This window comes from Tupaia chinensis, unplaced genomic scaffold, assembly GCF_000334495.1.
Source record: "Tupaia chinensis unplaced genomic scaffold, TupChi_1.0 Scaffold146604_1, whole genome shotgun sequence".
In the NCBI taxonomy this organism is placed as follows: Eukaryota; Metazoa; Chordata; class Mammalia; order Scandentia; family Tupaiidae; genus Tupaia; species Tupaia belangeri.
In genome coordinates, this window is record NW_006206460.1 from 1,603,615 (window position 1) to 1,673,208 (window position 69,594).

At 38.5% G+C, this 69,594-nt stretch overlaps 2 protein-coding genes and 1 pseudogene across 4 annotated transcripts; 2 read left to right on the forward strand and 1 right to left on the reverse strand.

Moving 5' to 3' along the window:
• Positions 1-8,637: 8,637 nt before the first annotated feature.
• On the reverse strand, positions 8,638-59,964 carry LOC102481573 (zinc finger protein 717). 3 transcript variants are annotated; one of them, XM_027768483.1, is made up of 5 exons: positions 59,657-59,737; positions 35,652-35,709; positions 12,920-13,046; positions 12,585-12,677; positions 8,638-10,238 (listed from the first exon to the last, which is right to left on the reverse strand). In XM_027768483.1, the coding sequence occupies exons 2-5, from the start codon at positions 35,664-35,666 to the stop codon at positions 8,716-8,718; spliced, it is 1,758 nt and encodes a 585-aa protein (XP_027624284.1). In that variant the 5' UTR covers positions 35,667-35,709; positions 59,657-59,737; the 3' UTR covers positions 8,638-8,715. The 3 variants fall into 3 exon arrangements, with proteins under 3 accessions (XP_027624284.1, XP_027624282.1, XP_027624283.1); XM_027768481.1 differs by lacking the exon at positions 35,652-35,709 and having other exon boundaries at positions 59,657-59,860; XM_027768482.1 differs by lacking the exons at positions 12,585-12,677; positions 35,652-35,709 and having other exon boundaries at positions 59,657-59,964.
• Positions 27,936-29,467, forward strand: LOC106733956 (spermatogenesis-associated protein 1-like; annotated as a pseudogene).
• A 2,041-nt stretch (positions 59,965-62,005) lies between the features above and the next one.
• LOC114006254 (zinc finger protein 75D-like) lies at positions 62,006-64,431 on the forward strand. The gene is made up of 2 exons (XM_027768478.1): positions 62,006-62,531; positions 63,878-64,431. Exons 1-2 carry the CDS (start codon positions 62,124-62,126, stop codon positions 64,217-64,219), a joined length of 750 nt encoding a protein of 249 aa, XP_027624279.1. The 5' UTR covers positions 62,006-62,123; the 3' UTR covers positions 64,220-64,431.
• Positions 64,432-69,594: the final 5,163 nt, after the last annotated feature.

Below are 69,594 nucleotides of genomic sequence, written 5' to 3' on the forward strand. Positions count from 1 at the left end.
TGATCGTTATTCCTTCCTTCCTTCCTTCCTTCCTTCCTTCCTTCCCTCCTCATCTCCTTTTCCTTCCTTCCTTCCTTCCTTTTTTTTTTTTTTTTGAGAGGTTTTCATGATAGGGCACGTGCGCTTGCCAGAGAGAGAGAGACAGAGAGACAGAAAGCGAGAAATCACCCGGCAGGGGGGATGGCCACGCTGCAATCCCTTCTCCTCCATTCTCCTCTCGGGATCTTGGGCATGCACGCACACGCGCCCGGCATGAGCTTTAAGCCACCAGGTCTGGGCCGCGAACTGCGGTTGACTATGTGGGAGTCCAGCGACATAGCCATTACACTAACTGCTGGTTCCCTATGATCATCATTTCTTGATCTGTGAAGAATGTCTCTGGAATTTTGATTGGAATTGCACGAAATATGTAGATTACTTTGGGTAGAATTGCCATTTTTGATTATATTAATTCTTCCAATCCAGGAACGTGGGATGTCCTTCCACTTTTTTATGTCTTTAAAAAGAATTTCATGGTTTTCCTGGTAAAAGTCTTTAACTTCCCTGGTTAGGCTTATCCATAGCTTTCTTATACATTTTGTGGTGATGGTAAAAGGGATTCCTTTCTTCAGTTCTACCTCTGTCAGCTTGTTGTTTGTATATAGAAATGCTATTGATTTTTGGATGTTGCTTTTGTATTCTGTCACATTAATGTATTCATTTATTACTTTGAGAAGTTTTTTATGGTTACCTTTGGGTCTTCTATATATAGCATCATGTCATCTGCAAATACAGATATTTTCATATTTGAATGCCTTTTATTTGACTCTCTTGTCTGATAGCAGTGGCTAGTACATCCAGTACTTTTTTTTTTTTCCCCTCCAAGATCAATGAAAATGAAACCTTCTTTATTAGGTATATAAAGCTGTCATTTGGGTCACATGGTGAATGTGTCTTCAGATTTAGCTTTCCCCCATTCAATATTATGTCAGGTATAGGTTTTTCATATATGGCTTTTATTGTGTTGAGAAATGACCCTTCAATGCCAATTTTGCTAAGTCTTCACCATGAAAGGATGTTGTATTTTGTCAAATGCTTTTTTTTTTTTTTGCATCAATTAAAGTGATCGTATGTTTTTTATCTTTTTACTAGTATGGTGTATTATGTTTATGTTTTTCCATATGCTGAAACACCCTTGTATTCCTGGAATAAAGCCTATCTGGTCATGAAGACTCATATTTTATATGTTGTTGAATACTATCTGCTAGTATCTTTTCAAGAAATTTTGTATCTATATTCATCAGAGATATTGGTCTGTAGTTTTCCTTCTTTGTCCCATCTTTACCTATTTTGGGAATGAAGATGATGGAGGCCTCATAAAATGAATTTGAGAGGTTTCCTTCCTTTTGGATCTTTAGAAATAATTTTAGTAGAATGCGGTTTAACTCTTCTTTAAAAGCTTTATAGAATTCAGAAGTGAAGTCATCAGGACCTGAGCTTTTCTTTGTTGGGGTTTATTATTTACTGATTCAATTTCATTGCTTCTTATAGGTCTCTTCAGGCTATGTTCTCCTGATTCAATCTTGGTAGATATATGCATCCAGAAATTTGTCCATCTCATCCAAGTACTCTTGTTTGATGGCATATAGTCGCTCAGAGTATCCTCTAATGATGTTTTGTATTTCTATTGTGTTTGTTGTAATACTGCCTGATTCATCATGTGTTTGACTTATCTGGTTTCTTTCTCTCGTCTTCTTAATCAGTTTAGCTAATGGTATATGGATCTTACTAATCTTTTCAAAGAGCCAGCTTTTACTTTCATTTATATTCTGCATAGTTTATTTTCTATTTCATTTGTTTCTGCTCAAGTCTTTATTATTTTTCTCTTATCATTTCCCTCCCCCCCCCAGCTCCCTGAAGCATGATGTTAGGTGTCTATTCGTCATATTTCCATCTTTTTATTATGTGCACTAATTGCTATTAATTTCTTTCTTATGACCACTCTTGCAGTGTCCCATCGATTATGGAAACTCATGTACTTTTTATCATTTGTTTCTATAAATCTTTTGATTCAGACATAATTTCTTTGGCAGTTGAGAAGTCATTTAGGAACAGGTTGTTAAATTTCCATGTTTTTGTGTATTCTGTTTCTATAAACCTTTTGATTCAGACTTAGTTTCTTTGGCAGTTGAGAAGTCATTTAGGAGCAGGTTGTTAAATTTCCATGTTTTTGTGTATTTTTAAATATTTTTTTCCTGAAATTGATGTCAAATTTATTCCATGATGGTCAGAGAAGATTCTGGATACAGTTTCTATGCTATTGAATCTAGAAAGGCTTGATTTGTGCCCTATCATATGGTCAATCTTTGAAAAACTTCCCTGCATAGTGAGAAAAGAATGTATATTTTGTGGTCTTAAGAGTGGACAGTTCTATATATGTCTGCCAAGTCTATTTGACTTGCAGTAGCATTTAGGTCCTATATCTCTCTGCTTTTTTGTCTAAAAGATCTAAAGAAGTTAATGAGGGTACTGAGGTCCCCAACAATTATAGTATTGCAACCTGAGAGGAAAATGCAGAAGGAATTGTAGCATGACCATCCCTGCTGGGGGATGATTTCTCACCTTGTCTGTCTCTCATTCTGTATCTCTCTCTGGCAAGCACAGGCATTCTATAGCAAAAATCCTCTGAAAAAATGAGGCATATTTAATGACTACAAAAATTGTACATAGGCAGCACAAAAATATTCTTATTATGTCCATCATTGATGTCACTTCTTTAGGATTTTGAAAATTAATCAATTTAAAGTGTCTTTTGCTGAAGCTACAAAAAGTGTTCAGTCATTACTGTGTCTGCTCAGAGGCAGCATAGGAAAGTGGAACTTTAAATGTGCACCAAATTGCTGAAGAATGATCAAGATCACATATTCTCTCAAAACTTATTCTGAAAGCAAAAATTAAAAAATGAAAAATGAGATTCAATTATAATCTCTATCAAACTTCTTTAACTTATAGATAACCAACTCTAAAATTTTTTTAGACAAATATTTTCAATATCTTGCAGTTCATGACTCAGTAAACTAAATTGGTCAGTAATACTAAAGACTTTTAAGTATTTCAGTGTGTAAGTTATTTTAAAACAGGAAAATGAAGTGTCTCAAAGCAAAGGGAAAACAAGCGGGGAAAAAATACAACCTAGAATTGGACAGAATGTGCCAAAAATGTGGCATGATAAACCATACAAAGATATTCAAAAACATACAGCAAAAGCAGAATATCAAATCCTTCTTATAGAATGGTAGATGTCCTAGATTCAGGAGGTGAAAACCAGACTAACTGAGATTATCAGCTCTTTTAATACTATGATAGAAATAAATACGCAGCTAGCTAAATTGGAACTATATCGATGGTTTTGGTTTATTTAAACTAACAGGTATGAATAAATATTTTTCTCCTTTCACAAACTTCTAATTAACCTAATTAGTTATCCAGATATCACAGAATGTCCACAACATAAATTACAAGATTATAAGAGGACCTGTGTGTGGATTTTTTAAGTATGATTTTTAGTTGAAATAACCACATAGGATTCAAAACTAGAACAGTAACAAACACAAAGTGAACATATCAAAAAAAATGAATGTTGTTCATTTCCAGTTAAATTTCAAACAGAGCTATCTAAATAGAAAAATATTGTATTACAATTTAAGGAATGCTTCAGAAATGGTAGAAATCATGTCAAAAATCCATTTTCTCTCCTTAATAAGTATAATAAAAGACAAAAGGAAAAAATACAAAAAAGATAAAGGAGGTATAGCAATAAGAAAAATATTTTCTGTTCATAAAAGATATGGTCTGTCAGAAGTATATATAGTTGCCAGAAATTTTGTGTACCTAATAATATAGATTAAACATACATAAGGCAAGGGGGTCAGCATGTAGTCTTGATTAAGGTGCTGAATTCTCACATGGCTGGACCTGAAGGCTTGAAAATCATGCCAGACGCATGTGCATGTGTGTGCAAAATCCAAGTGGAGAATAGCAGAGAAGGGATTACAGCATGGCCATACCCCAGGGGAGTAATTTTTGACTTTCTCTCTCTCTTTCTCTGTCTCTCTTTGGTGAGTACATTTGCCCTATGGTAAAAACCTAAAAACAGTAATAAAGCAAAACTTGGTAAGTTGAAGAGCTACTGACAAATTCACAATATAGGGAGAGATATTAACCCATCACTCAAAAATAAATATATCAAGTATATACAAAAATGTAGATGATGAGTTCAATAACACAATAAAATTAACAGGCTTGAATTAAATTATATATGAAACATTTTTTTACAGTTATTTTATTTAACTTTATTCATTCATTTATTTTGATTTGACCAAAGGGGGAGGAGGGAGGGAGAAAGAGAGCGCACAAGCCCCCAGGTCCAGGACTCAATCCATGGTTGGTCATGTGGGAATCCAGTGCCCTTAATCACCATGCCACATGCCGGCCCTATATATAAAACTTTTTATCAAGTCAAAAATACACATTGAAACACTCATGAAATATCTGCAAATATGAGTCATATATCAGGCCAGGACAGTTTCATACGTCTCCCAAATTACAAACTACAAAGGCTACATTCATATATACACATTAACTTTATATATGGATATATTTTAAAATCAACTTGTCAATTTCTATAAATAAACTTGGTAGGTAATCATTACAGATACTGAGACTCGGGAGAATTACTAATGAAAGCATCTTGGGTAAAATTATCATGGGGATGAGACTTGTGAAAATGCCCTTAGAAATGCCTCTTTTCATAGGCCTTTCCATGGTAACTCTGGACTAAGAGATCAGGGGTACAACAGTAAACTGATCAGTTGCCACTTCCTGGGACTATCTAGGCACACAATCCCTCCCCTCAGAAAACTCAGTTCACTCTAGACATGTTACTATCAAGGCACCACTATCTTTCCTTTAAGTGTATTATAGCTTATTCAGTCACTATTGAACCTGCTGCTTGGTATTTTTTGATTATTGGTATTTTGTCACTATATACCTCCACCTACCTACCTACCTATATTTATCTATATAAACAGTTTGTGGTAGGTGGTGTTTTTGTTGTTGCTGTTGCAGTTGTTTCTTAATTGTAGTAAAGTACACCTAACAAAATTTATACTTTTCCCTCATAATGCTGGGCAACCATCACTGTCATCCATTTCCATTAGGCTTTTCATCTTGTAAAATTGAAAAATTGGAACCAGCAGAGGGTGAAATGTTTGTCGCTGGACTCCCACAGTCGACAGCAGATTGAGTCCTGGACCCCGTTATTTAAACTCATGATGGGCACATGTGCATGCATGCTCAAGATTCCAAGAGGAGAATGGAGAAGTGACTGCAGCCTGGCCATCCTCCCTGGGGGGGAGGGGTGATTTCTCGCTTTTTGTTTCTCTCTGGTGAGCACATGCACCCTTTAGCGACAATATTTCTCTCAAAAAAAAAAAAAACCTGGAAAATAATGTCCATTTTAAAAAATAACAGAAAACACTAACCATTTCCCCAACCCTGCCCTGCCCCTAGCAATCACCACTCCTATATTTTTAATTTCAACTGCGTAAGTATCTCATAAAAATATTTACAGTGGTTAAGGAAAAACAAAAACCATACACTATAGGGCCAGCCTACACTCATTATAATATACGTGTTATACGTGTGTAGTGTGTGTGCATGTGCATGCATTCTCTATCATGAAAATAAACTCAGAAAACCTACTCTCCCTCCCCAAAGGGGGGGGGGAAGAGTAGAAAAGGGTAGAGAAATGATGGTGTAATATTCTTTGCCCACTGGTACCTGAGATGCAGGAGTCAGGACAGCAAGTGGGAACTGACCTCTGTGCCAAGATCCCCCCACCTTTGTGCATACACTATTCACCCTCTCCTTTACGCCATCCTGTCTCTGATCCTCCTTGGGGCCCAAGTCTCCTCCGACCCATAGTAGTGGGAAGGCATGTCTGGAGACAGTGAGTGGATAACAGGATAACTGTAGACACCAGGAGCAGCCTCTCGTGTACAGAGGCTCTAGGGTGGAGTCACCTGTATGTCTTCACACTTAACAGGCCATGCAGTTCCTCTGGAGAGACTTGCAGCAGAGCCTGGGTTGTGATGAGCTCCTAAGTTTCCAGGTGGCTCATAATTCAGCCTTTCTAGCACTGTGGGATGTTTGTTGTGAAAACATCTCAACCGAATGAAAGCAAAATAAAAACAATGCACTGTGCCATATTAATTACAGGAAGAGGTGCATGGTATGAGTCTCAAGGCTGTTCAGATTGCCTGCACCTTTAGGCCACAGAACACTGCTCACAACCTCTCTCCACCCTATAATTGCAGAATACTGATGGTGTGAGCAGCATTTAGGCTACACACACATTTGTGATTACCAAAATTAGAATCACAGGAACCTCACTCCGTTTTAGATGCAACATTCACCAAGCCGGACTGGACCATGTGTTGGTGAATGTAGACCCTGTGATGCACCTGTAGTTACCTAGCAGTCTTATTAAATAATTGAGGATGGAGTTCTGGACAGATAAAAACAACAGCCACTCCAAATAATATAACTCATGACTGCCTTGGTCCATAATGTTCATACAAAGAAAAACCTGAGATTTCATGATTTATAGAGAATAGTTTATTTGGCTCACAATTCTAGTGTTTGGAAATCCAAGAGCATGGACCCAGTATCACAACATGGCCAACAAGAATAGAGAGGAATGCAGGCAAGTGCAGAGAGAGACAGAGAGTGCATGAGCAACCACGAACAGAAAACAGACTTTTTTGCTTTCCCTGGTTGTCTTTCCCATGCTTTCAGCTCATTTGATGGTGCCTGCCCACACTGAAGATGGTTCTTCCTCTCCATCCACTGACTCATATGCTCATCTGTTTGGGCAAAGTGCTACAAAGGAAGGTCTCTCCTTAAAGGTTTCCCCACTTCCCAAAGCAATTACATTAGGTCCAAAATTCAAAAATGTGAATCTGTGGGAACAACCCATTAATCAAACAAGTGATGATGAAGACAGTACTACAAATTAATGTTAGAAACTCTATATGTCCTCTCAACATTTGCATGTGAAAACCCTAACCCATGATGAAACTATCAGTGTTCTAATCCTATAAGGTTGCTGCCTGCTTACAAAATAATAGAGAGAGCCTAGCTTTCTTTCATCTCCCCAAAAGCACAAAGAAGAGAACAGAGTAAGAAGCCAGATGTCAGCCAGCTAGGAAGAAAGGCATTACTAAAAACTCATCCATTGGCAACTTAACCTTGGACTTTCAACCTCCAAAACTTTGGAAAAATGAATGCCTGTTGTTTAATTCCCTAATTATGAGAGTCAAAAATGTTTCCAACAGTTGCTAAATGTCCTTGTGGAGGCAAAGTTACCAACAGGAAGGATTCTTTACTGCTATCAACTTTGTTTTATATGTTCAATAACACTGATTCAACCAAATTACTTGAAAACTTTTATAACAAATTGGTCACTTTTCTTCATTACAAATTCTGCTACTCTAAAGTCTCAAGTTTTGTTAGAAATTCTGATACTTAATATTTATAGATTTACTTTAATCTGTTCAGTTGGATGAGTGCTTAATGAAATTTAATGACATTTTTCTGTTCTTTTTCTCCCTGCTCTTTGACTTCTAATCAACTTGGGGATAAAAGGTAGTAACAGGGTTTTTTTCCTGTGTGAATTTTTCTGATCCAAAAGGAATGCTAAAGTTTCTCAGAAGGATCTCCCACATTCAGAAAGTGTATTAGCTTCAATGTGCTGTGTTATTACTATAACGCAAACAGGTAACATATACATTGGTTCAAGAGAAAAGGTATTTATTTCTTATTCATATAAAACACAAATGGAGGGACCAGCAGTTGGTGCAATGGCTATGTCGCCAGACTCCCATGTAGTCGACCACAGTTCGAGTCCCAGACCAGGTGGCTTAAACTCACATAGGGCGCATGTACGTTTGCCCAAGATCCTGAGGGGAGAATGGAGGAGAAAAGACTGCAGTGTGGCCACCACGTTGGGGGGTGATTCCTTGCTTTGTGTCTGTCTCTCTGGCAAGCACACGTGCCCTATAGCAAAAACCTCTCTTTAAAAGAAAGAAAGGGGAACCAGCAATTAGCGTAATGGCTATGTCGCTGGACTCCTATGTAGCCAACCACGGTTTGCGTCCTGGACTCAGTGGCTTAAACTCACGCCAGGTGTGTGTACATGCATGCCGAAGATCCCAAGAGAATGGAGAAGGGATTGCAGCATGGTCATCCCCCTTGGAGGGTGATTTCTCGCTTTCTATCTCTCTGCCTCTGTCTTTCTGGCAAGCACACGCACCCTGTAGCAAAAATCTCTCAAAAAAAAAAAAAATAAAAAGACAAAAAAGGAAACACAAATGGAGATTTTGGGGTTAGGGTGATGATTAAGATACCCACTTTCTCCAATCATTTCCTTCTAAATCATCATGCATTTCTGCCAATAGCTTCCAAGGTCATCCTGTGGGTAATTTGCACATCAGTCCCACAAGTCATGAAAAATTGAAGACTACTTTGAAGTTGTTGTCTGTCAGGTCTGTATCCTTATTCCCCTTGAGAGCTGAGATTACATAAGACCACACACTCAACAATTATTTGGCTCAAAAATGCAGACTAAGTGTATGTCCCAGAGAAAAGAGATTGTTTTTTGGAGAACACAGCTAGTCACTGCCCTACAGGATTCCTACTGTGTGAGTTCTCTGAAGTCTGCTCAAGGGTAAGGTCTGAAAAAAAGATGTTTTCATCTTTATTATATACATAGGGTTTACCTCCTGTGTGAGTTTTCTGATGCCTACTGAGGTGTGACTTCTGGCAAAAGGCTTTCCTACAGTTGTTACATTCATAGGGCTTTTCTCCTGTGTGAGTTCTCTGATGTACAGTAAGGACAGATTTTTGATAGAAAGATTTCCTACATTCATTACACTCATAGGGCTTTTCTCCTGTGTGTGTTCTCTGATGTACAGTAAGGTCTGCCTTCCTATTGAAAGATTTTCTACATTCATTACATTCAAAGGGCTTTTCTCCTGTGTGAGTTCTTTGATGAACAGTGAGTTTTGACTTCTGGTAGAACGTTTTCCTACATACATTACATTCATAGGGTTTCTCTCCTGTATGAGTTCTCTTATGTACAGTGAGATCTGACTTCTTGTAGAAAGATTTCCTACATTCCTTACATTCATGGGGTCTCTCTCCTGTGTGTGTTCTCTGATGGAATGTGAGGTCTGACTTTTGGCAGAAAGACTTCTTACATCTATTACATTCATAAGGTTTCTCTCCTGTGTGAATCCTCTGATGCCTACTGAGATTTGATTTCTGGTTGAAAGATTTCCGACATTCATTACATTCATAGGGTTTCTCCCCTGTGTGAGTTCTCTGATGTACAGTGAGGTCCGACTTCCTGTAGAAAGATTTCTTACATTCATTACATTCGTGGGGTTTCTCTCCTATATGAGTTTTCTGATGTACAATAAGGTCTGATTTCTCATGGAAAAATTTTCTACACTTGTTACATCCATAGGGCTTCTCTCTTGTTTGGGTTCTTTGATGTTTTGTAAGATAAGATTTCTTAATGAAGGATTTCTCAAATTCACTAAATCTATAGGGTTTCTCTCCTGTGTGTATTATTGGATGTTTAGTGAGGTCACAGTTTTTATAAAATATATTTCCATAAACATCATATTCAAATGGTTTCCTCCCTTCCTGAGTTCTCTCTTGGGCAATGAGAGCCGAATTATCAAAGGCTTTCGCATATGCATATTTACAAGCCCCATACATATGAATCCTCTTCTGTGTCAACAATACTGCCTCTCTGTGGAAGGCTTTCTCCTGTCCAGAATATTCAAAAGGTTGCTGCCCAACTGGAATCTTAGGAAGCTGACTAAAATGCTCAGGATGTCTGAGGAATTTGCCAGTTGGATTAAGATCAGGCTCCTCTTGAGCATGCAGCTCATCAAAATTACTAGAGAGAAGCATATTCTGACATACACTAAACTCCTCAGGTATCATTCCTATATAGTTCTCATTATTTGTAATCAGCTTTAAGACATGGTTTAAGCTCAAACTAAATGTTTTTTCTAGTTCAATTCTCTCCTTAGTTGATATGTTGTTGTTGGTGATTACAAGTTGCCACAAAGTTTTATCTTGACTTTTCTCGCTGGTCTCATTTAGGTCATCCACTTTCTGGACATCTAAAATAAAAAAAATAAATAAATAATAAGCACATCCATAAACCTCATATAAGCATTTCTAATGGAATGCTCATACAAAGAAAGTCTCTTCTACCAGTGGCTAAAGATTTTCAAATATCAATAATAAGCACTAATTTATGGTAAGTATAAAGAAATTCCAAAAGGTTGTGGAAAAGTGGAATGAAAACTGCAACTTTCTTTTGGTGGAACTTACAATTCAGTTTTTAAAATATTCATTTTCTGTAAGCCTTTGAAGAAAGACCCTTCATATATGGTATTTCTCCCTAATAAATATAAGAAATTACATGAATAATTTTTTAATGCTAAATCATGTTTTTCCTTGACTCTTTTAAGATTTCCCTTTTACTACCAGAGAAAATATTTAGTTAAATTATTCACCAATGGTCTCATTGTAGTTTTAAGTTGAGTGGTTTTTAAACTTTTTCCCCCCTACTACCCTTTACTTATAACTGTGTGTTCCGTGATGCTTCATTCCTTATCCTTTAGCTGTGAAGATGGTAAGCTTATCCTGGACCAGTTACTTGCAATGATCATTTGCCAGTACCAGAGCAAGAATATTGCTTAGGTAAAAGTATTTGAATCTGATTCATTTTTATTTTTTTCTAGAGAATAACTACAGGCATCTGAGGAGTATGTCAAGCAAAAATATCTTTTCCCCCACCACAGATCAAGACACTTTCCTGCTAAATCCAAATTTAACCCAACGTTTACTGTCTCTCAGATCCATAACAGATAAACTAAGTTCAAGTGTGCCCTCTCCCCCCACCTGGAGAGTCTCTCCCTTCTGATGTAAAGAATTCAGTTTTGTAACCTAGACTATGTCCAACATCTTTCAAACATCATTTCTGGGTTTCTAAGATAAACACACCTGGCATTTTTATCCCCTTTCCTTATATATGCACCCCCTGCTTGATAATCACTAGATGCAAAGGCTTTTGTTCTATATGCTGAAGTTCCAACTATTTCATTTCACATGAAATAAAGTCTTTTATCTGCCTCATTATCTTGTCTTACTATGATTTCCACAAATCAAAAGGAAAATTGCTAGTAACTATATTCTCCTATCCCAAACAGAAATCTTTGTATTCCACATGAAACGCTTGGTTCACTCGAGCTTGGGAACCACAATCTCCTGGTTCTTCTTCCAAGTCCAGGACTACCCTTTCCCAGGCTCTAGAGCCTCCTCAGCTTCATGGCTTCTCAAGTCACAGTACACAAGGCTTATTCTTGCCCCTCTTTTCTCATCATCTCCACTATAACTTCAAATACAACTTTAAACCAACAGTGTCCAAACAATGTACAATGATATACAACTTCTATTCTAGATTGTATATCCACATATATATTATACATCCAACTTAAAATAGTTATTTCAAAATTAAGCTATACCAAATTAGGTAAATATTTCTAAAATTGCTTTCCCTTAGGACTGCTCCTAAAATAGCAAATTCCATTTTTTTTCTGTCATGCTGGTAAAATCTACTCTGTTGTTTTCATCTCACAACTACATACATTAATTTTCTCTCAATAAAATGTAAATTTAAAAATATTTGTAAGTTTTATATCTACTCAGGACTAATTCCTAGAGTGAGGAATAAAGAAATCTGTGTTTTAAAAATGTTAACTTGTGGAAAGGAGACACATTTGTTAAATTATTGCTACTATTAGGACAGCAGATGGTGTAAGGGTTACATCACTGAACTCCCACATAGTCCACTGTGGTTTGAGTCCTGGACCTGGTAGCTTAAAACTCATGTTGGGTGCATGTGTGAATGGGCCCAAAATCCCAAGAACAGAATGGAGAAGGGATTGCGGTGTGGCCATCCCTCCTTGGGGGTGATTTCTCACTTGCTGTTTCTTTGTCTTTCTGTGTTTGTTTGGCAGGTGCACATGCCCTATAGCAAAAATCTCTCTCTCTCAAAAGAAAAAAAAAAAAAATCCAGCATCTATGAGTTACCCAATTAACAAGCAATAAAAAAATTTCTAAATGTAGTAATAAATGTCTAAAATGATCCATAAAAATTAGGATGGGAGAAGGGCAATTGTGAGAGAAAGCAAGTAGCCAAGAAAAAAAATTAAGAACAGGAAAAGGATTGGAGTTTTCACACATTTCAGAAAGTGTTCAACCAAAAATAGGGGCTGATGGGTAGGTAAAGTCACAGAAGAACTCCTTAGATACATTACAACACACATGCCTGATACACGAGACCAGATGTCCTCAGGTCAGCAACCTGGCAGAAAAGATGGTTGAAAACAACTCAATGTGGCCAGCATCTGCTGGGCTCTGCTCTTCCTGGCCTCCCTGCCCAGTATGAACTGACTGACCTGGGAGGCTCTGGTTTGGGGGTTCTTCTACCATCCATGGCTCTGCTCCTTGCTCCATCTTCAAGATCAACTCAGGTTTGGTAATGCAATGCCCTGTTAATGGGAAATAATGCAGGACTTTTGCCAAACTGCTAAGTTGGGTAATTTTGAAGAATGACAACAGCCCAGCCTCAGAAGCTGGGCAATTTGAAACTTTTGTGTGAGAGGGGTGAACACTAATGTTTTCTTGGCCTGGAATCTTATGACTAAATAGCATTAAGCCTTATAAGTATTCATGTATTTACAAAGAAAAAAAAAAACACTTGCTTCTGGGAGTTACAGTGATGTCCACTCACCTAAGGACACTAGGTTGCTATATGTCTCCAGCATCACATCCCTGTATAGAGTCCTCTGAGCGTGGTCCAGGTCCTGCCACTCCTCCCAGGTGAAGCCTACAGCCACGTCCTCGAATGACACGAACTCCTGTAACAGCATATTTCTCTTAAGTTCAAGTGTTTAGCCCTAGGGGTCATGAGAACACAAAGTCTGGGAGTTCATTACACTGTGTGTGTGTGTGTGTGTGTGTGCACACATGAGTCTACATGCACATATTTTATGTTCCTTACATAAGATAGAGCTCGATTTCTATTCTATATGGTGAGAGGAGGAAGTATCACAGTAGAACACTCTTCCTTTGCACTAACTTATATTTATTTATTTATTTATTTTTATTATTTTTTTCTTTCTGGAGAGGTTTTTGCTATAAGGCATGTGCACTCACCAGAAAGACAGAGACAGAAAGCGAGAAATCTCCCACCTCCCAGGGGAGATGGCCATGCTGAAATCCTTTCTCCTCCATTCTCATCTTGGGATCTTGGGCATGCACGCACATGCGCCCAGAGTGAGTTTAAGCCACCAGGTCCCTGATTCGAACTGTGGTCGATCGACTACATGGGAGTCCAGCGACACAGTCATTACACCGTCTACTGATCCCAATACTAATTTATTAATTACTAAGAATATTATTATAAAAATTGCCATATAGGTCTGGAAATGTCTTTGTCATTAGGAATCATGGTATGATAAAAATTTTGCCTTTCTAAAAGCTTGGGATCTGATATAAAGATGTAAGGATAAATACATACCTGAATAATGTTAGAGGAACTAAATGAGACACAAGTTCAATGTACATCAATATAACAAAGAAAAAAAAAACCCAGTAACTTGTATTATCAGGCTGTACTTCACTGAAGAGCCAAAGATTTTTAGATTGTCTACATAAATGTGTTATGACTATGAAGAAAAAGTCCAGTTATAAAAACACACACAACACACACCACATTAATGGAATTACAGTGCCCTTTACAGGTGAATGTTTCTAGGCTGTGATAAGAGTTGGAGTTGCTATTGTGATGGCAGTATTAAGAGGGTTGAAACCTGATCTGACTAGATATTGAGACAAGACTCTTTCTTTTTTTTTTTTGAGAGTTTTTTGCTAGAGGGCACACGCACTCGCTGGAAAGACAGAGGGACAGAGAAATAGAAAGTGAGAAATCACCCCTCAGGAAGATGGCCCGCTGCAATCCCTTCTCCTCCATTCTCCTCTCGGGATCTTGGGCATGCATGCACATGCGCCCAGTGTGAGTTTAAGCCACAAGGTCCGGGGCTCAAACTGCGGTCGACTACATGGGAGTCCAGCGACAAAGCCATTACACTAACTGCTGGTTCCGAGACAAGACTTTTGGGAGAAAATTAAGATTAGATAAGATCATTAAGGTAGGGCCTGATGATTGAATATTGGTGGCTTTATAAGAAAAAAACAAGAGGAGAGATAAAAAATGTCCCTTTTCTCTTGCCACATGATGCCCTGTGTTCTCAGGACTCTGCATAGACTCCCCACCAACAGGAAGGTTCTCACCATTGGACCATAAGAATCATGAGTTGAATAAGCCTTTGTTCTTTATAAATTACCTAGTCTGTGGTACTCAGTTATAACAACAAGAAAATGGACTAAAACTCCTTCTAAATTAAGCCCTTTCTCCAAATATAGTCACATTGGGGTTAGGTACTGGGCATTGACAGGTAAATAAATTATGGGAGGGCAGCAATTAAATCATAGGATTACTTAAGATGTCTTTCTCTGAAAAAGGATTAAATATCCTTTTGCACTAGAACTCCGTAAACATAATCTTTGCTTTGACTAATAACATGTGAATGGAAGTTAGATGCTACTTCTGAGCAGAAACAGTAGGAAGGAGTCACACATAATTTACCATGCTTTCCTTCTGCTGTAAGGACCAATGATTTTACAAAAAGGAAATCTTCCTCTTTCTGGGACTCAAACGAAGAAAAAAAGAACAAAAGCAAACATGACCACTGATATATAGGAAATGAGTCAGAAAGAAACATTGGCTGCTGTGATACATGGTAAATAAGTCAGTACCATAACCAAACCAAACACCTCCAACCATGATGAGCAGCCATATAAGGATGACTATGTTATCCAGTTATAAGTAATAGTGTTACTTTAGTCTTAACAGAATTACTTAACTTACTAAATCATAGCGAAGTGTTTGTTTGTTTGTTTGTTTTTAAGAGAGATTTTATGCTATAGGGCACAAACACTCACCAGAGAGACAAAGAAAGCAAGAGAGAAATCATCCACCAAGGGAGATGGCCATGTCACAATCCCTTCTCCATTCTCCTCTCGGGATTTGGGGCACGTACACAGATGCACCCGGTCTGAATTTTAAGTCATCGAGTCCAGGAATGCACGCGGTCTGAATTTTAAGTCATCGAGTCCAGGACTTGACCATGATCAACCCATGAGAGTCCAGCAACATAACCATTACGCCATCTGCTGGTCCCCATAAGAAAGTTCCTTAGAGTAACTAGCTATGTAACAAATGTACTTAGTAAGTCAAATTTGCCTCATGGACTTAAATTTAAAAAAAAAGGGGGGGGGGCTAGACAACAGAATGATAGTGTATTTCAGTAACTGTTCAATGCATTTAGAAAAACTTAATAAAATGTTGACCTCAGAAGGAAAAAAAGCCAATTTGCAAAAGGGAAGAGAGAAACTAGAAATGTGGGATAATGTGGGATTGAAAAACTCTCAAAGCATTTATCACTTTATCTTTTACTGTTTAAAATGGAAAGGATATAAACTCCAGTTGCTGCCAAAAAAAAAAAAAAGGAGGGGACCAGCAGATGGTATAATGGTTACATTGCAGTGGTTTGAGCCTCGGACATGGTTAAATCTCATGCTGGGGGAGTGTGTGTGCATGCCCCAAATCCCAGGAAAATGGAGAAGGGACTGTTGTGTGACCTTTACCCCAGGGGTGATTTCTCATTTTCTGCCTCTGTGGCAAGCACATGCACCATGTAGCAAAAAAACCTCTCTCTCTCAAAAAAAGGATACTAACCTCCCCCCCATTTTTTAAAAAAAAATAATTTCAAAGGATACTTCCCTCCCCCCCATTTTTTAAAAAAAAATAATTTATTTAACTTTATTTATTCATTTAATCTGACCAGTAAGGGACAGAGTGAGAGAGAGAAAGCGAGAAAGCAAGCTGCCAGGTCCGGACTCGAACTACAGTCAGCCATGTGGGAGTCCAACACCCCTAACCACCATGCCATCTGTCAGCCCTACTTTTTTTCTTTGAAAGGTTTTTGCCCTAGGGCACGTGCACACACAAGAAACAGAAAGGGAGAAATCACTGGAAAGGGGAGGGGAATGGCCATGCCTCAATCCTTTCTTCTCCATTCTCCTCTCAGGATTGTGAGCACTCATGCACATGTGCCTAGAGTTGAGTTTTTCGTTGTTGTTTTTTGAGAGGTTTTTGCTATAGGGCGCGTGCGCTCGCCAGACAGAGACACACAGAGAAAAAGAAAGTGAGAAATCATCCCCCAGGGGGTATGGCCACACCGCAATCCCTTCTCCTCCATTCTCCTCTCGGGATCATGAGCACGCACGCACACGCACCCGGCGTGAGTTTTAAGCCACCGGGTCTGGGATGCAAACTGCGGTTGACTACATGGGAGTCCAGCGACATAGCCATTACGCTAACTGTTGAGTTTTAAGCTACTGGATATTGGACTTAAACTACATTGTAGTGTATCAAACTCAAACCACATTGCCGTGGTTTGAGCCTCGGCATACCACTACATAGGAGTCCAGCGACATAACTGTGATCCACTACATAGGAGTCCAGTGACATTACTATTGCTGGTCCCCAATGCTTCCCTTAATAACAATTCTACATGCTCATAGAAAGTATATAAAAAATATTAGTCTCCCAATGAAAAAAATCAGCAAAAGTATGACAGTTCAATTCCTGTTCTCTAAACATTCAAAGTCTTTCAAGGTACAAAAAAATGGCCAAATGCTGCTGAATACTGAGGAATGCAAATTACAAATACACTGCAAACATTTGCTAAACTAATTAGGTTTGACAGAGTAAAAAGGAAAAAAAAAGAAAGAAAAAGTCTATTAATTGTGTGACAGAGTAGGCAAACATGATAATTCTGTTGGCTCTACCCATAAAATATACTCCATAACTGTCCTTACCATTTCCACTGTAAGTACCCTTCAACAAACCACCAGCTACCATAAACTACTAGCTACATAAATAAAATAAGATTCTTAAATAAACTGCCCCCCTCTCAACTTTTCCTGAGAAAGAGCCTGGAAAGGGAAAATCCAGCAGAGAAAACTTCTGGTAGTCATATGAAGATGAAATGACAAAACTGGCAACGTCAGAGGCCTAAGTGCATGGACACTTTTTATTTCATGACAGTTGTCAAACTCTGAAAAAAAAATCGTAAGGACAAAGGAGTTTTATTGGTCTGTGTGATATTATGAGACACACACACACACACACATTACATTTGTTTACAGTTTCTGGGTTTTTTTTGTCCTTGATTCCTGAAGTGGCTTCAGAACAGCTTCAGAGAGATAAAAGTTAAAGACCTTATTCTTTCTTCCTTTCATCTACCCAGGGTTGGTCACGGATAATCCAATACTCTTCTCCCTTTAAGGCCCTCATTCCAGAAAGGTCCTCCTCCATACCCAGAAAGAACAAATACCACAGAGAGAGGCCAAGAATTTGAATAGCCTTGCTGGGTTTCCCCCATCAGGTCAGTTCATTAGCATTTTGTGCCTGTGCAAAGAAGTCTTCATAAAAACGCAGAAGTACAGCTTGCTTTGGAGGAAAGAGAACCTCCAGATAGCTGAACACATGGAGGTTCCTAAGGGAAGGACATGGATGCTCTGTACCCCTTCTTATATTGGTAAAACTAAGTATTTCCCCGAGTTCCATGAGCTACTCCCAACAAATTAGTTCAACCAAAAGAGGAGTGGGTCATAAGAATCCCAACTTATAATTGGTTGGTCAGAAGTTACAGAGGTCCAGACTTGTGACTGATGTCTGAGGTAGGGGTGGGCACATAATTCAGGATCTGGCATCCTCTCAGTTTCTGATAAGGTTTAGGGCAAGTTCTCTCCACTCTCTCTTTTAAAAAGCTACCCAAAAATTGGTTTTCAAAATGAGTATTGTCTAAAGTCTATACATTTATCATTTCCTTGATCTGTTACCTGTTATCCTGGATACTATAAATCAAATGTTGCAGAGATTGTGAATAGCTAAGAAGCAGTTAACTGGCTAGGTTCAAATGTCAAAGTCTTGCAGTGATCAGTGGCAGATTCATTTTTACCCCACGTTCCAGTGGCTAATTTTTTAAAAAGGATTATTTAATTTTATTTATTATTACTACTATTAATTTGCTGTAGCACACATGCACTCATCAGAGAGAGCGAGACGGTAAGTGAAAAAACAAACTGCTAAGTCTAGGACTAGAACTGCGGACAGACATGTAGGAATCTGGCACCTTAACCGCCATGCCAACTGTTGGTCCCATGGCTAATATTTTAAAATTAGTTGCTCCGAGGTCTCTTGTGTAGATACAGCTTGCCAGTCAGGCAATAATTTTGGTGGATTTTATACACAAATTTTGTGACTCATACTCTGGCTTCCTCTCTTCCAGAACTTCCCCTCTAATTTTTGGTTGTATTCCCACCCCTAAACTTGACTCTCTACCATCTTAAGCCAGTAAAGCTGCATCTTTTATTTCTTCGTTGTGTGTGCAAACTGGAGAGAATGCTTTGGTAAAATAAAAACAAACAAAAATAAATAAATAAAACAAAACAAAAAACAAGAATTTATCTCTTACGGGTTCTCTCAAATCTTGTTTGTGCCTTGTTTTGATTAATCTCAAGTTCTGCAGATGACTGTGCTATAAACTTTTTTCAAATATCATGATTTGTTATCTTTAGAAAATTCATCTGGCAGTAAAGTTTGTCATTACCACACAAGCCAAGCCATGGCAATTTTAAATTGTTTGTATTATAAGCTTGTGTTTTCAATTTAATCTCTCCTGTCTGTATCGTAGCTACATTTTTTTCTCACTTGGACTCTTGTTTTAGATTTCTTAAGTCTCTTACTATACCAACCAAGTCTTTTTTCCACAAGAATAATACATATAAAGTTGAAATAGGGAAATTATGGCCTATGCTAGATTTAGCCCACCTCCCATTTTTGTATGTCCAATTATGTTCTTTGTTGGCTTACTAGTTATAAATGATTTAATGATTATTTTACAGCTTATGGTATTCATGTTTAACTTATATTCTACCTTCAAGTAGGACTATACTGTTTTATGTATTATATAAGAACTTTATCATAGCATACTTCCATTTATCTCTTCCCAGCTTCTGTACCATACTTGTCTTATATTTTATTCCTACTTGTTATAACTTCTTTAATATATTGCTATTACCTTGCTTCAAATGATTAATGACTGAAGAGTTTGAAAATAACTCTATGAAAAGTTAAAAATACACTTTTTCTCAAATATTTACCATTGTACTGTTTATTTTTATTTACCCAGGTTTCTATATAAGTTATCATTTTTTCCCCTACTTTTTGACAATTTGACAGGGTGTATTCATGGTACCTTCGTGTAGTTATCTTTTTTTTTTTTTTCCTGTTTGAGGTTCAGGTGTCCCAAGACCATGATTTTTCTATTAACAACTGAAAATTATCAGTTATTCAGGATCATCCGCAGGTTCAGTGGTTCCTAGAAGGAATCGAACTCAGAAAAGTTTTTATATGCACAGTTACCATTTATTACTATAAAAGGATCCACTAAAATCAGCCAGAGGATGAGATGCATAGGGTAGAGTCCATGAATGATCTAGCACAACTTCTTATTGCTTTCTCTCAGTATAGTCCTGTTGTTATTGGCTGTTTCTTCCAACAAAAGGTGACAATACATAGAGGACACTGACACCGAAATAATCCCATCTGAGCCTGTATTCAGTTTTTACTGTGGTTCAGTCATACAGGCACGGTTGAGTACCCACGTAATTGCTGTCAGTTTTCAGCACACGTAGCTTAATAGTACATGATTCAAAGCCTGCTGATATACATCACATTTTGAGCACAGACTATCCATATGGCCTAAACCATGAGGTAAATAAGAGATATACACATGATGAGACATTTCAGAGGCTAAGAGATAACTTCTCAGCAACTGGGAAAAGAACTGAACCTTTTTTTTGGAAATGTTAATTCTTTATAAGTTTGATCTGTATTTTTTCTTTTTTTTTTTTTGGAGAGGTTTTTGCTATAGGGCGTGTGCACTTGCCAGAAAGACAGAGAGAGACAGAAAGCTAGAAAGCATCCCCTGGGGGATGGCCACGCCTCAATCCCTTTTCCTCCATTCTCCTCTTGGGATCCTGGGCATGCATGTACACGCGCCCAGTGTGAATTTAAGCAGCCGGGTCCAGGACTCAAACCTAGTCGACTACATGGAAGTCCAGCAACATAGCCATTACGCTAACTGCTGGTCCCTAATTTTGATCTATATTTTGAGCTTCTTGGATCTATAAGTTTATAATTTTCATCAGGTTTGACAAATGTTTAGCTTTTACTTATTTTTGATCCTAAATACCCATTTAAATCTCCACTTACATATATGAGAAGTCTTCAAAAATTTATGGAAATCTGTATTACCAAACACACTATTCATGGATTTCATTATTTTGCACCAAAACTCATACTTTAATTCTATTTTTCCATAAACTTTTCAAGTTCGCTCATATATGATACCACTTGATATCAGCTTTCCCATCACAGAATCTCCAGTGCTTTCAGTTAAGATGGCATATTAATGAGGCTCCTTCTCCTGACGAGTCTTTATATCTTCACCAAGATGAGAGTAAATGAAATACTACTCTCCTGTTACCATTATTTAATTTTTGGACTTAAACTTCTGCCCTGCAGATTCTGAGTTTGGCAAATGTCATGAAGTAAAAAGTATACATGCTCTGAGGCCTCTCAAGTTGCCAGTTTTGTCATTTCATCTTCAGAAGTTCTCTCTGCTGGATTTTCCCTTTCCAGGGTCTTTCTCAGGAAAAGCTGAGAGGCAGGCAGTTTACTTAAGAATCTATTTTATTGATGTAGCCGGCAGTTTATGGTGGTCTGCAGAAGGGTACTTACAGTAGAAATGGTGAAGACAGTTGTGATTTGGAGTATATTTTATGGGTAGAACCAACAGAATTATCATGTTTGCCTACTCTGTCACACAATTAATAGACTTTTTCTTTCTTTTTTTTTCTTTTTACTCTCTCAAACCTAATTAGTTTAGCAAATCTTTGCAGTGTAATCGTAATTTGCTTTCCTCAGTTTTTGACAGCATTTGGCCATCTTTTTGTACCTTGAAAGATTTTGAATTTTTGGAGAACAGGAATTGAACTGTCATACTTTTGCTCATTTTTTTCACTGGGAGACTTCCATGAAATGGAAGAACATATTTGTAAATCACCTATCTCAGAAGAGATTCATGTCCAAAACAAAATATAATAATAGTAATTTAAAAAAAAAGAAAAAATCCAATTGACCAGGAAGGCCTGCTGCGGAACCCAGAGTCAGGAAGGAAGAGACAGGGTTGTGGAACTTCTTCCACATAATCCTGCAAGGGCCTATGGAGCTCCCAGAGACAGTAAGAAATCAAGGCTCTTTGGCTGATTTCTCCATTGGCCAGTCAGGCCCTCTGAAGGTCCCAGAGCCAGGGAGGAAGGAGCAGGGTTGCAGAACCTCTTCCACATACTCCTGCTAGGATCTGCACAACTCCTTGAGACAGTAAGGAATTGGGGCTATTTGGCTAGCTTACTCAGCCAAGCCCTTTGTGGGTCCCAGAGCTAGGTAAGAAAGGGGCTGGCAGGTTGTGTAGTGGTTGAGGCACTGGACTCCCACATGGCTGACAGTGGTTCGAGTCCTGGACCTGGTAACTTGCTTTCTCACTTTCCCCTTCTCTCTCTCTGGTCAAATTAAAATAAATGAAGAAACAAAATTAAACTAAATAATTCTTAAAGAAAAAAAAAGAAAAGAAAAAGCAGGGTCATGGAATCCCTTCCACCTACTCCAGCAACAATCTGCTCAGCTCCCAGACAGTAAGAAATTGAGTTCTTTGGCTGGTCCCTTAATTGGCTGGTCAGAGCTAGGAAGAAGCAGGGTTGCCAGGCCTCTACTACCTCATAGTCCAGCTCCTCTAGTCAGTGCTCAGTCACAACAGACCTAGAAAATTTTGGAAACAGGAGAGAAAGTAGTGTGGCGCTGAAGTATATTATGCCTCACCAGCTACCTAGAAACTAGAGTAGATCCACAAGAAATAGATAATTAGGAAGTATATCTCCCTCAAAATAATACAGCAACTTCTCATCACAATGGAAAACACACATACACACAAAATCACAGAAATGACAAAAACAGAATTTAGAATATTCATCATAGCAAAATTGAATGAGATGCTAAAGAAAATTAACAACAAACCCCAAAAAATAAGAAAATGTTTCTAAAAAGGAGGAATTCCATTAAAGAAATACTGATTGAGATGCTAAAGAAAATGAACAAACCCCAGAAAATAAGAAAATGATTCTAAAAAGGAGGAATTCCATTAAAGAAATAGACACCCTAAAAAAGAATCAAACAGCACTTCTGGAGATGAAGTATACAATGTAAGAAATCAAAATAGCCCTTAAAAGCATCAACAGCAGACTGGACCATGCAGAAGAATCTCTGACCTGGAAGGCAAAGCCTCTAACTTAATCCTAGCCATGAAAAAGGATTAAATAATAATAATAATATACAAGAAAAATACTAGACACTATTAAACACCTAAATATTTGAATAGTGGGAATTCTAGAAGGCGAAGAAGCTAGTAAAGGCATAGAAAATCTCTTTCATGAAATACTATGTGAAAGACATTAAGACATACAATTCCTGGGACCAGAAGTTAGCCTAATGGCTATGTCGCTAAATTTCCATGTAGCCGACTGCGGTTCAAGTCCTGGGCCAAGATCCCGAGAGGAGAATGAAGAAGGGATTATGGCGTGGCTATCCCCCCTGGGGGGTGATTTCTCACTTTCTATCTCTCTGTCTCTCTGTCTTTCTGGCCAGTGCACGCACCCTATAGTAAAACCCTCTCCAAAAAGACATACAATTCCAGGAAGAACAAAGAATACCAAAAAGAATCATCAAAGGAATATCTTCTCCACAGCACATCATTGTTAAATTGGTAAAAACCAAAGACAAAGACAAGATTCTAAAAAATGACAAGAAATAAACATCAATTTAAATACAAAGGCTATCCTATCAGGATAACATCAGATCTCTCAAATGAAACAAAGCAGGCTACTAAAGAACTAAAGAAGACATTCAAAACTCTAAAAGAGTAACAGTTTCAACCAAGAATACTCAACCAGCAATGTTATCCTTCAAAGAAGAAATAAAACATTCTCAGAGTAACAGAGAATTCACCAAAACAAGGCCACCTAAAGGAGTATTGAACAGAGTACTATATCAGAAAAATTCGAGACAGACTAACAAAAATAAGAGAACACCAAACAATCAAGAAAATGGCTGACAAAATGACGGGAGTAAGTCCACAAATATCAGCAACACTGTATGTTAATGGATTAAATTCTTCAACCAAAACACAAAGACTGGCTGAATGAATTTACAAAACAGGAGGTAATCCCTCTGCTGCTTACAAGGAACACACCTCACAAATAAAGACAAACATAAAGGGAAAGTGAAGGGCTGAAAAAAGATATTCCAAATAAATGGAAATTTAAAAAAGGCTGAAGTCATGATACTGATATCAGCCAAATTAGACTTCAGGACAAAATTTGTAAGAAGAGACAAGAAAATCCACCAAGAAGATATGGCACAAGTATCTATGTACCCAACACTGGAGTACCCAAACATGTGAAAAAAAAAAAAAAAAGGGTGCTAGAAATATAGGAGGAGACAGACTGAAAGACACTAATTGTTAGGATCTCAGCACACTGCTGCCTCCTCTGAATAGATCATCGAGGCAAAAAATAAAGAGACACTGGATCTAAATGATACCATAATAAAATGGATTTGACAAGTATCTATAGAACATTTAATCCAACAACTAGAATATATACATTTTTCTCACCCTCACATACAACTTTCAAAGATCAACCACATGACAGGACAAGAAAGAAGCCTGTAAAAATTCAAATGTATACAAAATTACTCAGTACCTTTTCTGAGCATAATGGAATTAAACTTGAAATCAACTACAGAAAAAAAAAAAAGTTTCAAAATACACATACACATGGAAACTAAACAACCTACACTCCTAAATGACTTGACAGCCACTGAAGAAATTAAGGCTGAAATCAAAGGATTCAAGGAAACCAATGATAATGAACAGGTGAGTTTCCATAATTTATGGAAAAACTTAGGCAAAAGCAAACATAAGGGGGAAGTTTGTAGTGCTCAGAGCTCACAAAAAAAGGGGGAAAATGTATAAAACAGCAAACCTAACAACACATCTCACATAACTTGAAAACAACAACCCTAAACCCCCCTCAAATACCAGGAAAATGATTCGATTAGAAATAAATGAAATAGCGAATAAATGCAATATACAGATAATAGCTCCAAAGCCTATGACACAAAGCAGGGAGCAGCAGCAGTCAGTGAGACCAACTGAGGCAGGATGACCACCTCAGATCTCTCACTGCCTTCCAAATGCACCAGGTACATACTGGACTGGCCCACCCCACATTCATTCCCTGCCAAAATCTCCTGAGTCTTTCACAGAGCATGGAGCACCAGCAGTTAGCAAGACCAACTCAGAACTCCCACTGCCTTATGACTGTCCCAGGCACACTCCAAACCGGCCCCTCCCTCATCCCTTCACCACCATTAATCCCGAGTTTGCAACTTGGAGCAGGGAGAAGCTGCAGTCGCTGAGACCAACTGAGACAAAATGACCGCCTCAGACCTCTGGCTGCCTTCTCTGACCCAGGAATATTCTGAGATTTCATAGTTTACTGAATCGCTATGTATGACATGCTACTCCTAGTCTATCCTCAAGTTTTTTTTTTTAATGTTTTATTATTATTTTAATTTTTTTTAAGGCAGGAATTCTTTTCCATTTAATTTTATTATTTATTTTAATTTCACCAGAGAGTGACAGAGAGAGAAAGTGAGAAAGCAAGCTGCCAGGTGTGGGACTTGAACCGCAGTCAGCCACGGGGGAGTCCAGCGCCCCTAGCCACCATGCCACCTACCGGTCCTCTATCCCCAAGTTTTAACTCTCCAGTTCAGCCCTAGGTGTACCTGGTCCCAAGACTGGAAAAGGCACCAATACCTAAAGCTGCCTATGTACTCAATTCTCTAGAACGTCTCAGTAGTAAGAACTCATCCTCCCTTTGACAGTACAGAATTGACACAGAAAAGTAGGAAGAAGTATATAATTCATCAGATGACTAGAAACCAGTATAGAGGCACAAAGAATAAGGGGAAACAACAAAACACCTCTCCCTCAAAGGAAGACAGTAATGCAGTTCTACAACCACAAACAGCACAAAAGAATTCAGAGGAATGTCAGTACAAGAATTCAGAATATTCATAGTAACAGAGATGAAGAAAGCTTTCCAGGAATTGAAGGAGGAGATAGACACCATAGGAAAGAGCCAATCAAAACTTCTAAAGATGAAGACAGTAATACAACAAATGAAGATCACACACTGAAGTATGACTAGCAGACTGAACTAGGCAAAAAACAAACTCCCCTAGCTGGTAGACAAATCTTTGACTAAGACAAAGAAAAAAAATAAAAAATAAAATAAAATGAGGAAAATATATGGGAAATAGTAGACTATTAAACACCCAAATATCTGAATAATATTCCAGAAGGTTAAGGATCTGACAAGTGCACAGAAGATCTATTCAATGGATTACTTGCAGAAAACAACTGAAATCTAGAGTAGCATTCAGACATCTATGCCAAGGAAATACAAAGGACAACCAAATAAAATCAACATAAGAAGATCCTCCCCACAACACAACATACACAGATTGATAAAAAATCTAAACAATGAGATTCTAAAAATGGCAAGAAAAAAAATGTCAACTTATCCTATTAGGCAAACATCAGACCTCTTAACGGACACAATGCAGACCAGAAAAGAATAGGAAAACATACTCAAAATACAAAAGAAAAATATTTTCAATAAAAAATACTACATCCAACAACACTATCCTTCAAATGGGAGGACAAATAAAATCATTCACAAACAAAACCTGAAAGAATTCAGCAATACTAGACAAGCTCTTCAAGAAGTACTGAAGGAAGTACTATATATAAAAAACACTAAAGACAGGTCAGTTGGTGGTGTGGTGGCTAAAGGCACTGGACTCCCACATGGCCCATCATGGTTAAAGTTCTGGATCAGGTGGCTTGCTTTCTCATTTTCCCTCTCTCTCTGATCAAATTGGAAAATAATAAGTAAAGTTAAATAAAACAACTTTAAAAAATTTTTAAAAACACTAAAGATAGACAGAAATAAGAGAACAAAAAACATCCAAGAAAATGGATTTAAAATGGCAGGGACAAATCTTCAAATATCAATAACATTGAATGTTAATGGGTTAATTTTTCTAGTCAAAGATACAAACTGGCTGAATACACAGAAAAAAATCAGAAATCCTCTATTTCTTGCCTACAAGAAACACACCATATAAATAAAGACATAAACAGACTATAAGAGAAGGACTAGAAAAAGATATTCAATGCAAATGGAAATCAAAAGAAGGCTACAGTCACAATACTGATATCAAACAAAATAGGCTTTAAGACAAAAACTGTAAGAACAAAGAAGGATGCTACATAGTACTTAAAGGGCTAATTCACCAAGAAGATATAACACGTATAAGTAGCTATGCACACAACTCTGGAGCACCAAAATATGTGAAAGACAGACTGCTAGATCTAAAGAAAGAGATAGATTACAACACACTAAACATTAGGGATCTCAACAACTTGCCTTTGGGCAGATCTTCCAGAAAAAAATAAAATAAAATAAGCAAAGAGAGACAGGACTAAATGAAACCATAAATGAATTAGACTTAAAAGGTAACTACAGAACTTTCCACCCAACCACCAGAAAATATATATATTTTCCCAACCTTGCATGGAATCTTTTTGAAGACTGACCAATAGACACTGTGCAAAACAAGGCTTTAACAAATCCAAAGGCATAGAAACTATTATATATCCAGCATCTTCTCTTATCATGATGAAATTAAACTGAAAATAAAATGCAGAAAAAAATCCTCAAAGATAACAAACATATGGAAACTAAACAACCTATTCCTGAATGACTTCACAACAACTAAAGAAATTAAGACTGAAATCAAAAGATTCACTGAAACAAATAAAAGTGAGTTTACAAGTTTCCATTATATTTGGGACACAGCAAAAACAGCCATAAGAGGGAAGTTCATAGAAATTAGTGCACATTAAGAAATTAAAGAGAAGGGGCACACAGATAATCTAACAATGCACACACCTCAGGGTTGTTTTCAGGGAACTAGAAAACAATCAATAAAAAAGAAAAAAAAAGCCAGAAGAAAATAAATAATAAAGATTCAAACAGGAATGCATAAATTAGAGACTAATCGAACTATACAGAAAATAAATGAGACCAAAAGCAGTTTCTTTGAGGAAAAAGAACAAAATCAATATGCTGTTAGCTAGACAAATCAAGGAAAGGAACTAGATGAATCAACTTAGCAATGGAATGAACATTATTACAACAGATAAAAGAGAAATACAAAAGACCATTAGAGCCGGCAACAGCGGGAGGCTACCTCGTCTTCCCTTTCTGGAGAGGCGGGTAGGGGAGAGGTCAGAGAACAGAGTGAATGGACTGGTCTCTTAAACAAGCCAAAAAATCTGTTGTAACCTTTATTTAATACTATTTAAATGAAGAAAGATAAAAGAAAACCCAGAATTCCATCTGACAGTGATACTATTCAGACATTGGTGAATATGTCACTCAATCCAAGTCGACCTTCTTCATCAGAGTTGGTGGAACAAACTTCATGTTTTATATGTCCCTGAAAGATCATGGAACTACAAGTTAAATACCATTTCAATAGACGTTGTTAACAAATTCATTTCAGCTGGATTTATTTCTGAAATGCATTGGAAATAATTTAGCTGTGGTAAAGGAAAAGCAGGAGTCAGAACTGAAACTCAAATCATTTGTTCCTCCACATGCTCTTCAGCCAGAATTATATTTGCTTCCTATAATGGACCATTTAGGAAATGTTTATTCAGCATCGTCAACAGTTACTTTAGATGAGCGGCAGACTAATAATGGTGTTGCGGAGGCTGATGGAACAATCCAGGGGCCAGTTAATGTAACTTTGTCAAAAGAAGAACCTGGAAAAGATCCCAGTTTGTTAGAAAACACTTTAAAAGAACTTCTTAACAAGAATCAAGAAGAAGCTGGGAGAAAAGCTACTCCAAAAGAAAACCAGATTGCAAAAAGTGAAATTGGAAATTCTGAGTTGCCACAACCATTGGAAGATGCAAATAAGTTATTTTAACAACAAAACAAGTCAGTTTCTTGGGAAAAATGATGATATAGCTGTCAATAGAAGACAGAATAAACAGAAAAATGAAAAAGAGTGTCACCCTACCAGATCTTATTGATTTTCCTTCTCTTCCTTGTCAACCTGTCCTTTCTTCAGGAATGACTGATATCTCTTTATTACAGATTGAAAGAAAGAAGATTATTGAACAAGTGAAACAAGTAATGGAAGAAAGAACATATCTGGAAGTAAGTATTAGAGAAGAACTCATTAAAAAAGTTGAAAAGCTATTTGAACAAAGCAAACTGAAGCGATGTCATGCCTATGATGGTTGAAAGAAAAAATACTATGAAACAAAGAAAGTCACAGCATCATTGGAGGAGGCTTCAACAAAACTTGGAGAAGATTTGGAACTTTACTATAAAAAATTGCTTATGCAACTTGAAGCCAGGGAGATCAAGATGAGACAAAAAAATCTGGCAAATATTACAGACTCTAAGAATTACCTTATAATCTAGATCACTGAGGTACAGCATGCAAATGACCAACTTAAGAGAAAATTAGATGCTGACAAAATGAAACTTATAATAGAAGTTAAGATGAGAAAACAGGCAGTTTCAGATTTACGAACATTGAAAGCTGAACTGGCACAGAAGAAAATTAACACATCTTTACAATCTCAGTTAGTTCCTGGAAGTGTGCCTAGCTAGGAACTCAACAGATTATTTTGTTTAGGATGAATCAGCCAAATCAAAAGGGAGCATTGGCTGCTGCAATACATTGACCAGACCTGGCTTTGTTCATTGTAAGACATCACAAAGAGAAAGTCACAAGCATCTGCAATTCCAGTATAATTATAACAACTTCTGTTTATGTTCTTTGGAGACCAAGCTACATCAAAGGTTACCTGTGGGTAACTCAATTTACATTCCTTCCCTAACCATCATCACAGTACACAAAATGCAATCTCCCATCCAGTACACACTGCATAGAAATATATCTATTCAATGACTGCAGTAGGATATGCAGCCCCAGCTAGGTGCCACTTTATAGGATGCGTGAAGTTAGACTTGTGTTCATGGAAATGTGTGCGTCACCTGTGCTTGCTATGAGGGTATTTCGATTGATTAGGGTCTTTGGTGATTCAATAAAATGTGGGGGAGAAACAGTATAGAAAGCAAATATAGATACCAGAGACAATGTGGGAGGAGAATGGGAGATGGCAGAGGGTAAGAGACAGGGAATCAAGGGGAAGCAAAACATACAGAAAACAAGAAATGGAAGATCATTTGCTGACCATAACATGTTTGTTGATGTGCTTGATTGAGACAATATACAGTGTACTCTGGATGGAAAATCTCATTTTGTATTCTGTAATGATGTACAGTGAATGAATGCAAATAAATAAATTGAAGAAAAAAAAAAAAGGTTACCTGTGGGGAAATACATACTGTTTTATGTAACATGATCAAATATGTGTATTATATCAGATTTCTTTGAAAAAAAAAAAAAGACCATTAGAGAATACTATAATACTATAATATACTATAGTATAATATAATATACTATATGCTATATAGTATACTATATATTATGCTATACATAGTATATTATAGTATAATATTCTATATATTATAATACTATAAATATGCTAACCAAAAAAATCTAGATGAGATGGACACATTCCTGGACACACATAATTCACAAAAATCTGAAAAAGGAAGCTTTAGAAAACCTGAATAGATGGATAAAGGCAAGAAAATTGAATAAGTAATAAATAACCTTCAAACAAAAAGAGTCCAGGTCTCAATGGTTTCACTTCTAAATTCTACAAAACGTTCAAAAAAGAATGAATCTTCATTTCACTCAAACTATTTCTAAAGATCCAAAATAATGGAATCCTCTCATATTCACTTTATGAAGTTTCCATCACTCTGATTCCCAAAACAAACAATAACAACAACAACAAAACAAGAAAAATACAGACCAACATCATTGATGAATACAGATGCAAATATATTCAACAAAATACTAGCAAACTGTATCCAACAATACATGAAGCAGATTATACACCATGACCAGGCAGGCTTTATTCCAGGGATAAAAGGATATATCAACATACGCAAAACCATAAACATAATACACCATATTAAAGCAAATGATTAAAAACCATATGATTAGATGGGGCTGGCAGGTGGTGTGACGGCTAAGGGCACTGCACTCCCACATGGCCAATCACGGTTCAAGTCCTAGACCTAGCAACTGCTCATTCTCTCTCTTTCTTTCTCTCCTCCCCTCCCTCTCTGGTCAAATTTAAGTAAATAGAGTAGAATTAAATACTACTTAAAAAAAACACATGATTATATCAATCGATGCAAAAATAAAAGCATTTGATAAAATACAACATCCCTTCATCCCTCTCTGTCTTTCTGGCAAGCATACTCGCCCTATATATAGCAAAAACCCCTCCCCCCCTACCCGCCCACAAAACAAACAAATAAATAAAAACAAAAAAACTGCAGGAAGTGATCATGAATACAGTAAAGTGGTAGGATACAAAATCGATATACAAAACCTACAGAATTTCTATAAATGAAGAAGGAGCAAACTAAGGTGAAAGCAACGCCATTTACTATAGCCACAAAATGTATAAGATACATAGAAATAAATCTAACTAAAGAAGTCAAAAAACTCTATAAGAAAAATTGTCAAAAACTAAAAATAGAAATTAAAAATGACACCAAAAGTGGAAAGACTTCCAATGTTCCTATATTAAAGTAATTAATCTTACCCAAATTAATCTATGAATTCATGCAGTCCAGGATCAAATTACCAGAGATACTCTTCAAGGAAACAGGAAAAAAATCATAAAATTGGTTTGGAATATAAAAGACCCAGTATTGCCAAAGCAAGAGGAGTGTGGTACAGGAGGCATCTCACTCCCTGACCCACTGGCACAAAATCAGGCATGTGGTCCCAATGAAACAAAATAGAGCCCCTAGAAATAAGTCCCAAAACACACAGCCGACTGATTTATAACAAAAGGCACCAGTCAATCCAGGGGGGAAAAAATCTCTTTAGCAAATGGTGCTGGAAAAACTAGGTATCCACCTGCAGAAAGATGAAACTGAACACCTATCTCTCACCATTAACAAAAATCAACTTGAAATGAATAAGGGATCTAAACCTAAGACCTCAAACTATAATAGAGAACACAGAGAAAAAACTCTTGGAGATGTTGGAATAGCCAAGGCCTCCTTAAATAAAATCTCCCAATACAGGCAATAATTCCCAAAACAGACAAGTGGGAGACTATCAGGTGGAAAAGTTTCTGCACAGGAAACAAAACAATAATTAGAGTGACTCAGCAACCCTCAGAATATGAGAATATATTTTGCAAATTATGTCTTATATAAGAGATTGATAACTAGAATATAGAGACCTAAAGCAGCTTATCTGAAAAAAAAAAAAAAAGATTAACCCAATTAAAAGAGGGACAAATGAACTGAATCAACAACTCTCTAAGGAAAAATTATGTATAGCCAAAAAACATTTAAAAAATGCTCAGGGACCAACAGCTAGCATAATGGCTATGTTGCTAGACTCCCATGTAGTCGACTGCAGTTCGAGTCCCGGATGCGGTGGCTTAAACTCACGCCGGGCGCGTGTGCATGTGTGCCCAAGATCCCGAGAGGAGAATGGAGGAGAAGGGATTGCTGCATGGCCATCCCCCCTGGGAGGGTGATTTCTCACTTTCTGTCTCTCTGTCTCTGTCTTTCTGGTGAGTGCACACGCCCTATAGCAAAAACCTCTCAAAAACAAAAACAAAAAAAACTCAACATCCCTTATCATAATGGAGATGCAAATCAAAACCACAATGAGATACCCCAGTTATAATGGAATTACCCCTTCTCTCTTACTCAATTGTTACCCAGCAGCTCAGCCCCTCATGACCCGAAACCTGGCAGAGGCACAAGAAATATGAGAAATCAAGAAATACTTCTCCCCTAAGGGAAAAGAACAATTCCTCATCATCCAGACAGTACAATGGAACTCATGCAAATGTCAGATAAATGATTTGAATATTCATACTGACAAAAGTAAATGAGATGAAAGAGAAAAGAGACAACAAACTCCAGAAGATGCAAAAGAAAATAGACAACAAGCTCTAGGAGATGAAGTCCTTTCACAATTTCAAAGAAGATATGGACACCACAAAAAAGAAACAAATGGAAAAGTTAGAGATGATGCTGTAATGCAGGAAAACAAAATGTCCCTTGAAAGATTTAAAAGCAGATTAGACCATGCAGAGGATCAAATCGAGGATGTAGAAGACAAAACCTCTGATCTTGAAAAAAATCAACAAAAAGACTGAGAAAATAATCCCCCCAAATTACAATGACATATAAGAAATACTACATACCATTAAACACCAAACATATGGATAATCATATCCGGGAGGGTGAAGAAACTAATATGGGCATTGATAATCTATTCCATAAAATCCTGGAAGAAAACTTTACAAATCTAGAGAAGCATTCAAACATCCAGACCCAGGAAACACAAAGGAACCCAAATAGAATGAACCTATGAAGAGTCACCGCACATCATAGCCAGATTGACAAAAATCACAGATAAAGACAAGATACTAAAATTAGCAAGAGTGAAATGTCAAGTTACCTTAGGTCGATGGGTTATCCCTTTGGACGTCTCATCGGAAATAATACAAGCAAGGGAAGAATGGGAAAATATATTCAAGGTATTAAATGTAATTAAATAATTTCCACCAAGATTACTATATGTGGCAAGATTATCCTTCAAATGTAAAGAAAAGATAAAAACATTCTCAGATAAACAAAATCTGAAAGAATTACCAGAATTTGAAATGCAAGACCAGTTCTTCAAGAAGTAGGGAAGGAAGTGCTATGGCAGGAAAACTAAAGTTCGGAGACCAAAAAAAAGGAAAAGGTCCAACTTAATGGTAGGAATAAGTCTGGAAATGTTGATATTAACGTTGAATGTTAATAGATTAAATTCTCTAATCAAGAGGCAAAAATTGGCTGAATGGATTTAAAAAAAAAAAGAAAAGAAAAAACACACAGAAACCCTGTATCAGCTGCCTACAAAAAATACAGATAAAGATATACAATAGTGAAGGGCTGGAAAAAGTTATTCCATGAAACCAAAACCTAAAAACAGCTGGAGTTGAGATACTGATCTCAGACAAAAGAGACTTTCAGACAAAAGATATAACAAAACACAAAGAAGGGCATTATATAGAGTAAGCAGGCTAACTCATCAAGAATATATAATGCTTAGAAATGTGAAAAAAGAGACTATCAGACAAAAAATGTAAGAAAAGACAAAGAAGGGTATTATACAGAGTAAGCAGGCTAATTCATCAAGAATATGTAATGCTTACAAGTGTCAATGTACCCAGTTCAAGTGTAACCAAATATGTAAAGGAAACAGTGCTAGATCTAAAAGGAGAAATAGACTGTTACACATTAATTGTTGGGGATCTCAACACACCATTATCTCCTTTAGACAGATCATCTAGACAAAAAAATAAGCTAAGAAATATAGAATTAAAACAATATCATAAATCAAATGGACCTGACAGACATCTAAAGAATCTCCATAAAAAACCATAAAATATACATTTTTGTAACCCTTATCATGGAACCTTTTTGAAGATTGACCATATATATGATAGGGCAAGAGTGATATTTCCAATGTAAAAAGAAAGTTACAGTATTTGTTTCTGAGCACCAACAGTAGTTTCTTATTACTGCATATAAGCATTAGGAAAAAAAAAAACCAAAGAAATAAAAATAACAGAATCTGAAATCAGATGAGATAAGACCTGAAAGAGCAGAAGGAGCCCAGGAAAAAATTCATTTTTGGTTGTTTGGGTCAAGGCTCCCTTTCATATAGGAAAGAATGCACCACGTGGCTTTATTTTTAATTCGTGGGGCTTTAAGTGCCTTTTGAATGGCTACAAAGAACCATTCAACAGTGGGTTGAACCTGTGTGCTAAAGGCTGGAGAAGAAGTCCAGGCTGGAGAGAAATATTTAGGAATGACCACCTACAAAAGACCCAAATCAGTCAAAAACTGTAGCATGGGATGAATGGGGAACAGGGTAGGCAAACTGGAAGAGCTTAAGTTAAGGAGAAGAATAAAGTAGAATTCAAAAAAAAAAAAAGAAAGAAAGAAAGAAAGAAAAGAAACTATCAAAAAGATCAATATACAAACTAACACACAAGTATTAGAGAGTTGGAAGTCATGACATATTTTTCTACGCAAAAATGCGTCACAACTTTTCTGACGACCTAATATTTCCAGGACATGATCATGGACAGTAGTTTCAAATATGGCAGAAGATGCAAGCAAGGCAAAGACTAGAAAACAGTAATGGATTTACTGTAAGTTGCCGGGGAGCTGTCAAAAAAAAAAAGAACTAAGACTACACTGAGTGGCTCAAAGTACAAATGGAACTATTTGTCAGAAAATATCACTTTGAACAGTTTGTGGTACAACCTGCACTTACAGAGAAGCTATGGGAAATACAAAGCTACTGTAGGACCTGCAGTAGATTTTATCCTTCACACATTCCAGGTTTTATGCATTCATTAAGTGGGGACTTCTAAAATCCATGTGGATCATGCTATTTTATCTTCAGAAAAACCTTACTGGGCAAGTTTCAACTCTAGATAAATACTAGCACTGTAAAACACAGAGTGTCATTTCCAGGTTGCCAGTGGAATATACCACTCACTACATCACCACCTACGTGACCAGCAAAGATTGTTTCCTTCTTCATACCCCCATTGGAATTCAGCCTGTTTTCCTCTGAGAGTGACTTCAAATCATGTAATAAATCTGGTTTTGGCCAGGATATCAAAGGATCCGAAAACAACTTGCAAACACAGGTTCCAAGGTCTTACAGCCTGCTTTTATCAACATGCAAACTTTACCTTTATGTTATTTCTTTGATGCTAAATTTTATTTATTTTTACTTTTCCATTTTAATTAATGAACCCCTATAAAGTTCCTAAAGGACAATGTAAAACAAGCTGAGGAATAAACAAACAACTTACCAGAGATGTATTCATTTTCTTTGCTCTCAGAAACACGTAGAAGACTCTGGAATTATGGCTGGAACAGAGGGTGAATGGAAGGAGTCATGAGAGAATGGCATTGCTTGCTCTAGAGTCTACCGTACAAAGCTGGCTATACGTTCACTGAGGGGAGGAGGGGGGAAGAAAAGCCTCCCAGTGAGAAAACAGTTCGTATGTATAAGAACGGGCAGGAAAGACCTTACTGAAGGAGCACCCGCAATTCTATTAACTGGCAGAAACTAAACACACAATTTATCCTTAAGCCAATGAAAACTTTTATTTGCTACTGATTTGGTAAAAATTAATGTTACCACAAAGAAATTAAGTTTAAAAATTTAAAGATGGTTATTTAAATATAGTACAAAAATTTAAGGATGGTTATTTAAATAAATTATAGTACATCAAAGGAAGAATTACTATACTGTCAATAAAATTTACTTTATAGAAAAATACACAGGGAGTATTAACTATTTTTCTATTAATATAGAGCCACACTTAACTCCACAGTAGTGTTTCCATCAGAACACCTCTTGCTTCACATGACTAACCTTCACAGAAAATATACATCTTATAAAGTGAAAATTTTGGGGCCATGACTATATAGTAGGAAATGTACATAATGTGTATTTATTGTAGTGTACTTATCCAGTAATAGTTCCCAGTGATATGCCTCACTGCATTCATGCCTTAATGTAGTTTCCAAATAATCTTGGACTTTGCCACTTCACTTGGATTTGGCCAATGGCACAAATATATTTTTGCATAGTGTTTCCCACTGGAATTCACCTTCTAGAAATGCTGTCATCTTATGATGACGCCTGGGGCTTGCCTGCTGGATACACATGACCTAGCTAAAAGCCAAAACAAACCATCAGATATCTGAGTGAAGTTATTTCCAAGGAAATGGCCTCGTCAAGGCGCATCAGATGACTAAAGTGTCATTTGTGATTCCAGGCAACACCAACATATGTACTGCCTAGCTGAGCCCAGACCAAAATGCTGATTCATATAATCATAACAAATAAAGTAGTTAGTTATTTCTTTAACCCAGTTAGAGTTTCGTTAATTTTTTACACATTAAATGCCAATTTTCCAGAATTGAGCATTTTTAGCATACTGGTAAGTACAGGAGAAACTAACTTACATGCCAAATAGAATTAAGAGAACTTCAAAATCAATACATGTGTACGTTTTTGTGGACTCTTGCCAACCAAATGGACCTCAGCAAGGCTGCTGGCACTTAGAGAGGCTGTGGAAATTATACAAAGAGAATTGTCTGGAGACCCAAAAACTAAGCTAAAACAGAAAGGATCAGCTGTCCCACAGACCACAGTGTGTCCTTGCACACAGAAATCAGTGAAGTTGGAACTTGGTAGGCAGTGGAAAAATGGAAAGAAATGAAAACTTTGTTTTCAGTGTTTCTGTTTGTACGCAGGCCAAGTGCCCTCTTTCCTCGAGGCATTCCAAATTGCTGTTCCTGGCCTCCTTTGTTATGCTTTCTGCTGCCCAAGATTTCCTCCAGGGACCAGCCTGGGTTCCCAGGTGATGTTCCTCCAGGACGCTTTACTCTGACTCTGCTGCCCTGTCTGGTCTCTGGCACCCACTACCGCGCACAACGTCCTGTGCATCTCCTTGGAATCTAGCCTTGGGGAGACTGCCTCTCAGCCAAACACAGCCTGGTTCAACTCCCTACTGGAGTACCAACTCTTAACCGAAGACCAATTTCTGATTTTCTCTGTACCTAAAATATGATCTACCCTAGTTCAAATTTTTATGTCTTCTCTGATCCTGGAACTGCCCCTAACTTTAGCCTAGAAATCAAGGAATCTCAATCTTGAATTTTCCAGTATAGATTTATCTCCAATTCAAGTCATAAAAACAATTAGGCTTGAATATCGAGGTTTCAAGGTACATATCCTGAAACAGAAAATGAACTTGCAGAGATAAAGGAACTTGACTGGTACCATGAAGCAGTAGGCTCATGCCCTTTCCTGCACTGGTGTTACCAGGGCCCAAAGTCAACACTCCTCTACCAGCAAAAACTGTTCATACTGGGATTAGAGATGTGGATTCCATTAGGGGACTTATCCCTCATGGAAGAAGTGGCTGTGCAGTTCACATCCCAGACCCAGAGGCTTGAAAATCATGATAGGCATATGGAAGACTGTACTCAGTTGCTGCTGGGTTACCTTTAACAACTCACTTCGTCTCTGGGTCTTGAGTATTCCTTTGGTACAACAATAAGAAATCGTACATTCAATCACCGATTTAGTCACAGGAGTTCTTATGTTTAATTTATAGTGAACTCAATGGAATGAATAATATAGTCTCTGTGATAGGATAAAGGGAGTGATAATCAGAGAGCAGAACTGAATTCAGAATCCCACAAGGATTAAGACCACAAGTTCATCTCCTACCCATTGTTTATGAAAATATGTAATCACATACCTGTGGGATCTGGTCAAGTATCTGTTTTGTGGATTTTGGTATTAATACAGTCTTGTAAAAAAAATGACATACATGTAAGATATGTGTTCTCCAAATTCCAAGGTGTGCTGTCCAGCCTCTGGTGTCGTTTAGCCACGCCCTCCTTAGGGATACTAAAACCACCCTGTTCCAGGAATTACCCTTATCTTTCTAGTATTTTAAGAAGCAACTTTCTCTAAAACTAACTTTCCTTCCTCTTTTGTCCCAATAAATACGGATGACAAGAGAGGTTTTGCAGGTGCATCCCTGGTATTGCCTCTCTCTCTCCTTCTTGACTAAGATCTGTGTCTTGAGTAGTACTTCCCTGCACGCTTCAGGTGACTCTCTGCTAGAAATAAGAGTCATATCTGGGAAATTAGTCCACCAGCTAGGAGCTTGCATGACAAACAACCTTGTGTTATTGAACGCACCATTCTGGAGTAGTTTCCATCTAACCAAAAGGGGATAGGACAGAAAAGGTCTAGACACAAATACCACAGAGTCTCAATGTTTTTAATGAATTTTAATAGATTTTCTTAATTAAATATTAATAAATTTAAGTAAATTTTCTTTTCTTTTCTTTTTTCTTTTAAGAGTTTTTTTGCTATAGGGTGCATGCGCTCACCAGAAAGAGAGAGACAGAGAGACAGAAAGCAAGAAATCACCCCCTGGGGGGTGGCCATGCCACAATCCCTTCTCGTTCATTTTCCTTTCAGGATCTTGGGCATGCACACACGCTCCCAGCGTGAGTTTAAGCCACTGGGTCCAGGACTTGAACTGCGGTTGACTACATGGGAGTCCAGCGACATAGCCATATGCCAATTGATGATCCCCAGTAAATTTTCTTAATTACATGTTTTTTTTAAAGAATTATTTTATTTAACTTCATTTATTTCTTTTTAACTTTGACTGGAGAGGGACAGAGTGAGAGAGAAAGGGAAAATCAGAAATCAAGCATTTGCTATACATCCTTGGCACTATTTCTCGAGACTTAAAATGGTCAGAGTTTTTTTGTGTTTCTGAATACTTCTCACCAATGTCACTGGAATAGGTGTCCACAGAGCTCCTCACATTATCATGCCAGAAACCTATCCAAAAATCATACAATTGTAACACCTGCTGGCTCAAGTGATGTATGGAAAATGTTTGTAATTACCACATGACACATTAGCAATGACACTTTAGTGAATAAAAAGATCTAAACTCAATCAGTTGTCAGTATTCTGTGAGTAAATCAAATTACTATTTATGTACTTTGAAGGCTTTGCAGTCTATGATGACTTATGCCATTATTTTAAATTTTTGTTTGAAATATAATAGTAATCTATATATCCATTAAATAGGTAAATTAGTGCAAGCATTGAAAACACACTTGACAATAAATTAGAACTCTCAGACATAAAAGGCTATCGCTGGGTTGAACAATCATCATGATACGCTATGCAGTGAATTCAGTAAATAAGGCTGAGATTTTTTTACTTTTTTAAGTTTTATTATAGGGTGTGTGCACTTATCAGAGACAGAGAGAGAGGTAAAGTGAGAAATCACCCCTCAGGGGGAAGGTCATGATGTGATTCTTTCTCCTGCAGTCTTCTCTTGGGATTTTGAGTATGCGTGTACATGTGCCTATTATGATTTTGAAGCTTCTGGGTCTGGAATTTGAACTGCACAGCCTGTTATGGGGAGGTGAGGGGAGTACAGTACCTTAACCTCTATACCACATCCTGAGAACAATTTTAAAAGCACTAAATACAAGTTTTAATACAATGGTAGATTTACACTTTTTGGAAGTGTATTTTCACTAGCTGTCATACAGTTCTAAGTGCTAGTTTTGAATTACATTAATTTAAACTTTGCAATGTCTTTAGGAAAACATCTGCTATAACAAGTATAAATTGTGTAAGGTATGGTTTTTGTCTTGGGGCCAGCAGATGGCATAGTGATTATGTCGCTTGACTCTCACATAGTTGACTGTTCAGGTGCCGGACCCAGTAGTCTTATTCTGTTTCTCATACTGTAGCATTTACCTTGTAGAAAATACAAATACATGGTCATCATGTATACTCTTATATAACCGCATAATTTGTTTTCAATACAATTTTTACCTTTATAAATAATTTTCTGCTTCTCATTTTTAAAGTGTCCTAATATTCCATCTTATGAGTAACTATACTGATTTTACACATACACTACTGTAGGACATTGCCATTGGCTTTTTGAATGTGTATGTGTGTGTATGCATGCACACTAGAAAGAAACAGCATTGAATATAATGCTATGAGAAACTTTAACCCTCATTTTAAACACTGAATTCTCAAAGACAGATCCTATGAGGCAGGTCACTGGGCCCCATCCTCCTACTATGGATTGCATAATATTCCACTCAAAATTATATACTGAAGCCCTGGCCACCAATATGACTACAAGGGCAAATGAAATCATTAGTGTTTCACCTTATTCCAATCTGACTGGTATCCTTGTAAGAGAAAGAGACAGAGACACCAGAAATGTGCATGTAGAGACCCTATAAGCATACGAGAAAGCAGCTGTCTACAAGTCAAGGCAGGAGGCTTCAAAAGAAACCAAATTTGCTACCACCTGGATCTTGGACTTCTAACTCCAGAACTATGAGGAAATACATTTCTGTGGTTTACACCACCCTATCTGTGATGTGCTGTTATGGCCACCATAGCAAACTGCCTACTTTTTTTACAGCCCTTTCAGTCTCCACTATGAGTTATCACACAAAACAACTAAAAACTGTGGCTGTACATGGCTATAAACCTAAAACAGAATAAGAAACAAAGAAAAAAGAAATAAAAGAGAAAAAAAAAAACTACAGAGGGGGGGAGGAAACAAGAAAATAAATAAAATATATGTAGGGCTGGCTCTGTAGCCTAGCCATTAAGGGACCCAGATTCTATATGGCCAACCGCAGTTCAAATCCCAGTCCCAGTGGCTTGTGGATGTCCAAAATCCCAACAGGATATAGAAATGGAGGCAAAGGGATTGTGGTGTGACCACTCTCCCTTGAGGGGGCAGGAGGATGCTTTCTCCCTCTTTCTGTGTCTGTCTGGAGAGTTCACACATGCTAGCAATCAAAATTAAAAGAAAATAAAGTAACTAAGTTTTATATATATATATATCACACACACACACACATATATATATGTATACACACACACACATACACACATATATATGCATACACAGCCTATTACTTGTATATATGTCATGTGTGTATACACACACATATACACATATACATACACACATACACACATACATATATACGTATGTGTATATATACACACATATACATACACAGATATATACATATATACATATGTGTGTATATACACACACACACATATATATACATACACACATACATACATATACATATATATTTTTTTTCCTTAAAAGTTTTGCTTTAGGGCCATGTACACTCACCAGGGAGAGGAGAGAAGAGAAAGAGAAGGAAAGTGAGAAATCTGCCTGTAGGTGGGATGACCACACAATTCCTTCTCTCATTCTCCTCTTGCAATTATGGGCATGCACACTCGCCCACAGTTGATGTTTAAGCCTCCAATTACGCACACACACACACACACAGTCACCCACGGTTGATATTCAAGCCTCCACACCTGGGACTCAAACCACACAGCCAGCCATGCGGGATGCAGTGCCTTAACCTCCACACCACCTACTGGTCCATATTTCTTAATGGCCCATAATTCCTAACTGGAATTCCAAAATTTTCTTTAAAAATTATCTAATAAGATAAAAAGGACAATTGCCTCATGTGCCTTTAAAACTATAGTCCCGCCCCTTAAGGCTCACATTCCAATACCCAATCTTAGTAACATTAGTGACTATTCTATAAATAAGCCAATAAATATTCTCTATTATACATTAGGCTAATATGTTTTATTCAGTGCCTACTGTAAAAGCTTCTCACTTCAAAAAGACATAATAAACCTATTCTAGAATATATGTGGAGTATCTCAACAGCTTTGCCATCACACATAATCTCTGCAAAGATACAAACTGCATTATGTTTTACTCAGTGCCTACTGTAAAAGCTTCTCAGTTTAAATTTGCCTTCACTTCAAAAAGACATAATAAACCTATTCTAGAATATATGTGGAGTACCTCAACAGCTTTGCCATCACACATAATCTCTGCAAAGATACAAACTGCATCCACCTTTCAACAAGAGCACAAGTATGGCATGATACTAATGACCTTATCCAAGGAGGTTCACTGGCATACTAAGGACATACAAATCTCCTACCCTTTTATTTATTTTGGCATTCTGATGGCAGCATATACTCATTTATAAATTTTAATTAATCTCATTGATGTTACCACTTTACAAATCGGCTTACCTTAAATGGGTCATTTCTATTAAAAGGTTCTATAATCTGTGAAAATTAGAATCAAGAGGCCTTATCTTTAGCTCCTTTAGAGACTTTACTATAGAGGCTTTGGCAACCTCCTCTCATCCCTCCTGGTCTCTGGACAATTAATAATGACCATAAATACCCAAGGGCTTTGACACAAGAAATTGCTCCCTCTCAGTCCCATGATTTGTATTGTTAAGACACAAATAACTAGGATACGTATTAGGCTCTCCTAGAAATAGAGAAAAGGGAAGGGTCCTAAAGGTGAGTAAAAAAAAATCAGAGTCACTATCTCAGTTTCAACTGCTAGACAGTCTCTGATTATAGGAGAACTGTGAGTGTGGAGCCGTCAGAAATGTACGGTAGGATCAGAGAGCCACAGGAGATGCAACTGCCATAGAAAAGTCCTCAGGGTCAGGGGGAGGGAACCAGAGGATGGTGTGGCAGTTGCATCGCTGGACTCCGATATGGCCAACTGCAGTTTGAGTCCCAGACCAAGTGGCTTGAAAATCATTACAGACGTGTGTGTGTGCATATGCCATAGATCCCCAAGAGGAGAATGGAGAAGAGATTGTGGCAAGGCCATCCTCCCTGGGGGGTGATTTCTCACTTTCCCTCTCTCAGTGTCTTTGTATCTCCAGCCAGTGCACCCACTCTAAGGCAAAAACCTGTTAAAAAAGAGAAAGAAAGAAAAAAGAAAAGCCTACAGGGTTTATGATCCCCACCTAGAGCCATGAGGATGACATACCCAGTGGGGTGGGAAAGTAGGGTTTCCAAACAAAGACATTCTCTAGCCTTATTAAAATCTGATGGCATTTATTTTGCTAGGTCTGGGACTTTTTTTTAGAACCCATTATCCTTTCCTTCTTTTCTTTTTCTCTCTTTGGGATAGAAATGTCAATGTCAATCCTATGCCTATCCCACCACTGCTTTTTGGAAGTGCAGAACTTGTCCAGTTTGCAAAGGTTCCTAGCTGGAGGGGGATGTGGCTCAGGATGAACTGTACTTCACATCTTACCCATATCTGATTTAGATGATGTTTAGATGAGACTCTAGATTTTAGACTTTAATTCTGGAATAAGTTACAAATTTGGGGGCTACAAAACTGAAATGAATTCTTTTTTTACAAGAGAAGAACATGGATTTGGGAGTGCCAGCGGCAGAATGTTATTAACTGAAAGTCTGTGTCTCCATAAAAGTCTTATATTGAAGCCCTAACTCCTAGAGATGGCATTTCGTCATGGGGCTTTTGGTAGGCACTCAGGGTTATATTTGGTTATGAGTGTGGCCCCTTCTGATGAGAGCACAGGACTCATAAGGAGAGGAAAAGATACTTCTTCCTCCCAGTGCCCCCAGGCAGGAAAAGCTGTGTAAGGACACAGTAAAAAGGTAGTCATCTGCAAGAAAGGAAGGGAGTCCTCACCAGGAACCAGTCAATACCTTAATCTTAGACTTCCAGCCCGTTGTTTAAGCCACCTAATCTATGTACTTTCTTATGGCAGCCTGAAGAGACTAAAACAGCTTGATTACATGCAGATACCACTTATATTTACATATACTCTACTAAACTGTAAGTCCATACTCTCCTGGAAATAACTGGTGGACCTGTAACTTTGACCCAAGAAACACACCAATATATTCATGAAGAAAATTATATATATGTCACACTTATATCACACTTTGTAACTCCACCATCATATATTTAGACACCTCAGAAATTTTTCGTTATCTTGGATAATGGGAAATATTTCCCATTTATAATATAAATGTGAAAGCTAGGCATAGCCATAGTGCCAATGTTCTTAAAATACTGGTGCTCTTCAGGCTGGGGCCCTGGTTCATTTCCTGGCCCAACTTAAAAAGCCTGGGTATGGTGGTGCATGCCTGTATTCCTGTATTCCCAGCTATCTGACAGGCTAGAGGAGGATTACAGCACAGTAGACCCTATTTTTTTTTTAAGGGGGAGGGGGGAGTTAGTTAGATGCCGGCTTATAAAGATTCTTTATACTTCCATTTGTGATCTTCCTTGCTAATATAATAAAATGTTATATGCTATTTAGGGTCACTTATACCCTACTTTCTAAAAGTTTCTTCTGCTATTCAGGACTTTTAAATATCTCAAAAAAGCTCAAAATTGATGTCAAGGACTCGGCCAAGGTGGTACATATTGTTAAGACTCTCCCACCCAGAGACTGAAGTCACATGAAAAGCCTGGGTTTGGTCTCAGGTCAAACTAAACAGCAGGTGAGGTGAGATCCTTTCTTTCTGTCTCTTATTAAAAAATCAACAACAATATAAAAATATGTGATGCCAAGACATGAAGAGGTCAACTGTAATACAGTTTTCTTTTCTTTTCTTTTCTTTTTTTTGGAGAGAGATTTTCACTGTAGGGCGCGTGCGCTCGCCAGACAGACAGAGAGAGACATAGAGACAGAAAGCGAGAAATCACCCCCCAGGGGGGATGGTCACACTGCAATCCCTTCTCCTCCATTCTCCTCTCGGGATCTTGGGCACACACGCACACGCACCCGGCGTGAGTTTTAAGCCACCGGGTCCGGGACACGAACCGTGGTCGACAACGTGGGAGTCCAGCGACATAGCCATTACGCTAACTGCTGGTTCCCAATACAGTTTTCTAAAAATGCAGTCTTGATCCAGTTTTGAGGCCCTAATTGGAGGCCCTATTCCTTTTCTTGAGCAGCCACCCACAACTATCTTCCTTATTAGTTTCTCATTCTCTCGGTCACTATACACCTACCCTAATTAACCCAGGGCCAGGTACCCCAGAACAGGAGCAGGCCCTACACCCTAGATCCCACAATTCAAATGAGGTAATCCTAATCCTGAATCCATAATAAAGCATTTATCCACAGCTACTCCCTCTGTCTCATGGCCATCACTATGCTACATGATTTACCCAGGAATTGTGAGCATAACCATAAAACTCTTTCTGGGTTCTCTCTGATATAAAACACCAAACTGCCCAAGCTCAACCAAGGCAACATGGTGAAAACAAGGTAGGGGAGTTAGTAGTCAGGAATAAAGGCCTTAGCTTCCAGGCCTCAGAGGCTCAGTTGAGGCATGACTCCTAAGAGAGGTTCTGTAAGGATAGTACTCAGCCTGTTCACAGTGGCTGACAGTTCACAGTGCACACCTCTTACTGGCTTTTCTCTCCTATCACTTCTCCCTCCTCCTCACTTTTGTTTCTGGGATCAATACCTAAATAAGCCATTTACACAAACTTGTCTCAGCTCTAATAGGGGGAAAACCAAAACCAAAACAGCAAGAAACCCATACAGTTTACAATACCTTCTTCTCTAACCAAGTCATAGACAGTGCTATGGTTTCAATGTGTCCCCTTGAAGTCCACATGTTGGAAAATGGCAGTATTGTGAAGATACTAAAAGGAAGCTTAATCCAACTATGTGATTAAGAGAAGACTCTCATCAGATGCTGGCATTGTGTTCTTGGACTTCTCAGCACCAAAACCATATTCAAAATAAACCTCTAGTCTTTCAAATTACCCAAACTCAGGTACTTCTGTTATTAGAAACAGAAAAGACTAACTAGAAAGACAATGATAGGAAGTCTATCTAGCAAAGTACCATCACCTCCAAGAAAAGAGAGGAAAGGACTTAAAGTCTAATCCATCACCAGTACCTAGCATAAAAGATTACAGACACACCAATCAGTCAAATGCCTAGTCCTATCCCAGAAGAATACAGGAGCCACAAAGAAATCAGCCAATTCCCAGAACTAAAATCAAGAGCAATAAGGGGATTTCCAATAATAACTCTTTTTGTCAGTACTGCTAACTGCACATAACAAAATATATCCAATGAACTTAAAAGATTTGTTCAAGCATTAGTTACCAGAATCATGGAAAAACAAGAAAGGACATCTCTATTGTTATAGTCTACTCAGCGAGAAATAAGAGGACATCCAGACATAGCCAAATTTATTTGAGTTTATTGATTAAGCTAGCAGCATATGGGGGGGGGGGTGACAACTCAGGTCTCTCAAAGACCTGCAGCCCCCAGTGCAAGGTGAGGGGTGCATATAAAGGCAAAAATCACTTGAAAGGATAGGGGGTAGGGTTTTACAACCATAAAAGCAAAGCAAGCAAAAGCACATCACAGAGGCAGAACAAGCAGGTAAGCAGGTTAATCATTCCCAAGGGTATGTTCCATCCCTACCTAAACACAATGGAATCTTACTGGTCTTCATGGCTCAGGGCAAGGTCCGGTGACTGGACCTTATCTTAAGGCAACTAGGAAAAGGCAAGTTTTTAGTTATAGGAATTTAACAGTTTATAATGGAGGTGCTCCTCCAAGATGGAGTTGATACTGCTTCACTATGTCTAGTTTTAAGAAATGGCTCCTAACAGCACAACAAATAGATCACATTCCAAAGGAGTTGCTGTTAAGGAAAAATAACCTAACACATTAAAACCCTACCTAAATCAGGAAGCTGCATAATCAAGCTATTGTTGTTGCTGACCCTAGAAGACTCAGGAGCACTTCTATCAAATTTTTCATTAGAGGGACCAGCAGTTAGCGTAATGGCTATGTCGCTGGACTCCCACGTAGTCGACGGCGGTTCGAGTCCCGGACCCGGTGGCTTAAACTCACGCCGGGTGCGTGTGCGTGCGTGCCCAAGATCCCGAGAGGAGAATGGAGGAGAAGGGATTGCGGCGTGGCCATCCCCCCTGGGGGGGTGATTTCCTGCTTTCTATCTCTCTGTCTCTCTGTCTGTCTGGCAAGCGCACGCGCCCTATAGCAAAAACCTCTCAAAAAAAAAAAATTTTTTTTCATTAGATGTGATTACTCCTTTGACAGCTGACACTTAATATTGGCTACATCTGCTCACAGGATCTCAAACACAGGATTTAAGCTACAAGAAGTATCATTTTCTATTGTTCCTAATAAGAAATTACCACAAGCTTAATATTTAAAACAAAATATTATACTCTCTCACAGTTGTGGAGAACATAAGTCTGGGACCCAAACAGCAAGTAGGGACACGTGCTCTTCACAGGCTCTAGGGAAGAACTGATTGCTAGCTTCTCCCAATATTTAGTGGCTGCCTACATACCTTGTGGCCACATCACTCCTATCTCTACCATTATTGACAAATCACCTTCTCGTCTCTATGTATGTCAAACCTCCCTCAGCCTCTTTTTATAAGTACACTTACCACTGCATATAGGGCCAACCTGGATACACATCTGTAAAACAGCTTTCCATGTAAGGCAACATTCACAGGCTTCACAGAATAAAATCTGGTACCTTTGGGGGGGTTATTAATTAGCCTTCAACATCTGGGAGAAAGCATTTAGCTTTTGGGCATATCTAAGAAGGAAGGCCAGCTTAGAAGAGGGTTAGACTGAATGTTCAGTGTGTCATTCTGCATTATCTACTATACCTGAGGACTGAAAAACTGGTCATTCTCAGAAACCCCTATCCTTGCGCTCGATGATAAAAAAAGTCGTGGCAAGCCAAGAATCACCTCAGCCCTGGCCCAAAGAAACATAAGTGCAATAACTGTTGGAACAACAAAAAAAAAAAGTTTAGCTTAGGACCAAGGTAAAGTACTCCAGTCACCCAAGAAAAGAGGACCTGTGGTCTCAGCAGACATAAAAATAGCCCAGCAAACTTCACTGTGTCCCAGAGACAAGAAACAGGAAGCCCAATAGCCTGAGAAAACCTATTGTCCATTAAAGTATAAGGAAGCCCCATGCATAGAGTCCTCCCAAAGCCATGATGGGGATGGCCGTTAAGGAGCCAATTCCCTCAAACTAAGAAAGTGCTGCTCGGCACAGGAGATGGCAGATCCTCTACCAAGCTTGCTCTCCCTTAGCCATTCACCCCATCAGCCCTTTATCCTCTTGCACATGGTCCACTATGCAGAGAACTGGAGGAGCAGGAGGCTGAAGCCAGGAAAGGAGGCAGGTAATGAAAAGGGGAGAGAAGAAACCAGAAGCCAGAGAAACAAAGGAAGACAAATGTGAACCAAGAACCCAAGGGGCACCAGGGGCTGAGTTCTGTGAGGAAGTGGGCAGGAGAGTGAACTGCAAGAGAGGCAGCTGCTTTCTGTGTTGGTAACCTTACTCCCAGGGTCTACAGATCACCCCCTTTTTCTCCATTTAATGGATGCTGCTACTTTATTTTGAGAACTTTTGTCTACATTTGAAAAGTATAAGTTTTTCTTAAGATTGCTCTTAAGTATTCTTTAGTCTGTTGCTATTTAAATGTGGCAGATACCAATGTAGAGACTGTCCTTTCCCATGATGGGCACAACTGTCCTTCATGCTCTGCTATAATGCAACTTGCCATGCCCCACAAGTGTACTCCAGCAGTTCCCAACATTTTTAGCACCAGGCACCGGTTTCATGGAAGACAATTTTTCCATGGACAAGAGTGGGGAGGATGGTTTCAGGATGATTTAACATAAATAAAGTGCACAATAAATGTAATGCACTTGAATAAATACTATTATTACATAGTAATAATAACATTACTTCTGTTTTTATTTTTATATGGTAATAACAACAGAAATAAAGTCCATGGCCTAGGGCGTTAGGGAGCTCTCAGGTACTGTATTTCTCCAGTAACCTTGATATTCAATGTGCTCTGTGAATCCCTGACCACTAGAACGTGGGAGTATCACTGTCTGTTCTGGACATGGCCCACAGTGGCCTGTCTACTTCCACTTTCTGCTGCTTGGAGTCCTAGGCTGCTCTGACTTGAGCCCACACTCTTCTGCTGTTTGTGCAGGCTGTCTCCTAGATCCCTCAGTAGGATGCACCTAGCTCCTACCACAGTAGAGCCTTCATCTAACAAGAGACTTAGACATCCATTGAATGCAATTGCATTGAAGATGCTGAGAGAAGCCGCTCACCTGGAGCCATTCATAGAATTTGTCATTATAATCTACTGGATTAGATTACAATGATAAATTATATATATCATTATAAACTACTGGATTTTGAAGGTGATTTCCTTTACAATAATTTAAAAGAATTCAGTACCTATAAATGAAGTGTTGCCTTATCAACAGGTTGGTTTTGGAACCAAGTAACAGGCAAAGGCTGTAGGGCTCCAGGAAATCTTTAACAGGACTTGAAGGGCTTAGAAAAGTGGACGTCTGTGTTGAGTAAGGTCTGCCAACTGCAATAATGTGAATTTGGCCCAAACTTTCCAGGTAGTGTTGAACACACAAAACGTTTCTTTTCTCCATTACCCAGTGACAGTGCACTCAGGAAACAGACACATGAATGACTTGACAAGAAAGCTCCAACAAAAAGAATTACCTAGAAATAAATGGTGGTTAACTACTAAGAGGTATAAAGGTGTACAGAGGTAGCAACTGCAGGGAACATTTTCTGCTCTGAAGGTACAGGAGGAATAAATAAGCACTAAACTAAGTCTCAGCTCCAGAGCTGAGAGTTTATAGCTGCCACGGCAATATGGTTCCTACCTCTGGTAACAAAACAACTTGATGAAACACCTCTGGTTAGTGAAATATGACAGCTGATGTCACTGTGGTTGCAAAGAAACCTGCCAGAGGTGCAGGATCATGGAGGATCTAGGACCAACTAGATGAATGATACTAGGACCACTCTGCCCCCTCCCGAACCACCACATGGATATCTTGCACAGAACATGAAGAAAGAAAATCCTTCTCACTGCTCAGTTTGCAGTTATTTCTCCAGAGCCCTTTACTGATAAAGCTAAACATTGTGTCAGCTGGAAAAGATGCAATATCACTCTAGCATTTCAAAGCAGAGCAACAGAGGATGTTTTTCCAGCTGAGAGACAAAAATTTCAGACCTAGGTCAACGGAAATAAGCAACTCTGCAGAAATAATATTGGGTTGTCAGAAAAGTCATGGTGCATTTTTGCACAGAAAAAACATGAAAAACTATGTCATGACTTTTCAGGTGACCCAATAATTAATGTGGTTTATTACTAAGCATGAAATTGAGTGATATGCCAGGAAAACAACTGTGTTTCTCAGGGATGCTGAGACATGATGGTTTCTTTTATAGTTTTGAAAGGGAACTGTCAATCAGCATGCATATGGAGTACTTCACATTGGTCTGGCCCCAAAATGTAGGACATCTGGACACTTCAAAAAGTCTGTGGAAAAACAGAATTAAAGTACATTTCAATGCCCCCCCCCCAAATTCATATCCAATTCATGTTGCTTTCGTAACACACATTTTTCATTAACTTTCTGAAGACATCCTGTATTTTGGGGGAGAAGTAATTCAGTGTACGATATGAGCTAAAAAGCCAAAAGTACCAAAACAGAATATTAAAAATCCATGAGGGCCAACCAGTGGCATGATGGTTAAGGTGGCTGAATCCCACATGGCTAACTTTACAGTTCAAGTCCTAGACCCAGCAACTTGAAAAAGACACTAGATGTGTGTGCATGGTGTGCATGTATGCCTAATATCCCAAGAGGAGACTAGAGGAGAAGAGAATGCATCATGGCCATCCCCTCAGGCAGTGATTTCTTACTTTCCCGCCCTCTCTCCTCTCTCTCTGTATCTGCTGAGTGCCCATGTATCTATATCTCTCTCTCACCACCAAAAAAAAAAAAAAGATTAGTAACACTCTGTAAAGCTGACTCACATTTGGGAAAGCTCTGGGTTCCTGTCCAGAGATCTCCTTAAACACCTGGACTGGCTGAAATTATGGGTAGAATTGCAGCATAAGATCCTCCCACTTCTATCTTCATGCTCATGTAAGAAATGAATGAATAACCTTAAAAATTTAGAAATACATATAACTGACCAATGAAAAACAGTAGTAAAAGAGAAAGAACAAACCAGATAAGACAAGAAAAAAAGTAGCCAAAGTTCAGACAAATTCAACCCTATTAATTGGTTTAAACCTAAATGAACTAAATAGTTATGCAGAGATTGTCAGAATTATTTTAAAAGCAAGAAACTTCAATATGCCATCCAGAAGGTATACTGGTACACTTTAAATACAAAGATACAAACAGACTAGAAGTAAAAGGATGGAAAAGGATATCATATACAAACACAACTGTAATAAACAAGTGGAGATACTGCTACCACACGAATTAAACTCAAGAAAAAAACAGTACTAAAAACAATGAGAAACTTTTTATAACAAGTTGATATCTATTAGAAAGATATGAAAATTACAAATGTATATGTGCCTTAAAATAGAGCCTCAAAATATATGAAATAAGAAACAGCAGAACTAAAGATAGAAATCGACAAATCCATAACTACAGAATCAACACTCTGTCAGCAATTTATGAAACAATCACACAAAAAATCAGAAGGAATACAGACCTAAAAGATGCAATTTTGATGTAACTGGTATTTATAGAGCAATGAGTAAACACTCACCATAATATATGGTATGTTATAAAAGAAATCTCAAGATTAAAATCTTACAAAGCATGTTCTCTGAGACAAATGGAATTATTAGGTTGTTGGGAAAGTCAAGACACATTTTTGCACAGAAAAAAACAGAAGAGACTGGCAGATGGCAAAATGGTTTCATTGCTGAACTCTCATGTAGTTGACCAAGGTTCAAGTCCCAGTTCTGGTGGCAGTTCTGGTGGCTTAAAACTCACACCTGGTGCCTGTGTGTGTGCATGCCCCAAATCCCAAGGGGAGAATAAAAGAGAAGAGGTTATGGCATGGCCATCCTCCCTAGGCAGTAATTTCTTGCTGTCTATCTGGCAAGCACACACACTGTATAGCAAAAATCTCTTGCTTAAAAAATGAAACTTGGGGACCAGCAGTTAGCATAATGGCTATGTCGCTGGACGAGTGAAAATCTCTCCAAAAAAAAAAAAGAAACTTGACATTCCCAAAAAGACCTAACAACAACAAAAAGAAATCCAGAAAAGTAACAACTATTTGAAAACTAAATATACTTGTAGGGACCAGCAGACATAATATAATGGTTGTCAAAGGATTCTCACATGGTCAACTGCAATTCGAGTCTTGGACCTGGCAGGTTTCAAATTCATGCTGGGCACTTGTTGAGTGTGTGCCTAAAATCCCCAGAGGAGACTGGAGGAGAAGGGATTGTGGTGTGGCCATCCCCCATGGAAGGTGATTTCTTGCTTACTGTGTCTCTGGCTAGCACACAGGCCCTATAAAAAAAAGTCTCTCTAAAAAAACGAATACACTTGTAAATAAATAGAGATTCAAAAAAGAAATCAGCAAGAAAATTGTAATGTACTCTGAATAACTGTATCTTAACATTTATGGTAGATAAGAGGTGGGCACATGTTCTTTCTTACTTTTGAGATGGAAACTAGTTTCTTTGCAATGTGGACTCAACTTGCTTAGCCAACAAAACATGACATAACTGAACACTGTAACACTCTTGAGACTCTTACGGTCTGAAAGTCTAATTCCTCCAAAATCCATACATTAAAATCTAATCTCCAATGATGTTAGTTCAAGCAAGGGCTTTTTGGAGAGATCTGCCCTTATTTATTAATGAAATCAGTACCTTTATTGTCCCTTCTGTTATAAAAGAGTACAGCATGAAGACAACCCTTATCAGATACCAAAACTTAGCCAATGGCTTTGATTGTGGATTGCCCAATCTCCAGGACTATGAGAAATAAATATTTATTTATAAACTACCCAGTTTATGGTATTTTGTTAAAGCTGCCCAAACCAATTAAGACAGAGATCACAGGTAGTAATATATTAATTTGAAACATGTATTAGGTTTAAATAAATGAATAAAACATAGCTCATATATTAAGATCTCAAACTATAATTGTGAATTTAAATTAGTTTTATTTTAAAGGAAAAAAATTCATTACTTTGGGTTTGGCAATGATTTCCTGACACAAAAAAAAACACAAATTATTAAAGAAAAAAATACACTAGACTGTAAAATGAAGAGCTTTTTTGTCTTTGGATCAGCAGCTGGTGTGGAGGTTAAGGCAGTAGGATCCCACATGGCTAACTGCACAGTTCACATACCCAATGGCTTGAAAAACACACTGGGCATGTTTGCGGGCGTGCCCAAAAATCCTTCGAGAGGTGACGGAATTGCAATGTGGTCATCTCCCTCGTGGTTGCTTTCTCACCTTCTCTCTCTCTCTCTCTCTCTCTGTCTCTCTGTTATCTTCAGAGACAGTACGCATCCTACAGCAAAAAATAAATACAAACATACATACATAACCAAATAAATGTTAAAAAAAACTTTGACGATTGTGATTCTAATACTATCTAAAAAGTGAAAGCACAATCAATGTAACGAGAGACTATATCTGCAATTGATATATTTCCTGGGACCAACAGTTAGTGTAATGGCTATATCGCTGTCTGTGGTTCAAGTCCCAGACCTGGTGGCTTAAACTCACACCAGGCACATGTGCATGCGTGCCCAACATCCAGAGAGGAGAATGGAGGAGAAGGGATTGCGGCATGGGGAGTGATTTCTCACTTTTTGTCTCTGTCTCTCTCTGTCTTTCTGGCAAGTGCACGTGCCCTGTAGCAAAAAAACCTCTCAAAAAATATTTGTTTGACATATCTCCTAAATAATTGACAAAAAAAAAAAAAAAAAAACATTTTAAAAAACTCTGACTGGAAAAAAAATAATAAATGGGCAAGAATATCAACAGATATTTCTCCAAAGATGATACACAAATGACCAAAATGACCAAAAAGCACATAAGATACTTGACACCACTTGCAAGTAGAGAAATGCAAACCAGAATTATTAATAAAATGAGATACCACTTTTCCATCTCTCAGGATGGCAGAAAAGTACAAGGACAGGTAAGCATGTAGAAAAACATGCCAGTAGGAACAAACACAAAATATATATACTTGTGTATTGCTGGTAGGAACATAGAGTAGTGCAGCTGGTATGGAATATGTAGTATGGTAATTACTGAAAACACTAATCAAAGAATTACCATGTAATCCAGCAAGTCCATTTCTGGGTGAAACAAGGCACCAAGTAAAAGCATGTGGACAGACTTCATACTCACAATCACAGCAGCTTTATTCACAGTATTCAAAAGATAGAAGGAACAGAAACCTCCATCAACAGAACAGACAGATATAAGGTAGTATGATAGATATAACGAAAATGACTGATTCTTTAAAAAAAAACAAAAACAAAAACAAATTTTGACCCATGCTACAACATAGATGAGCCCTGACAACATTATGCTAAGTGAAATAAGCCAAACACAAAAGGGCAAATATTGTATAATTCTACTTATATGAGGTTCATAGAATAGTTAAATTCGCAGATAGTAAAATGGTGGTTAGCAGGAAGAGGAGAAAGAGGAAATATGGAGTTAGCATTTAATAAGTACAGTTTCACTTGAGAAAAGATCAAAAAAATTTTAGAGATGGCTAAGATAATGGTGGCATAACAGTGTGAATATACTTAATACCACTTAACGTTACATTTAAATGTTATTAAAATAATAAATTTTAGGTAATGTATATTTTATCATAATAAAATAGTTAACCAACTATTAAACAAGTTCGGGCTCCATAATCACATTTACAATTGATGCACACATTATTTTTATCTACTCATTTTAAAGTGATTAACTGAAAAACCAGAAGTAGTAAATACAGTCTTTAAGAATTTGAAAATGAATCACTTTTGAGTTAGAAACATACACCTGAGTATTAATAAAAACTACAGATAGAATGATGGGTAAAATTCATATAAGCAAAATGTACAAATTATTAAAATCTGTATTTTCTTTTATTCTTTGTACCTTTCTCTTGACTAGTCTTCAAATGTGTCCCACTAACTTCTTTTTCTTTTTTTTTTTTTAAGAATTACTTATTTCTATTTATTATTATTTTTAAATTTGACCAGAGAGAGATAAAGAAAAAGGGAGCAAGCCGCCAGGTCCAGGATTCGAACTGTGGTTGGCCATGTGGGAATCCAGCGCCTTTAACTACCACATCACTTGCTGGCCCCAATGTCCGACTAACTTCTTCTTTTTTTTTTTTTTTTGGAGAGATTTTCACTGTAGGGCGCGTGCGCTCGCCAGACAGACAGAGAGAGACATAGAGACAGAAAGCGAGAAATCACCCCCCAGGGGGGATGGTGACGCCGCAATCCCTTCTCCTCCATTCTCCTCTCAGGATCTTGGGCACGCAAGCACACGCGCCCGGTGTGAGTTTTAAGCCACCGGGTCCGGGACACAAACCGCGGTCGACTACGTGGGAGTCCAGCGACATAGCCATTATGCTAACTGCTGGTTCCCATGGCCGACTAACTTCTGAATAATCTCTCACAGGTCCCCTAAGGCTGTCACCACACTTGTTGGTAAGTAGCCCAGTTCAAAAGGGATCCAACCTCACCTCTGTGCAAATATAATCTTCAGGTTTTGCCAGCAATAACAGTATCAATGCAAAAATAAAGTTCGTAAGTACCAACAGCTTCTCTTCCTTTACCAGCATGTATGTGGACATTAAAATCAAACCAAAAGAACACACAAACAAAAGTAGCTGAAGGTGAAAAGAGAAGAGATTAAACCTGAGAGAGTGAGGACTGTAGAAGTTTCATTTTGGTTGTTGGGGTCACTGGCTGGACGGTAGGAATATTACAAGTAAGGGAAAAAGAGGAGAATGTACTTTTCGTCTCAAATTGGTTGAGCATGAGGTATTTTTGGATAGCTACAAAGAAGCATTCAACAGGGAGTTAAACTTATGCTCTAAAGGGTGAGGAAGAAGTACAAACTGGAAATAAAAAGTGTGTCAAACCACAGAGGGTCAAATAGGTAAATGAGACCTGCAGCATGGAATGAATGGGGAACAAGTGGAACACTTGAATAAACCATGTTAAGGGGAAGAAATAAGAGCTGTGATAGAAACCAACAGAATTCCCAAGAGAAGAGATGGATTGCAGCTTCAAAAGTAGCAGTATATTCAAGTAAGGGAAACTCTAGAAGATAGTCAGTCACTGGGTTTGACTATAATTTAGATTATTGGTTAATTTACATGAAATCACAAAGACTACACTGTGTAGGCTAAGGTATAAATGAGCAGCAGAAATATTTGGCAGAACATATAACTAAACCATCTGCTACATACCCCAAATGTACAGACAAGCTGAGAGAAACATATGGAGGATTATTTCAAGATCTGGGGTTTACTCAATCCTCCAGATAGTTCAGGTTTGATCCATGCAACAAGTAGGGCCTTCTAAAAGCTGTCTGTGACATTATTTTAGCACCTCCAGAAAATCCTAACTAAGTGAGTTGGACTTTAGCACTAGGTAAACTGTTATCATGGGAAAAAGCTGAAAATGTTTATTTTAGGATGGCAGTAAAACACTGTCTGTTACATTGCCTATACAACCAATAAAATCATTATTTCAGACTTCAGTGCCATCAAATCTTCATGTCCCATGGAATGTAGCAGGCTCTCATCTAAGGGTCAATCTGAATTATGGCTCGCTTTTTATCATGGCATCAGAAAGACCAGAGATTAATTTACACTTAACTCAGATGAGATGCTGAGATAATAAAAACTGCCTATATCTGCATGCCTGCTTGATCTTGCTTATGTATATTTCCTAGAAACTGAATTCTACTTATTTTTGCTTTTCCATTTGAATTTATGAAATCTTTTTTTAAAGAATTATTAATTTATGGGACCAGCAGTTAGTGTAATGGCCATGTTGCTGGACTCTCATGTAGTTGACCGCAGTTTGCATCCTCAACCCGGTGGCTTGAAACTCATACCAGGTCCATGTGCATGAGTGCCCAAGATCCTGAGAGGAGGAAGAGAAGGGACTGCGGCATGGCCATCCCCCCTGGGGAGTGATTTCTCGCTTTCTATCTCTCTGTCTCTGTCCGTCTGGCGAGCACACGTGCTCTATAGCAAAAACCTCTAAAAAAAAAAAAGAATTATTAATTTATTAATTCCATTTGTTATTATTATTTTTTAATTTGACCAGACCAGACAGAGACAGATAGAGAAAGGAAAAGTGAGAAAGCAAGCTGCCAGGCCCAGGACTCAAACTGCAGTCCGACAAGTGGGAATCCAGCACCCTTAACCACAATGCCACCTGCCAGCCTCGAATTTATGAAATCTTACAAAGCTATAAAATACAATATAAAACAAGCTAATGAATACATTAATAAACAACTTACTAGAAATTAATTCATTTTCAATTGCATTTGGAAATGCACAGAAATCTCTGAAGTATAGCCAGAAGAGGAAGAAAATGCAATGGAGTCATGAAGGAAGATATGGCTTGCTTGTAGGTTTTCTTGCCCAAAACTCTATACCCATTAGCTGGAAAAGACCAGGAAAAAAAGCCTTCTCATGGGAGGATAGTCCTTTACTCCTTGAGAAGGAGGACGTAAGAACCCATTGAGAGAGCGCTCATAAGCCCATTAATTGACAGAGATTAGACACACATTTTACCATTGGGTTAATGAAAACATTTATTGGGTCATCAGGAAAGTCATGATGCATTTTTGCTTAAAAAAAAAACAAAAAAAAAAAACAGAAAAATATGTCATAACTTTCCAGGTAACCTAGTATTTCCTACTGATTTAGAAACAATTAGAACACCTACTAAGAATTCAGTAAACATTTTATAGCTACTTAAATAAATTACAGTACATCATAGGAAAAAAAATGAGGCCTTCACCAAAACTACAGAACTATACTTGAACTGTATTGCTAACTTTTTTGATTTAATAGGAGCATATCACACAGCATCATGCTTAAATACTCATCCTTAAATACTAATCTTCATAGAAAGTATGCATCTTATCCGACATTTTTGGGTCACAATTACATATGAAAAATATACATAATGCCTATTAGTTGTGGTACACTAGTCTATTAATGACTTCAAGTGACATACTCTGACTACATGTATAGTCTCTCACCATAAAGACCCTGGGTTTTGTCATTTGACTTGCTCTGGCCAACAGGACTTAAGTAAATATGACACTAACAGGTTGAAAAGTACTTGCCCACTTGCTTTCTTGGAATACTGTCATCTAATGAAGAAGCCTGGGGCCTGCCTGTTGGGTACACATGTCCTAGCCAAGAGCCGCCAACCATCAGACACTGAGTGAACCCACCTGCGTCCAGTCAACCTCAGTCAAGGCATCTAAAGATTACAGCTTCATTTGTAACACCATCACGGACTGGCCAGCTGAGAGAGCAAACTCTCTGTGTAGAGTCATGGTATCACAAGTAAATAAAAAGGTAGTTTTTTAAGGCAAGAAACTGTGGTCGTGTTACGCATCAAATGCTAACTGATATGCCTTAGCCCCCAGAATTTAATGTTGTTAACAAAATTATATATGGCACGGAGTCTACAAGTGCGTGCCAAATACAACCAATAAACACCACAACCAGAAGTTTTAAAAATCATGATGAATGTCAAGTGGATGAATGCCCTAACAGAGGCCACGTGACAACTGTTTGCACATCAGACTGTTTTAAGCGAGGTCTTCTAAAGCAATGTTTATTTTCGCATTACAGCGGTTTCTCAAACACCAAGAAACCCGACAAGTAAAACTGCCACATAGCTAAGATTTGCTCTGTACACACTTCACAACTATTGCTCTGGGAACCTAGGAACATTTTCCTGGTATTGCTAATACACTCATCTTACAAGCCAGTAAACGGAATGTCTTATAGGACAGTAACAGGGTCCTGCAGCGGCAAACGGCAGAACACTGACCCGCTCACACACTTGCCCCGCTCACGCTGTCTGCACAACGCCCGACACCCCTCGCCGCCGTCCCCATCTGGGACCTGACCGCCCCATTCGCGGAACCTCTGGAGCCACCGCTCGTTCACATGGCAACACAAACCCAGATTCTGACAGCACAGTCTCCTGACAAATCACTCAACACCCAGCCCCAGCAGCCCGATCCCCAGCCCGGGTCCTGTGGAGTCGCGTGCTTTTTGTCCCACTCCCGGATCCGGCCCAGGCCAGCTGCTCTCCTTGCCCGGGAGGCCTCACCCGCCAAAGACACACCGACATTTTTGCTCCCGCAAATGTTCGAGCGGCCGTCCTACCCCTATGCTCCCCAGGTTTCCCAGAGGCCGGCCGGCCTCTTTCATCCAGCACCCACCTTCAGGAACACAGAACCCATCCCCAGGTCTGCAGGACAAGCACAAGAAAAGCCGCAAGAGCTGGAATTTCCGGAGTAAGATGGCGGAGTGGGTGGAGCTGCACATGCGCAGAAGGAAGGCGGAAGAGCCGTTCCCATCATCCTGTGCGGGGGGCGGGAGCGGCAGGTCACTAGAGGCAAAGACTTCATTTCCCGCCAGGCTCTGCGATCCCGGCAGCGCCAATGCAGGAGGTTTTGTTTATTTACGGTGACTCTACCAAGAGACCCGCACCTTAAGGATCCAGAATGGTCTCCGATCACGAGACAGACACGAGGAGTTCTAGTTCTTCATTAAATCCTCTTATGAAAACTGAGAGCGCTGTAACGATAGTGAAGGAATTAAAGTCTGGGTGAATTCATCAATATGAGTGTGTATTTTTTAAGAGTCCAGGGAACGTCGGGTGGTGTAATGGTTATGTGGCTGGACTCCCACGTAGTCGTCTGTGGTTTGAGTCCCAGATTGGTGGCTTATAACTCACGGGAAGCGTGTGTGCGAGGGTGCCCAGAATCCGGGAGGAGAATGGAGAAGGGACTTCGGTGTGGCCATCCTCCCTGGGCGGTGTTTTCTCTTTCTGTCTCTCTCTTTCTCTGGCAAGCACACACACCCTATAACAAAAATCTCTTTCTCTCTAAAAAAAAAAGTCTGCTTAGGTATTGCTGTTATAGACCTTACCTCTATTTTGACAGATACATTGTAAAGCATGAAAAACAAATCATGTCTCTATTTTAACTTGTTAACAGAAATTATGGCAACTCTCTTCCAACCTATTAAAAACTATCTTGACAATGTCTTATCTCACTTACTAAATAATTTTGAAATGTCAATGGATTATATTACACAGTTGGAAACACTAATGTATAGAATGAACTGAAGTAGTGACAAGATAAGATGGGGAGAGGTGTGGGCCCAATATCCAATGCAAGAACATCAGTAAGTCTAATTCTTTTTATTGTATTTATTTTTATTTTGATTATTTTTTGAAAGAGATTTTTTGATTATTTTTTGAAAGAGATTTCCAGAGAGACTGAGAGAGAAAGAGACAGAAAGCGAGAAATTAATCCCTAGGGAGTATGGCCACACCATAATCCCCTCTCCATTCTCCTCTTGGGATTTTGGGCACGCATGCACATGCACACAGTGTGAGTTTCAAGCCGCCAGGTTCGGGACTCAAACCATGGTGAACTACCTGGTAGTCCAGCCCCTTAACCAGTATGCTACCTACTGGTCCCACCAAACCCAAGTGTTTGGCTCACACTCAGGAAGAATTAGAGATGCAGACACAGGGAAGGGACAGTAAAGCAGAGAGTTTATTGGAGAGAAAGAATAACAGAACTCCCAGGCAGGGAATAGTACCAGAAAATGGGTTGCTGAAGAGGAACTGAGGTGAATGGGGCTTGGGGGGGGTTGTTTGTTTTTGAGAGATTTTTGCTATCAGGTGCATGCACTCACTGGAAATAAAGAGGGACAAAAAATGAGAAATCTCCCTGGGGGGATAGCCTTGCTGTAATCCCTTCTCCTCTGTTCTCCTGATTTTCAGTACAAACACACATGCACCAGGAAATAATTTCAAGCTTCTGGGTTGGAACTCAAACTATAGTTGACCATGTGGCTGTCCAGCACCATAACAACTGCACCACTTGCTGAGTGAGGGTTTTTATCTTGTTTAGGAGGGGCTTTGTTATGGGTTGTTCTCAGGAGTGGGTTGTGTATATGTTTCTCCCATAGGGGTCTCATGATAGATGAGTCTGGTTTCTTATAATTTTGGAGTGGGTATGAAGGTCAGGAAACTCTTTTTGTCGAAAACCTTTCTTTGGGCCATAGAAGACCATTACCTTCTTCCTGGAATGTGGTGCCGCCAGGTTAATCATTGAGATACTGCTTTAAAAAGTAAGTAAGTAGCCCCCCTCCTATGGCAAGAACCTTAAGCTTTATAAGACTTTTTTTTTTTTTTTCAAAAAAGTATTGGTTAAGGGACCAGCAGTTAGCATAATGGCTATGTCACTGGATTCCCATGTAGTCAACCACGGTTCGAGTCCCGGACCCGGTGGCTTAAACTCACGCCAGGCACATGTGTGTGCATGCCCAAGATCCCTAGGAGAATGGAGGAGAAGGGATTGCAGCGTGGCCATCCCCCCTGGGAGGTGATTTCTCATTTTCTGTCTCTCTGTCTTTCTGGAGAGTACACACGCTTATAGGAAAAAACTTCTACAAAAAGAAAAGAAAAGAAAGAGAGGAGCCGGGTGGACACGGGTGGCACCGAGGGAGCTGTGCTCCTCGCCGGCGGCTGTCACCAGCGGCCCCATGGAAGCTGAGTAGTGTCAGGAAGAGATCCTTTTACTGATTTTTGTACCAACTCAGAGGGAACGTCACCTGTAAAAGTGGCACCAGTTGGGTGTCAGGCCTAGGTGCAGAACTTCCTTGAACAGAATGATGATGGTACATTTGAAGGTGGCTGAGTATTTGGACCCTCAGATCAGGGCTCTATGGGAGCTCAAAGGGCCGGTGAGAGACATCGCCAGTCAGAGTGAAAACTCTCCACAGACCGTGGATCTCAGTCCTGAGAGTTCATGCTGGCACTTCCGGAACTTCCACTATTGTGAAGCAGCTGGACCCCATGAGGCTGTCCACCAACTTCAGGAATTATGCCATCTGTGGCTGAGGCCAGAGGTCCACTCAAAAGAACAGATATTGGAACTGCTAGTGCTAGAGCACTTTCTGACCATTCTGCCCAGGGAGACTCAGACCCAGATGGAGAAGCACCATCCACAGAGTATCAAGGAAACTGTAGCCCTGGTAGAACACTTGCAGAGGGAATCTGGTCAAACAAGGAATGGGGTGAGAAGAAAGGTTCCTGACATGTATAGTTGAATAGGATGCAGCTGGACAAATTGGGGATGAGGACAGTTAAGAAATGAGATGAATTTGGCTGCTGATTTATTATTCCTTTAGGGCTGTTAAGGCAGGATTTGCAACTAATAGGCCCATAGCAAAAGTCAGTCCACAGATTTCAGAGATTATAGTAGAGACTTTCCTTCCTTTAGGAAAAACATTACTTTTTGCCCTCAAAGCCAGGGTGAATTGAGGGTGATGGGCCTAGTCAGGCTTGGCCAAGGAGGTAGGACTTGAGTTCTTAGAAAAAATTACAAAGCAGTAAAGTCAGGAGAGGACAGATCCAAAAAATCAAACACTTAGAGACCCAAGGAGAGCAAGGACATTGCAAAAGGAGAGACGGGACCAACAGATAGTATAATGGTTATGTTGCTGAACTCCCACGTAGTCAACCGAGGCTCAAATCCTGATCCTGGAGGCTTAAAACTCACTGAGTGCATGTGTGTACATGCCCAAAATCCCAAGAGAAGAATGGAGGAGAAGGGATTACAGCATGACCATGCCCCTGGAGGGTGATTTCCTTTTGTCTCTCTCTGTCTGGAGAGCACACGTGCCTTATAACAAAAAATCTCAACAACAACAACAAAAAAGGAGAAATCAAACAAGTCGGATAAGATTATAAATGAAAATAAAAAGTAGAAGAGAGATTTCAGAAAGAAAAGAAAGTGCAAAATAGTTTTCCCTACCAAAGAGCCACCACTACCCTCAGTAGTTATTCGTAGGCTCTTCTGGGAGGTGGACAGCGTGTTGTGCTACTGGGCAGGTGGCAGCCTACCTGCCAGCCTCAGGCAGGATGCACATGGTTTATGTCAGAATTATTTGGAGGTAGCTTGGAGGCACTGTTTCCCCTTTTTTTCTAATCCCATTCTCTGAAATCCTTCCATGTCATAGGGGAAAACTTGTTTATTTATTTCTTTGATTTTTAGTGAAAACTGGAAGACGAGAAACCTCCTGGGGGAGGATCTAAGTCAAGAGTAAGGGCCTGACAAGGCACCATGAGCATAGATAGCCTACTCAACCATGATAGTGGCTTGAGCTGGACTGTATGCTGAGAGGAGACTCCTGTGTTCTAGGGTTGGCAGTAGCCACAGTGTCCTTTGATCCTAGTTTTCTCAGATTTGTGGATAGCTCTTTGTGGAACGTTGGCAGCCTAATTCCTCTTTAACGCATTTTGTCATTTCCTTTAGTGTCTCATAGTTCTCATAATCTAGGCTGTACACTCAATATTCCCTCTACCTCCACCCTTCGTACCAAATCAATTCTATGGTAACAAGGATGGGGACTATTTCTAGGTTGCAGTCCCTGAGCTGAGAAAAGAGACAGTGCTCTTGGGAGAAACAGCAGAGGCCTCAGGCTTCAAGCTGAAGCCAACAGAATCCCAACAAGTGGGTGTGTCCCAGGATGAAGAATTTTGGAATACATACCAGGGTCTACAAGAACAGCTGAGCAGGAATACTGATAAAGAAACTGAGCCTGTATATGAGAGGGGTAAGGAGCTTCATGATAATTTTATTCTTAGTTGTTGTGATAGTAAATTTGTTGAGTCAAAATGTCATGGGCATAGTGGATCTACTAGAGTAGCCATGATAGTAATTATATCTCCCCAGGCAGTAGTTAGAATATACCAACTGTGAGTGAGGGTGGGTTTGGGCTAGGGTAAGGAGATAACCAAACCACAGAACTCTGGTAGGAACATAGTAACCATTCTTTAAAAAAAGAGAGGAGGGAGAGAAATGGAGTGTAGGAAGGTTTGCAGCCACTCATCCTCAAGATACAGAAGCAATTGGAATCAGAAATGGGCCGTTAGTGGCAGTATGTGAAGAAAATTGTGTATCAGGAAAAAATAATAAAAGAAAAAACATCTACGCAAAAAAAAAAAAGAAAAGAAAAGAAAAAGTATTGGTTAATAGTCACAGAGATTTCGTATTATTTGGGCTTGTTTTATGGGTGCCCTTTTGAATCCTTGGCACCAGTGAATTTCTCTGGTACCATTCTCTGTATACCTGGGGCTTTCCATCGGACCCAGGTGAGTTTTCTGTCAAACTTAGATAAATTTGGGAATTAAGAAAGGCCTTGCACTTTGACTCTAATTATACTTTTGTATGTCCTGTGGTGAGGTCTGTAATGGTTTGGCCTGAAAAGGTGAGGGTTAGAGAGGAGGATGTAAGTTTTCAAAGAGGGAGACTCAGCTGGCTGCCTTTAAGTAACCCCTTTTTTGTCAGTATTCCATTATGGCTCCTTTAATGCCTAACTGCCTAGCGAGTATCTCAATAGCAAAGTTATAGAGTAGATGCACTTCATAATCCTTGGACCAATTTACACTTCCAGTGTCTGGTAATTATTTGTTCAGGAACTCCCAAGTTCTATCCATCTATCCAGCAGTTAAATCTTTTGTTATTTATTGTACATTTTCTGTGAGGTGGACTTGAACTTTGTCTTTCTTTCTCTGGTTGCTGCCACAAAATAGTCACGGAGTTCACATCGATTTCTAAGAGCTGCTGCTACCACAACTGTTCCTATTCAACCAGAGGAATGCCTGGCTCAAATTCTGCCGGTCGATGTGGGCTTTATTGTGGGGTAGGAGGTATGGTGAAAGGGGGATGAACTTTGGGGTTGGGTGAATGAGAGGTGTGAGAGGTTTGAGTCTAGCCAAAGACCTATTCCTGGTTTTCAATGTTAACATATGGACTGATTTTTTTTTTCAAATTCCTGTACCTTCCCTGATCCTACAATTGCCCCATTCTGAAGATCCAGAAAGCTTTGATCATACAGGAGCCCTCTTGCCTCAGATGTTGGAATCCCCAGCCTTCCTTCCTCACACCCCTAGATCTCAGGTGTCTCTTAAACACCAATTAGCATGATCTTGAATACAAGATGATTGGTGTGGGGTGTTCACTGCCTGATATTCTGATCTCTGATATCAATCACCATTCTCTCTCTCTGTGAGCTTCAGTATTACATGCATAATAATGAAGACAGCACTATACACTTGAATGTGTATATTTCATCATGATCCCACCTCTGATAAAGGCCAAGAATGCAGTCCCTTTACTTCCCCTACGAAGGTAAGTCCTCAGTGCCAAGGATGGGAGGCTCAGTGATGATACCAAGGTATTTCCAACACTATCTACATATTGTAGTTTTCAGTGTTCAAAACTCATACTTCTGTTAAAGATGTTCCAAAATATTTTTTTAGTTCATTGTAACTAAAATTGTTTCCTTAATTTCATTCTTGGATTGTTCGTTTCTTCTATATAGAAATGCAATTGATTTTTGTATAGTAATCTTGTTTTCTGTTACTTTTTTAGACATGTTCATTAGTTCTAATAGTTTTTAATGAATTTCTTATGATTTTTCCAACTACATAATCATGTTATCTGTGAATAAGGATAATTGTACTTCTTCCTTTCCAATACAAATGCCTTTGATTTATTTCTGTCTCCAAACTGTCCCAGTTATCCATTGCAATGATGAATAGATATGTTTAGAAAGGATATTTATGTTGGGATCAATAGATGGCATAATGGTTACTTTGGTGGACTCCCACGTAGTCAACTGTGGTTTGAGTCTCCGATATGGCGGCTTAAAACTCACGCCGGCCACGAGTGTGCACATGCTCAAAATCCTGAGAAGAGAATGGAGGAGAAGGGATTGTGGTGTGGTCATTCCCCCTGGGGTTATTTCTCATTTTCTGTCTCTTTGTCTCTCCAGTAAGCACATATGCCCTACAGCAAAAATATGTCTCAAAAAAAAAAAAAAAAGAAAGAAAAGAAAAAAGAAAAAGAAGAAGAAGAGTGGATATTTATGTTGTTCCTGATCTTAGGACATAAATATTCAGGCTTTCACCATTAAGTATTACGTTACTATGGATTTTTCATGTGATTTTTAATCAGTTTGAAGATGCTTTCTTCTATGCCTATTCTCTTGAATATTTTCACCATGAAAGAATGGTAGTTTTTGTCAAATTTGTTTTAATGAATTAAGATGGCATGTTGGGAACCATCAGTTAGCGTAATGGCTATGTCGCTGGACTCCCACATAGTCGACCGTGGTTCGCGTCCCGGACCCGGTGGCTTAAAACTCACGCCGGGCGCGTGTGCGTGCATGCCCAAGATCCCGAGAGGAGAATGGAGGAGAAGGGATTGCGGCGTGACCATCCCCCCTGGGAGGTGATTTCTCGCTTTCTGTCTCTCTGTCTCTCTCTGTCTGGCGAGCGCACGTGCCCTATAGCGAAAACTTCTCAAAAAAAAAAAAAGATGGTCATGTGTCTTTGTTATTATTGTATTGATATTTAGAGATTTTTGTTATATGGTGCATGAGCTTGTTGGAGAGACAGAGAGAGAGATGGAGAGAGAGAAAGTAAGAAATCACCCCTCAGAGAGGATGGCCACACCACCATCCCTTCTCTTCCATTCTCTTCTCGGGATTTTTGGGTACCAATACACACATGCTTGGCATGAGTTTTAAGCTGCCAGGACTTGAACTGTGGTTGTCTACATGCAAACCTAGCATCGTAACCATTACACCATTTACTGGTCCCAATATATTATATTGTATTAAATAATTTTTGTCTGTTAACCAATCTTGTATGCCTGGAATGACTCCATTTTGGTTAGGATGTAAAATGATTTCTATACGTTGCTGGATTTTTTTTGTATTTTCTGAAGACTTTTTAATGTATAGTCACAAGATACATTGATCTAAATTTTTCTTGTGATGTCTTTGAACAGTTTTTATGTCATGGTAATACTGCCTCATAAAATGAGTTGGGAAGTATTTTACCACTTCTACATTTTTGAGAATTTGGGAAAAAAATGATATTAAATTTTCTTCATATGTTTGGTACAATTTCCCAGTGAAATATCTGGATGTAGGATTTTTTCTTGCATTTTTGTTTTTCAATATTAATACAATTTCTTCCCTTGTAGAGATCTATTCAGATCATTTTTTCCTAAAGTCAATTTCTATAATTTTTACCTTTGTAAAGTTTTGTCTACTTCATCTGAATTATCTAATATATTTGCAATATCATTTTTCATATTATTATTCTGTAACTATTATTTTTGATTGATGGAGTTAAAGATTTGTCAATTTTGTTGATCTTTTAGGAAACTACTCTTGGTTTCATTGTTACTCTCTATTGTTTTTCTTTCTTCTTTTTTTTCTTCTTAGTTTTTTTTTTGCCATAAGGTGCATGTACTTACCAGAGAGAGACAGAGTGAGAGAAAGTGCAAAATCACCTTAGTGGGGATAACCATGCCACAATCCATTCTCCTCTTAGGATTTTAGGATTTGGAGCATGCATGCACATGCATCTGGAGCGATTTTCAAGCCATGGGGTCTGGGACTCAAACCACGGTTCACCATGGCACTTTAACCTCCATGCAACCTGCTGGCCCTGTGTTTTTCTGTTTTCTATTTCACTAATTTGTTCTGTAATTTTTTTATTACTTCCTTACTTCTGCTTACTTTAAACTATATTTGTGCTTCTTTTGCTAGTGTCTTAATATAGAAGTTTAAGTTTGATTGAGATAATTCTTTCTTAATGTAAGTATTACAAGCTATAGAATATCCAATAAGCACTTTTTAGCTACCTTCCAATTATGCATATTGTATATTTCAGTTATTTAAGTGTATTTTCTTCCTTTTTTTCTATTTTAAAAAATTTGTCAGACACCATACTGGAGAGAAAGAGAGAGAGAGAGACAGAGAGAGGGGGAGAGAGAGAGAGAAAGCATACCCTCTTGGGATATGAACACACTGAAATCCCTAAACCTACACTTTGACCTCTTTTTGGGACTTTGAGCATGCACACACATATGCCTGGCAAATTTTCAAGCTCCCAGGTCTGGGACATGGTCTGCATAGTCAGCCATGTAGAGTCCAGCCTTCTTAACCACAGGGTCATGGCTGGCCCTCGATGAGTTTTCTAATGAGTCCATTGATTTCTTTGACCCTTTTGGACTTTTGGAGTGTGTTATTTAACCCCACATATCTAAATTTCCCTTACTTCTTTGCGTTATTAATTTCCAGGTATACACTATTGTGATTTAAATGCATCCTGTGAGGTATTTTCATCCTTTTTCATATTTTTTAATGGCTTAGCATAGAGTGTATCTGAATAAAGTTCATGTGCATTTGAGAAGAATGTACACTCTGTTGCTGTTAGATGGAATCTAGTGGGGCTGAAATGCTGCTTCTGCTCCAGGTTGCTCTCTTGATTAGTTCTTTATGAATGTAAGTTATGTAGTGAAGTTTCAACATTATTTGTGAATTTTCATCTTTTTTCTTTACATATTTTGGTGAAATTTTATTAGATGCAGATATTTACACTGGTTCTTTTTTACTGATGGATATATCCTTTCATTATTATAAAATATTTCTCATTATTTTTGAATAACTTTTTAAAGTCTGTCTCGCCTGATATTAGTATAACTACTTCAGTATACAATTTCTTGTACCTTTCTAGTGTAGCTTTTCTCATGTTTGTGTATCCTTCTTTAGATGCTTTTGCTTTTAATATTTGTTTCTTTGAATCTGAAGGGTGATTCTGTTAGACAGGGTGGGGTTGTATTTTTGAAAAATTCAGTTTTACATTCTCTAGCTTTTAATTGCAGAATTTGATTGATTAACATTTTATGTAGTTATTGATACAATTGGATTTATGTCTGTCATTTTCCTTTGTGTTTTCTATTTCTCCTATGTCATCTTTATTCCTCTAACCCTCTTTACTGCTTTTTTAAAAATGTATTTACTTGTTTCTTCCATGAGAGAGAGTTAGACAAGGAGACAGTAAGCACCCCAAAAGGGTCTGGATGCTGCAATCTACCCCAGCTTCAGCCAGCCCAGAATTATTGGCATATGTGCACCTGGGGTGCTTGGGGAGGGCTCAAGATGCAAACCTCAAACCCATCCATGTGAGTCAGCCTCACAGAGCTTCTCCATATTTTACTATGACACCACTATCTGGTCCCTCTTCTAAATATATATATATATATATATATATATA

What these genes read in the sequence shown, in the direction of transcription:
- LOC102481573 (XM_027768481.1), bottom strand. Translation starts at nt 59,845, where the DNA reads ATGAAGTCTTTGCCTCTAGTGACCTGCCGCTCCCGCCCCCCGCACAGG. An exon ending in TGGGTTCTGTGTTCCTGAAG is followed by an intron (nt 13,047 to 59,656) that starts GTGGGTGCTGGA and finishes ATGCTGTTACAG; the next exon opens with GAGTTCGTGTCATTCGAGGA. An exon ending in TAGCAACCTAGTGTCCTTAG is followed by an intron (nt 12,678 to 12,919) that starts GTGAGTGGACAT and finishes TCCCATTAACAG; the next exon opens with GGCATTGCATTACCAAACCT.
- LOC114006254 (XM_027768478.1), top strand. Translation starts at nt 62,124, where the DNA reads ATGATGATGGTACATTTGAAGGTGGCTGAGTATTTGGACCCTCAGATC. An exon ending in CTGGTCAAACAAGGAATGGG is followed by an intron (nt 62,532 to 63,877) that starts GTGAGAAGAAAG and finishes GACTATTTCTAG; the next exon opens with GTTGCAGTCCCTGAGCTGAG.